This window comes from Cryptomeria japonica, chromosome 7, assembly GCF_030272615.1.
Source record: "Cryptomeria japonica chromosome 7, Sugi_1.0, whole genome shotgun sequence".
NCBI lineage: Eukaryota > Viridiplantae > Streptophyta > Pinopsida > Cupressales > Cupressaceae > Cryptomeria > Cryptomeria japonica.
Window position 1 is genome coordinate 728,730,752 of NC_081411.1, and position 72,089 is coordinate 728,802,840.

Here is a 72,089-nt window from a genome sequence, read left to right on the forward strand (position 1 = left end):
GTTTAACCTTTGGTTCATATGGAGGAAAATCTGGAACTGTGATTACTTTGTTTGTCACTAGCTTCTTGAAAACTGACTCAAGTGGTTCTCCCAATGGAGTGTACTTCCTCTGTGATTTAGAAGTTGTTTGAGTATTCACCTGATTTGATCCGGAAAAATAGAAATTTGGGTCGCACTGTATTGGCATCAACAACACCATCATTGATTGTGTTCTTGTTTTTATTCCAAAATCTTGGCTTGTCTTTTCCTTTAAAGTCATCTTTGTTTTCCTTGAATATCTTAATGATTCCTTGTTCAATTAGGACCTTTTCTATCGCTAAGCCTTTTTCAATGATGTCCTTGAAGGTGGACAAACAAGCTTTCCTTAGATCATAGCCAATGTCTTTGTTAACATTTTGGGTGAACATTTCTACCATTTGTTTTTGTGGAATTTCACAAGAGCATCTACTAGCTAGATTCCTCCATCTTTGTAAAAATGATGAAAAAGACTCTCCATCTTTTTGCTTGGTGTTGCACAAAGTAGTGACTGATATGTCTGTCTCTATGTTGTAGGAGAAATGTTGAATAAATGCCTCTGCTAAGTCACCCCATGACTTAATACCAGGTGGAAGGTGGGAGAACCATTCCATAGCTTGATCACCTAGGCTTTGTGGGAATAATCTCATCAAATATGTCTCTTCTGAAGCTACCTCAATGCAAGCTGTGAAAAACTGTCTTATGTGTGCCTTAGGATCCCCTTTTCCTCTATACTTATCAAACTTAGGCATCACAAAGTGTGTAGGAAATGGAGGCATTGGAATGCTTTTGTCAAATGGATAGGGACATATGTCTCTCATTGTGTATGTTGGCTTTGGTGTATTTTTGTCCTCCATTTTCTTTTGTAAGTCCTTGATTTGTTGCTCCAAAGTGTTCTTAGGTGGAGATCCACTTCTTGGACCATACCCTATGTTTGAGGCACCAATTGAAGGAGGAGCATGTTGCATATATGGATGATATTGATCATACACATGTTCATATGGAGGAGGTCTATAGTGATGCTGCATATATGGACCACTTAGTATAGATTCATGTCAAGGAATGAAATATCTATTTTGTCCATGTATACAATACTCTACAGGCATGTCATGTTCTAGTGTGTTGCCCCCAAATTTGACATGGGGTTAATTTTGAGCATGCCTTTGAATATCCAATTGCTTTAGTGGTTGATCCTTAGCATTGATATGTGATTGAGCATATTTCTCTGCATAAGACTTCCATAATGGTCTGCAAAGGTGAGTATCATATGCTTGACCATGTGTATGTGGGACCTCTGGTTTTTGAAACAAAGATGATGGTGATTCAGGCACAAGATGTGGTCTTCTATTGCCTCCACTATTAGGCCTCCTTTGATCCATGTTGGAGTGAGTTTGTTGCAAAGGTCTATGTTCCATTATTTGAGACATGTCAAAATCATGAGGTATCTTGGCTCCACTTTGTGCCATCATTTGTAAGAAGTATTGTCTATCCCTCCTCATTATTTCCTCAACCAATCGATTGAAACGGGGATCCATAATGGATTCTTCCACATCTGCTGAATGTACTGAAAAGTTGTCCATATCATCATTGTGTGTATCATTGTTGTTTGTAGTGTCCATGCTCTCAACATTTGGAATGTTTCTATAGGCATCCATGTCAGGTAATGTAGTATGATCAGAATTGAAAAAGATATCATTGTCATACTCATAAGAACTCATGTTTGCAGACTCTTGAGCCTCTTTAGTTTCCCTCCTAGATTTTTGAAGATGGGTTTCAACCATGAACTAGGTATTGATCGAGATGTGTGAGACTAGATGAAAATGGAAAAAGTATGGAAGACCAAGGGTTGGATGGAATGTAAATGAATCTAAAGTGTACTTGCAATGTCCAAAGTGTAAGACCAAGTATGAATGTAGTAGAGTAGGTGTGACTTCCAAAGAGAGGATAGTTTCTCTTGATGAGGTAAGTTGACCTTGACTCTAAGTAAGACCAAATGAGACCCAAAGGTGATAGACCTTGATGAGGGACCACTTAGCAAAATTTTGTTGTATGTAGTGTGTTGACAAAGTATGATGAGGACAAGTAAGTGACCTTTTGACTCAAGTTTAGACAAATGTAAATGTAATGTAAGGTGTAAAGCAATGATGGACTGTGTGAGACCCAAAGACAGGTTGAATGTTAGATGAAAACCTGGAGAAACAACCTAGGAAGCTCAAGAATTCTGAAACTGACTATGTTTGTTTGCTGGATTGTAAAAGTTTTTCAATTCTGAACACAGACGTGTCTGTATACTGCACAGATGCGATTTCCTAACGCAGACGTGGTTCTGTTTAACGCAGACGCGTTTCTGGGTTTTTATTTGTAAATTGCAATGTTGATTTTGGACACATAGACGCATTTCTACCCTTCACATACGCGGTTATACAACACAGACGCTATTATGTCTGACACAAACGTGTTTCTACAAAATTTGTGCAATTTTTTTCCAATCTGTGAAGTCGTTTTTGTTGTGACCAAATCTGACTGTTTGATTGTTTGTCGTGACAAGAGGACACAGTGTTGATGAAGACCCAATGTTTGCAAGTGTCTAGACTCAAAATGACTCCAAGAAAAGTGTGTTGTTTGATGTATAAATATTTTACATACACTTGAAGACACAAAAGACACAATGTTTTGCTGTTTGGTCTTGAATGTTTGATTGTTTAAAATAAGTCAAGCACAATTCTTATGGCTGGCCAAGACAATAGTTGTTGATCCCACATGGGGTTTTACCCCCAAGGCTATGCTATTCAAAGCGGATACTTAGATGCTTGACCTCACTGGCTCCACCCTCGGCACTCACTTCTCGAGTCAGCCAAGCATCAATCCCCATGAAAACTCTCCGTGGCGAACTTTGTATCTCTACTAAGAACCGTATGTGTGTGGGCCGCTACCAGAGGTCTGACCTCCTGCCCCAACAACTAGAAGGATTTGGGCTTCTAAAACAAAAAGGTGCTAGTAAGGGCATCCGCTCGTGTGGCCATACATGTGGCACTTTCAGCTCTGTAAATACAGAAGGCTCCCAGCCAGTAGGGGTTACGCCCTACAACTGATCAAATAAATTTGATCAAGCGGGTTTATGGGGAGACATAGTGTCGGTATGAACTAATCAGCACACGTTATTCATAGTTTTCGCCATGAATACAGTTATTTATAGTGGTTTGGAAGAAGATGGCTTTTCTTTTGCTACCACTTGGGTCATTCTCTTCTCACTAGTAGTCCTAATGACCACACGGGAAGACAGGCCCTCTAAAGATTAAACAAAAAGAGCCTATTGCTCAAGACACAAAAGACAATGATTCAATTTTAGTGCACCAATTGAAATGTTTGCTAGTCTATTGAAAACAAAGCACACAAATAAAAATCCAAAAACCCTTGCCAAGGACCCGCAACAAAGATTTGTTAGTAGTTTGGATTGTTTGAAATAATCACCCCTTCCTGCAAGCACACAAGTTAGGTAAATTTTAAATCCAAAAGACTTTGTGAAAATAGGGGCCTTCAACCAAACGATTTTGCTTTCAAGACAAGCTGCACCAATTTCGTTAGCTAGATTTGAAAATGTTAGCTCAAAATAAACCAGATCTGAAACATTAAATGACCAAAAACTGAATCAATAAAACTCCAAAAATGAAATCAATGCACACAGAAGTGGTTACCCCAGACACAGACGCGGCTCTCTGACGCAGACGCACTTCTGTGAGACACAGACGTGGCTCTAGAACCCAAACGCGACTTTTGGACACAGATGCGTCTAAAAACACCACAGACGTGACTGAGGAACACAGGCACGGTTTTCAGAATCTGCAAAATAAAATACTGTCTAGGATATAGATGCGATTCCAGATGTCACAGACGCGGCAAAAAATCAAAAACGCGATCCGAAAGTACGCAGGCACGAAAATACCAAAATGTCATCGAAAATGTCAGATTTGCAACTTCAAAATACAATATCTGCAACAAAATGTTAAATGCAAAAGGGACAAGAGTCCCACCGAGCATGCCAAAATGTATATGGTGAAATTGGATAACAACAATAACGATATTGAAAGGCTAAATGAATTCAACCACAAAACCCTAGCCTAACAACAACAAAGATCCACCATAACATATGAAGATTACCTAAGACAATGCAAATCAAATGAAATCACAAATATTATACCATCACATGTCCAATAGGGTTTGGATCTCCATTCTTCTTATCTCCATCGATCTTGCTTGATATATTTGCTCTCAGATTTTATGTGCACAAGAGCTCAACAAAGAATGGAATGTGGTTGCAAGTAGGATCGCCTATGCCAAGTAGTCAAATTGATTAAGTAGTTAGGGTTTGATAATGAAGGAAGCATCTCCTTATATAGAAGACACTATATGAAATGGAGGGATAATATTGAGAGGTGTAAAAGGAGGTCGGCTATGATTAAAGGGTAGGTAAAAGAAATAATAAAATAATGAAAGGGGTAGGTAGTGTATGAATTAAGAGATGAGTGACATGTGTCATGGGTGGAAAAGGCTAATGAATTAATTAAGTAAATAAAGATTTATTTAATTAATAGAAGAAGTGGGATCAATTAAATAAATAAGATATTTGTTTAATTTAGGAAAAGGGGAAATTAAATAAATAAATGTATTTATTTAAATGAGAAATAAGGCTAGAAGAGGATAAATGAATTAATTAAATAAATAAAGATTTATTTAATTAATAGAAGAATTAGGATAAAATAATTAAATAAATAAAAATATTTATTTAATTAGACTAGACAATTTTAGGTGTCTACAGGTATAACTTATGCCCAAGTTGAAAAATGTTCCCAAAATGAAAAATTGGATAATGCAGAGCATTTGGCGCACGCCAAATAGGGCGAGCACCATATTTGACGCTCACCAAATGGTTTTCTTTGGAAACCACCAACCCTTTGGGTTGGATTGTACTTGGGCATCCAACCCAAAGGGTTGGACGGCCATTTTAGGCCTGAGACGTGTTTTTATCAGAAGATTAAAAAATTTAACATATTTTTGGCCATGCTCTCCATCAGGTTTGCACGTGTTTCAATGAAACTAAAAAAAACACCATAGTGACTTCAAGCTCTCTCATAGCTATCCAAGCATGTATGTTTTTTCACATTTTGATTTCGTTAAGGCTTTCATCTATAATTTATTTTGTTAGTATGTCTGTTTTTTGTCAAAAAACAACATGCACTATTTTGGCTATAGTTTTCTACACGTTCATCGGATTTTGAAAAAACTTACATTTTTAGAAACTAGACTCCATTCTACACAATTTAATTTATTTTTTTTGATTTAAAACTAGTTTTCAATGATTTTAGGGGGGAGCACACTCAAATTTCTGTTTTTCAAGATGTGTCCACTTTGAAAATTAGTAAAAAATCATGTACTCATTAAAAAATTAGCCAAAAAATCTAGCATAAACTACAAGGTGTTAGCTAATTTCTCACTGAAGCGATTTTAAAAATTCAAAACAAAATTTAACATTTTAGGGGGGCCACAATAGATGCTATATTATATTTTTTGCATAAAAACGGGACCACTTTTTGTGGCCCCCCTTTTGAAGCCCTTAATCTCCACCATTTTCATAAAAAAATAGTAGTTTAGAAAGAATATTCAAAGCACTCTAACTCTTGTTCTCTTTGCATCTTCTAATTTGGAGTGTAACTATGTTCAATTTGTCGTTGAAGTTCAAACTTTGTTGATTTCGGGAAAAGTGACATCTTAAGACCCCCTTTTGGTACCACAACTTGGTGCACATACCCATATAATATGTTGACAAATGATTCACCCCCCCTCTCAATTGTCCATCGGTTATCCTAACATTAATTAGATATTGCCTTAATTACTCCAACAAAGGCAAGACAGTAGCATGACATAAAATGACAAATGTTAAAAGATTGTGTTCAAAAAATGATAAAAAATGGTTTTCTAGATGGATATATCCTATCACATTATTGGTTACTTGGTTAGAAATCAATATTATAATTATATACTATAGTATCGACCAAAAATTATATTTGCATACCATTTTATCCTCACCTAGACCTCACTTTGGTCTTCGGTGTCTGATGCTCGATGTCTATCCTAATTTTGCTCATACCACCTATCAATATCACATTTTTATCACCTTCATTATCTCCCCTTCATGCTAGAGTCTGATTCTCAAGACCAGGGTGTTGGGTGCCCTAGTCCTGGCCCTCATCTTAGCTCAGGACCAGGGTACCCAATTCCCTAGTCCACCTAATCAAGACCCATTTTGGGTCCTCATAACGGTCATCTCAAATAAGTAAGAAATTTGATCCCATGCCGGCCTACTCTGAAAATTTAATTAATTTTCAAGTAGTCAAGTATAAAAGGAGGTCTACCGCTCTCATTTGAAACATAACTTTCTCAAGAGACAAAACTATGATCCTAATTCAATTCAAGTGACCAAGCAATTAGTCATTCATCAAGCATTGGAGCAAAAGTGAACTCAAGTTTGTGCATTCAAGATGGCATCAATGATCCACCTTCTTTGAAGACATTCTACATGAAAACCTAAAACCCTTGCATGCAGATCAAACAAAACTTCATCAAGGTTATTTTAATTATGAACATTTTTGTTTCAGATCAGGGCTTTCCCTCAAAAGGAAAGCACTTTTTAGTATTTTCCATTTCAATTCATATTTTATTTTCAAGGTTAATTTCTAACCAGGGTTTGACTTAAGGCCAACCCCTATCCCCAAAATATTTCCCTCTTTCTATGTGTTGAAGATAGGTGTAGTATCTATACTTGAAAATTCCAACAGAGTTGATGGCAACAAACTAGTTCATCTTTCAACGAAGGAAGATTCAAATGACTATGACAAATCCATATTACCTAGTCCCAAAAAATTAGGTCAAACTTCTAAGAATAGGTTCTAAACATATTCTTTTTCCTAGATCTCAATTTGTAGCTCCATGGGATATCTGTAGCAATCCATTTTTGACGGATGACTTCAATTATTCATGGTTTTACCCTAATTTCACAATAACATTTCAAATTCAAGTAAGAAAGAGTATTTCTATTCCCAACTGGTGAATCTAATCAGAATTTCAACTCTTTCCTTATTTGGATTGTGGCTAGATCTATTAGGTTGACTCCTCTTTCAATGTATTCAATTAATTTGGTTAATTTAGTGGTTTTATTATCTTAAATCCCAATTCCTAATTTTCCACCCATTATGTATATTCCAATATGCTTTGGGTGAGTATTACTTGAATATGTTATTGACTAGGTATTTCATGTATTTCGAAATTATAAAATAAAATAAAATGGTATTTTGCAGTTCCCATCTTTATAGGGGTTTAATTATTATGTACTTACATGTACTTATTTTTTTAGTGTATCAAAATATATTACCATGGAAAATTCTAATAAAAATAAGGATAAGGATAATAATAGTAAATGCAAGGACAAGATGATGATGGAATTCATTTCAATTTCCTATAATCATATCCCTTGCATCTCCTAAAATTAAAAGTGTTAGTGTTTAGACTAAGTGACTATTTAACTTGACGTGAATACAAAAAGGTATATTCCTTGAAACAAAAAGAGAAAGAGAAACACTTTGGCTTTGAACAATGGACCATAACTGATTTGATCAACAAACCCATAAATTGAGCTCATAGACCTTTTGGAAAATGGCTATGCAACCAATAAAATGAACCATGATTTACTAGTTAAATTAAAAATCACAATACAATTGATTTTTTATTTTTAATTTAATTAATAAATGTTTCAACAATGTCTAATCAAATTCATTCTTTTATTGGATAAACATCGCCAGCCTTTCAACCACTTTTTTATGGGTGAAAAAGCCATCCTAATAGGATCATACCTAGAGGCATAGACACTCGTTATGGAAAATGGGCTAAAGTTGCACGAATTATATGCAAAAAATGTTGGATGGGCTAGTGTACATGCACTTCAAGTAATATGGATCAAAATTGTACCTTACATGTTTGAAAAGTTACACCATAAATAGTTTATTAGACATCAATCATAATTTCACTTTTACTATGATTTATTACATAGCCACGCTTCAAGGCTTACCTCACAGTGCATGCAAAGAATCATCACAACTATTTTTGCAATCATGTTTACTTTGATAATTTCTTATTTGAGATAAATTTTATACAAAAATGTATTATGGATCTACAAAAACGCTGATAATAAAGAAAAATAAGAATGCCTCTATTTAATGACTAACAAGTACATGGCAAGAGACAACATGGTACAAGTGTGAGGAAGTGGCTATGTAGCCACATAGAACATAAGTTATATAAGAGACACATATTTCAATGTGCCTTTTTCTTCTTGTATAACTTACATTTTATATGGCTGCATAGCCACTTGCCGAATGTGACACCATTAAAATAGAGGTTTGAGGTTCCCAAATATCAACAGGCACATGTACCCCACATTAAATTAAACTTTTAAATTTAATATATTAATATGCATTTCTAATTAAAAAATATTACCTCATAGTAATGATAATAATATATTAAGGGCAATATGCTAAGACTATATTTAATATAAAAGATTATAGTTTCTAATGAGTTTGTCTATATTTTATAAATAAAATTTAAAAAGAATATTGAGCTAAAGGGTCATGATTTTTAAGTGAGTTGACCTTTTGATAATTAGATTTACATATAATTGATTCTTATAATAAATAAGATCTCATTAAAAGTCACAATTTTCCCTAAAGAAGTACTACCTCTTTAGAGAAAATTGTACCGCTTTAGAGAAAATTGTGACTTTGTATGAGACCTTATTTATTATAAGAATCAATTATATGTAAATCACTTTATCAAATATGTCATAGTACATTATATGATTAAAATAAAAAGATCCTTTAATTTAAGTTGATTATTCTAGAATACAAATACATGTCATTTGACATAAAATTCTCTAACTCCATACAAACATGATAGAAACATGACCACAATTGATGTTGGGGAAATCTCAACTCCAAAGTAATCCAAACAGAATTAGGAGAAAATATGTGTCCATCTTTATAATGAACATAATGCTTCAAATAGTATTGAATTTAATTAATATGTAATAATTATGTGATTTCATTCGAATTGATATTTTTAAGACTTTATCATATGTAATATCTTTACGAATCTCTTTTTGAGAAAAATTTAAAACAAAGATATTTATATCAAAAATCTTAACAAAACAAAGAGAAGCGGATCACTTGAATATACATTAAGATATAAACTTTTATGTTTCAAATTCATTAGCTACCACAGTATTTTTTTACAAAATAATAATATTTGAAACAACTAGCGATGTCGGTATAGTAGCAATAGAAGACTTAGTGTCTATTTGTGATCCGAATTATGGATTCAGATGACAACACCTGAGTGAGAACTTGCAGTATTGTAAATTTTGTTTACATGAACAAGAAAGCATAGAATTGAAGCAAGCCAAAAAGTGATCTATTCAATTCGAAAATCCAACATATATCAGTCCAAGGGATTCCAAGGGTCACCAACAACTCCTTGAGAATCGAAACCCAACAGTCACATCTTGTTTATTTACATAATAAAATCTAAAACTATGAAATTTTCAAAACAAACTATATAAAATTTTGTCCTAACTTTAACTAGGCATAACTTTCTGCACAGGACTCTAAATTACAAGCCGTTTAACTCGTTGGAAAGGTCTCCAAGAGTTGGAGGCAAAGTCTTAAAATAATGTGCCTACAATAATGTTCTAAAGGAAAGGCCAAACTTTCAAGGGCTAAAAATGCCCCAAAGGCCTTCAAAAATGCCAATTACTAATGTCTAGAAAAACTAAAAAAAAATATAAAAATATTTTTCCACTGTTTCAGATTTTCTTCTGATCATTACTTCCCCCTTGAAAAGCTATGGGCACCATTGCATCAACACTCTAAATGAGATGCATAAAACATTCTTGAAGTTGCTCCCTAGTAAACCACTTTCCTTGTTGAGCAATCTGCCCTGCTTGAACCACTTTGTACAAGTAAATCTGCTGCTATTTGAGTGTTTTCACCATGGTGTCCACAATATGATCGCATTGGAATGGGGTAGATTCATTTGGATTCAATTCTGTAGTGGAGATTGTTTTTGCCACATCTGCAAAATCTAATAGTGGAGGAAAATATGGCTTCAAGAGTTCCACATTGAAGATTGGATGAAGACCCAAAAAAGGAGGTAAATTAAGCTCAAAAGCATTATCACAAACTTGCTTGATGATGGTGTATGGCCTATAAAGCAGAGGACGAAGCTTCCTATTGGCACCTTGCAATTGTTCCTTCTGGATATGCAACCACACCTTGTCCCCGACTTGAAAATTATGAGTACGATGCTCATCATGTCTCTCCTTATATTTCTTATTGGTGTGCTCCAAGATTTCGTGAACTTGTTGTAGATGATGAATTCTATCAATGAACCGGGCTGCCCTATCTTCCTCCTTACCAACACATGGAATCAAATCAGGTTGAATAAGTGTATGGCAACATCCATGGGTGCAAGTGGCTGATAACCAAGACAAACCTCAAATGGGTTGTGGCCAGTTGAACTGTGAATTTCCCTGTTGTAGCTATGTTGAACATATGGAAGACTTTCATCCCATGTGTGGGGATATTTTCAGTGGTACATTCATAGGATGTGTATGATCATCTGATTCACTACCTCTATTTGGCCATCTGTTTGAGGGTGGAAAGCAGTAGACTTTGTTAATTTTGTATCCATCTTTTCCCATAGTGTAGACCAGAACTTACTAAGAAACCTGTTGTCCCTATCCGAGATAATGGTATTCGGTAGACCAAAATGAACCCAAATGTATTCAAAGAAGAGCTTTGTAGTGTCCTCTGCAGAAATTGTTTTTTACATGCCACTATTACTGCCATTTTTGAGAACCTATATACCACAACATACACACAATCATGGCCTCTTTTGGTGGTAGGAAGAACAAACATGAAGTCCATGGAAACCGAGTGCCAAGGTTTTTCAGGAACAAGAAGTGGTGAATACAACCCAAGTTTACAATTGGCAGGCTTAGCAATAACACATGCGATACGAGCTTGAATATATGAAATAAAATCATTTCGCAATTTTGGCCAATAGAAATACCTCTGAAGTATAGCAGTAGTCTTACCTATACCAAAATGACCAGCAACCTTACTATAGTGAGCTTCCCATATCAACTTTTTGTGTTCTGCATTGGGCACACAGATTTGGCCAAGGTGACAAAGCATTCCATCCTGCAAATAGAAGTCATTCACTTGATGTCCCTTCACCAATTGATTATAAACATCTGCAAATTCAACATCGCTCTCATACAAGCAAGCCCAGGATTCAGTTTGATGACCACGTGAATTCAAAACTATACTTATGGCTTCAATTGGAGGCCTGCTCAAACAGTCTGCGACTTTGTTAGTACTTCCCTTCTTGTGCCGAATATTGAGGTGAAATTGATGAAGATATGCTGACCATCATTGATGTCGATCATTCTGCAACTTCCCTTGTGTTTGCAAAAATTGAAGAGGTTGGTGATCTGTGTGGATGACAATCTCCTTACCCAAAATGTAATGTTTCCACTACTTACATGCTTGAACAATAGCATACAGTTCCTTGTCATAAGTGGCATGAGATGAGATGAATATTATTAAGAATGATAAGTTATATGTTAAACATCATTAATCCTTGACCTACCAGTGTAGTTCTTTACAAAATAATAATATTTGAAACACCAAGCAATGTCGGTTTAGTAGCAATTGAACACTAAGTGTCTATTTATGTAGGCAAGATTCAAAAAGGCAAAATACTTGTACAGCTGTTAACACTAAAATTACAAGTACAATCAAAGCAGAGAAAAACCACCATGGCCTTGAACCATAAGTCTTGATAAACTCTAACAGCAGCCCAATAAAATCACCCCATACACGACGATGTCTAAGAAAAGCAAGACCTTTCTGCCACTTTTTGTGGTAACGATTTATGGAATCAGCAGCTTCATCAATAGATTCGTACCTGGGCATTTCTGTGGGCGTTACCATAGAATTCCAAAGATTAGCGACCTCTGTGTCATTTCCAAGCTTGCCGGTGATGATGTCTTCACGTCTCAGCAAACCCACATCCTGACTGGTGTCAACCAGATCGTTCATTAGAATGGCATACCTTGTAATGGGTTTTTGCTCTTCTCGGGAACAGATTTCCAGGGCAATCAGATTCTTGAGTATCACTTCCGATCTGTCGTCCACTTTGAACTGGGGCAAATACAGCGTGGAATTCTTCTTGTTGAACTTAATTTGACTAATTCCACCCTCCAGTTTCTTGAATTTCATTCCTCCCCTTCTTAGCTTCCCTATAGATGGAACTTGTACTTCTTCTGTCTCATCTTCCCTGCTGGATAGGCAGTTCATAATAGAGTACAAAATGTCAAATATGTGGTTCTTGATAAAGTGCAAAATGACAAATATGATCCCCAATATGAACAATATGACAAAAACTGGAAAGAAAATCAGTGCAAATAGCCATTTTATACGAATGCTTCTGGGCATAATTTTGTTCAAGTTGAAGTCTTTAATCCCACAGCCAGCTGACTGATGCTCGGAGGAGTTGTGGCCTATGTCTTGCCTGTCAACAATGTAGTCATGAAGCAATTGCAAGATGTGAGATTCTTCCGTGTGATATTCCCGCTTTCTCCCTTCTGCTACTCTGATGGGGGATAAATGTTTTAGTGCCGACTCAAACCAGACATCAGCCTTTGATCCCTTAATATGGAACCTGATTTTCTCCAACGCCGAGAGTGGTAGCTGATTTTCCATCTTGAGCATGTCTTTCACAATTTCTGTCAACAGAGGATGATGTCGTTTCCTGCTGAGAACAGTGTCGATGAAAACCGGTACTATTTCCTCTTGATCTTCGTCTTTTCCGAACCTGTGGAGGACTTCTAGAAGAAAACAGGCATCCCTCACTATCATCCACGCAAACACCACACTGCTGAGTTCAATTTCTTCAGCATAGCTTTTCTTTATAATTTTCTGAATCTTTTCCGATTCAAACTCTTCTACAACTAACTCTAAACCACGAGCCTTCGTTAAACCACCATCTCTGATGATTCCAAGGTGCATTTTCCTTGCCACATCTGACTTAAGCGGTTCTGTGTCATCACCCCTTACATAATTTTTTCGGAAATGATACGGACCGAAGGAGATTACTTCAGGAAGATAGAACACCTTAGTCTTTTCACTCAAGAGAGACTTCGGAACGGTTTGAATGAGGCCAATACCGGATATATCTGGTCTCATTTCGCCCTGTAAACTTGACCTGACTTCAGCAACCCACGAACCTTCATCAAATTTTTCATTCTCTTTGTTGTTCACACTTTCCGTCCTCCGGATGTCGCAAGGTGTTATCTCGACTTCAACAGCTCTATCAGATGTTTCGTTCTCTGTATTGCTCATATTTTCTGGATCTTCAACAAGCAACAGGGCCAATGTTTAGTCTTCTAAATGTCCTCCCTACAATTTAACAATGAAGTGAATTACATGCTTTGTGCTTTCCTTGCCCGAGCAAGATGCTCGTGGAGGTGGAATCATTACGCTGGATCAGATACTGCCTACCGATAAGGTACGGCGCTCATTAAAGTGTCTAAAATGAATGGAAAAGCAGACAGAAAAAACAAAAAAGCAAAAAGCAATTCATGTGGATTGAAAATACTCGATTGTCCATCCACAATAATAATTTTGGGCAGCAGAAATGACAAAAAATTACCAATATTAGGAATTAGAGTTCGCTCACAAATCGTCGGATAAATTAAATTAAGCAAACTAATTCATCTAACAGAAATTAAATTGGGCAAAACCTAGAATTCTATCCCTTAGATAAGATTGTTGGTATGATCTTGTTCCCAATTTTTAAAATTCAAATTTTCACTTTTCAAGGCTCATGATATGACCATTATTCCTTAGCATGAACACCAAAATTTTTAATTATGTATGATTTCATAATTTAAGACATCATCCAATAATAATTACACAAAATAAGAGACAATTAGCATATAATCAAAGGATCATGCAATAGTGCATATTCTTTTACAACACTTAGTTAATTGTCAACTGACATCAAACATCACCAATCAATAAATTGTTTTTTATTGTTATTCTTGCAAAGACACATATTTGTCACAACTTGTGATTATCATACATTTGGCCTCATCATAACCAATAATTAAAATTTCCATTTATTTTCATCACTAGTCTATTTCTCATAACTATAAAATGAACCTAGGGGCTAGAATAAGAGTTAAGAAAATTTTCATATTTTAGCAGTAAAATCCACTAGAGGTCCTTAGCACCATATTATTTTCCTAATGCATATGTCATTAAAGTGAATATTTTGTGTGTATATATTTGTTAGTGTGAATAGAGTATATTTCCTAACTATTTTATTTCTATATAATTCTCCACTTAAATCCTTTAACATTAGTTTAAGTTTACTTAAAGAATTTTCAAATAGTATTCCATATAGATTGTGTTTCTAGCCTCATGAATGATATATTATACAAGCACATATAGTTAATCTATAATCACTTATTTTGATATTCTCTTTTAGGAAATGGTAAGGCATGAAGGAGATGACTTGAGGAAGATAGAACACCTTATTCTTTTCACTCAAGAGAGACTTTGGAACGGTATGAATGAGACCGTTATGGGATTTATCTGGTCTGGTTAATTCCTCTAAACTTGATTCAAACTCAAGAACCCACTCGGAGTTATTTTTCTCCTTAGTTCCCATCTTCTACGATAATTAGAGAAGGGCACGGCTTAAACAGCACACACTAAGCGTTGACCGCTAAGTGTGAATGGTGTGGGCCCATTTCTTTTGCCAGCATCCATTTTCGTTTGTCTTGTTTCCGTTAGTATTCAAATTCAAACATTGCTCCTGTGCACAAGTATGACATATTTGGTTGAGTATTTGGGGCGGTTTTTATTTCCAAGCATTCTTTAGGCATTTGCCAATATGGGAGGTCTGGAACACCATATGCACAAATGTGTTTGGTGAAAAGGATTGGCAGGTGTTTAGCCAGTCTCAAAAACCATGTGCGATTCATAGGTGTTGAGACAAACTCAAAAACTGTTGACAACATTCTGGCTTGTGCGAAAATGGGAGCTTTGGATCAGGGTATGGACATCTAGCACAACATAGCCATATCATTAATTTTATCATATGTTGTTGCTACAACTTCCCTAGTAGACATGCTTGTAAAATGTGTAAGCATAGACAAGGCATGTGAACTGTTTGACAAAATGCCTCTAAGAATTGTTTAACAAAAGGATATGCAAAATATGGAAGAATAGAAAAGGCACCTGAACTGTTTGACAAATTGGCTCAAAGGGCTTCATCTGCTACATCAATTTCCTAAAATTGTCATTGAAGCAAACAAATTTTTAAGTTTCTAATGAGCAACCTCCAATGATGAATTTTTAAGTGCTAATACCTTCAATGATGAATATTTCCAAGATTAAGTCACTTTAATACCTTCAATGACCGATATTTTCAAGATTAAGTCATTTTGTTCTCTGGGTGATTAGAAAAGGGAGTGCCTACTTTTAGATGGTTTTTTATAGGATTATAATAACCCACTTTACATAACCCAAGAATTTTTGACTATTTTTTTTTTTTTAAATTTACTTATTTAGTCATTTGTGTTTGATTCAATCGCATACTCTGGGCATCTATCCATTTGGATTAGGCATTCATCCATCCGGGATGAGCATCTAACCATACGGGTTAGGCATCTAACCATACGGGATGAGCGATTTCATCTATCCAATACGAGATAGGCATCTACCCAAACGGGGTAGGAATCTATCCAACTTGGGATAGGAGATGCTCTGGCCAGAGACTTAGACTCATCGGGACCATTCGAGTCCTGAGTCACTCACTAAGAACTACACTCCTTTAAAAGGTGTACACCGAGGTCGCTGTCCTTAGGAGCAAGTAAAATAATATATTGCAAGCTTGAATTCCACCTCGGAATTTGGCCTAAAGCCTCAGGAAGTCAAGCAAATCCATATGGGATGCCTTCTGAGTATGCGTTGAATTACTTTTTCTTTTATTACACTTATCTTTCAATTAGGAGACTTCTCAATCCATCTACTTTACCAAATCCTAGACCCCATCCTCAAACGCCTGAGTACTAGGGACAACTCCATCCCTAGACTGCCTACATACTCGTTTCGGCACGAGATCAAGGCGTAAAGTATCTAGTTCTATTTTCTAATCTATGGTTTAATGTAAACTATTTTGGTGGGTACGCAACCCTTTCTAGGGTCAATGTCCTAGACAGTTTCTCTGCGTTTGCTACCCACGATGGTAGCTTTAAGCAAAGGCTCAAGGTGGCCTATTGCTTGGGACCTAAAACATCTAGGTCCTAACGCCTATCATAAGTGTCACCCTTGACCCAATTGCCAATTGCCAATAATTATTCGAGATTAAGCCAAGTTTATAAAAGCATTTCACTCAATCAACCCTAAAGGGGTTTACAAGGGTTTAACTAGCTGATGTAAATTCATTCAAAGATTATCGTATTAGATTATCGATCCAAGGGGGATCACCCGCCCCTTGGATTTTAACTTCCAAGTGTCCCTTATTACTCCCTGATGGTTTATAGGGACGATGCCACATACGTCATTGATGCAGCTTTATTAGGCGTTAAGTGCAGTAGTTCAACACGACGACTTTACCCGTAAGCGTGACCCAGAGGCACCATAGTTACTGAACGCTGCTAAGGTTTTGGTTTCAAGTCCACTTATTTAGTTATCCAACTAGGAATGAACCATAAGTTCACGAAAGCTTGAATAAAATTTTACTTAACAATTACGAAACTATTACATGGAAAATAAATTATTGCTTGACATTGAAAATAAGATATAATCGAAAGGAACATTTGACAAGAATGAAAAATAAATAAATCAACTACCTTGGAGTAACATTCTTGTGAAAATAACTATGGTAAAAATTCTAATTCTTGAACTAAATACATGAAAATTCTAATTTCTTGAACAACACCAGATTCAGATGACAACACTTGAGTGAGAACTGTCAGTATTGTAAATTTTGTTTACATGAACAAGAAAGCATAGAATTGAAGCAAGCCAAAAAGTGATCTATTCAATTCAAAAATCCAACATATATCAGTCCAAGGGATTCCAAGGGTCACCAACAACTCCTTGAAAATCCAAACCGAACAGTCACATCTTGTTTATTTACATAATAAAATCTAAAACTATGAAATTTTCAAAACAAACTATATAAAATTTTGTCCTAACTTTAACTAGGCATAACTTTCTGCACAGGACTCAAAATTACGAGCCGTTTAACTCGTTGGAAAGGTCTCCAAGAGTTGGAGGCAAAGTCTTAAAAGAACGTGCCTACAATAATGTTCTAAAGGATAGGCCAAACTTTCAAGGGCTAAAAATGCCCCGAAGGCCTTCAAAAATGCCAATTACTAATGTCTAGAAAAACTAAAAAAAAATATAAAAATATTTTTCCACTGTTTCAGATTTTCTTCTGATCATTACTTCCCCCTTGGAAAGCAATGGGCACCATTGCATCAACACTCTAAATGAGATGCATAAAACATTCTTGAAGCTGCTCCCTGGTAAACCACTTTCCTTGTTGAGCAATCTGCCTTGCTTGAACCACTTTGTACAAGTAAATCTGCTGCTATTTGAGTGTTTTCACCATGGTGTCCACAATCTGATCGCATTGGAATGGGGTAGATGCATTTGGATTCAATTCTGTAGTGGAGATTGTTTTTGCCACATCTGCAAAATCTAATAGTGGAGGAAAATATGGCTTCAAGAGTTCCACATTGAAGATTGGATGAAGACCCAGAAATGGAGGTAAATTAAGCTCAAAAGCATTATCACCAACTTGCTTGATGATGGTGTATGGCCTATAAAGCAGAGGACGAAGCTTCCTATTGGCACCTTGCAATTGTTCCTTCTGGATATGCAACCACACCTTGTTCCCGACTTGAAAATTATGAGTACGATGCTCATCATGTCTCTCCTTATATTTCTTATTGGTGTGCTCCAAGATTTTGTGAACTTGTTGTAGATGATGAATTCTATCAATGAACCGAGCTGCCCTATCTTCCTCCTTACCAACACATGGAACCAGATCAGGTTGAATAAGTTTATGGCAACATCCATGGGTGCAAGTGGCTGATAACCAAGACAAACCTCAAATGGGTTGTGGCCAGTTGAACTATGAATTTCCCTGTTGTAGCTATGTTGAACATATGGAAGACTTTCATCCCATGTGTGGGGATGTTTTGAGTGGTACATTCGTAGGATGTGTATGATCATCTGATTCACTACCTCTATTTGGCCATCTGTTTGAGGGTGGAAAGCAGTAGACTTTGTTAATTTTGTGTCCATCTTTTTCCATAGTGTAGACCAGAACTTACTAAGAAACCTGCTGTCCCTATCCGAGATAATGGTATTCGGTAGACCAAAATGAACCCAAATGTATTCAAAGAAGAGCTTTGCAGTGTCCTCTGCAGAAATTATTTTTTACATGCCACTATTACTGCCATTTTTGAGAACCTATATACCACAACATACACATAATCATGGCCTCTTTTGGTGGTAGGAAGAACAAACATGAAGTCCATAGAAACCGAGTGCCAAGGTTTTTCAGGAACAAGAAGTGGTGAATACAGTCCAAGTTTACGATTGGCAGGCTTAGCAATAACACATGCGATACGAGCTTGAATATATGAAATAAAATCATTTCGCAATTTTGGCCAATAGAAATACCTCTGAAGTATAGCAGTAGTCTTACCTATACCAAAATGACCAGCAACCTTACTATAGTGAGCTTCCCATATCAACTTTTTGTTTTCTGCATTGGGCACACAGATTTGGCCAAGGTGACAAAGCATTCCATCCTGCAAATAGAAGTCATTCACTTGATGTCCCTTCACCAATTGATTATAAACATCTGCAAATTCAACATCGCTCTCATACAAGCAAGCCCAGGATTACGTTTGATGACCACGTGAATTCAAAACTATACTTATGGCTTCAATTGGAGGCCTGCTCAAACAGTCTGCGACTTTGTTAGTACTTCCCTTCTTGTGCCGAATATTGAGGTGAAATTGATGAAGATATGCTGACCATCATTGATGTCGATCATTCTGCAACTTCCCTTGTGTTTGCAAAAATTGAAGAGGTTGGTGATCTGTGTGGATGACAATCTCCTTACCCAAAATGTAATGTTTCCACTACTTACATGCTTGAACAATAGCATACAGTTCCTTGTCATAAGTGGCATATCGACGCACTGTATCAGAAAAAGTACTGTGATATGCAACTAGATGACCATGTTGCATGAGGACCGCCCCTAGAGCATATTCTAAGCATCTGTTTGTACATTTCAAATGACTGTTGCAGGTCAGGAAGAGATAAAACTGGTGCAAGACATAACCTTCATTTTAGCCCCTCGAATGCTTCTTGTTGAGCACTTGTCCATTTAAAATTTTCTTGTGTCCTCCCCCCCTCAATGACTGATTTAGAGGCCAAGACAAATGGGAAAATCCCAACACAAATCTGTGATAAAAGTTTGCCAACCCGAGGAAACTTGTAACTCTGTGAGATTTCTAGGAGGCAAGCAGTCCTTAATCACTTGTATCCTCTTTGGATCAACATGGACACCCTCATTGTCAATAACACATCCTAAGTATCTGATACTCTGCATACCAAAGGAACACTTTTCTTTGTTTACATAAAGCTCATGATCTTGTAAGGTTAAGAGAATTTTTTCCACATGTTGCAAATGTTCCTCCCAAGTTTTGCTGAAGATGAGTATGTCATCAAGATATATCACCACGAAGGAATCAATGAATGGTCTAAGTATATCATTCATCATTCTCATGAATGTCGTTGGAGCATTTGTTAGACCGAAAGGCACCACTAGCCATTCAAACAATCCCTTTAGATTTGAAAGTTGTCTTCCACACATTGGCTGATTCAATTGGTACTTGATGGTACCCTGATTTCAAATCAATTTTGGTGAAGAATAAGGCCCCTCTGAGCTGGTCCAAGAGGTCATCTATCCGGAAAAGTGGATACCTATTTTTGACTGAAATTTTATTCAAGGCCCTATAGTCAATACAAAGTCTCCAGGTTCCATCCTTTTTCTTTGCTAGAACAATGGGGCTGCCACAGGGTGATGCACTTGGACGAATATGTCCCTTCTCAATCAATTCTTGTATTTTCCTCGTAATTCTCTAATACTAACCTATGATAGACTGGTTCATTAGGTAATGGAGTTCCTAGTATCAAATCAATAGTGTGTACATACCCCAGTTGGTAACTTAAACAAACTTTCATACTTCATCAAAATTTGATCCATTGATCTTTTCGACAGTGTTGTGGTGTTTGTGATGGCATGGGAATTATAAACTGGTTTCCTTTCTTCTTCAAAACGAATCATCAATAAAATGAATGTTCCCATTTTGGCAACCTACCTCTTACATTGCTTGGCACTAATCAAAGAGGTAGTGTATTCAAGGCTTACCTCTGGTAGTCGGTATTTCTGCTCACCCAATCTAATTGTGATGCTGTGAGGCCTGGACTCATAAACACCATGTCATTGGTACATATATGGTTGTCCCAACAGAACATCACAAACTTCTAAAGGAGCCACATCACAAATTACCTCAGCTTTGAAAGGCTTTATGGAGTATGAAAGGCGACACTGTTGGTGCACCTGGATATCTCTCCCTTGACTTACCCATCCCATTGAATAGGGTTGCGGGTGGGTTGTTGTTTTCAGATTCAATCTCTTCACAGTCTTTGCTGATATTAGGTTCTTTTGACTCCCGCTATCAACGATAAAGTGCACGGATTTTTCTCCGACCCACATCTATGAATGGAACAATCTCTCCTCATCCTCCTAGGGCAATATCTTTGTAGTCGCTACTGTGGCATATGGATCATCCCCAATGACCTGTTCTTGACTTTCTTCTGTGGAAGCTTCTGCCACCTTAGATTCTTCCTTGTCCTCATGCGTCTCCGTCATTAAGCTTTTTATGGTTCTACAATCTTTTGTGTTATGAGAAGGACTCTTATGGAATTCACACCACATAGCATTCTCTTGTGTCTTCTTCATACTCCATGTCTTTTTTGCTGGTGAATTGGGAGAGGGTTCCTTAGAGGTTTGTTTCCATGTAGTTTTGTCACCTTCACCCTTCCATCTGTTGTTTGCGAAATTATCCCTCCTTCCTTTCTATTTGAATTTCTCCTCAATTTTGGTAGCAAATTTATATGCACTAGGTAAAGTCTTTATGTCCAGGAATTCCATTTCGGCTTGGATGTACCTGTGGAGTCCACTCTGATATTTCAAAACTTGGTGATTCTCACAATCTTTGATGCCAAGCTTTGCTGCTAAGGCATGAAACATATTAGTATATTCCTGAACAGTTTGGTCCTTTTGTTGAAGCAATTGCCACTGCATATATTTCTGTTCATATGTATCAATAGGAAAATATTCTTCCTTTATGTGCTCCATGAATTCTCCCCATGTGGGTTTTTGATCAAAAATAAAAGTATTGCCATTTTCTGTTGCCTTGGATGCTAACTTCGCTTCCTACGAATCTTTCACATGATTTTGAGCTTTGAGGAGAGCGAAATTTATCTTCTCTTCATCTAAGAACTGATTGACAAAGAAATATCTTTCTAGTTTTGAAACCCAATCAGCAACAACATCTGCATCGATCTTTCCTTGAAATGTGGGTATATCGAAATTCACTTGCACCTTGAATGGCGTATACCCTGTGAATGGTGGGTTTGCTTGTGACGCACGACTTTCCAGCATTTGCTTGAGCTGCTCCATCATTTCCTCGCGTTGTTTTGTTAGTGCATCTGCAACTAATGCTCTAATGTCAGCGTCGGTCTGCAACTTAGCCATCTGTGATCATGTGCATCTCAAAGGAAGGTATTTTGAAGGATTCCTTGTTTCCAACCCCAATCTTTGATATGTTGATCACATGTGATATGACATACAAGGGTGAACTTGCTCTGATACCACTGATCCGAATTATGGATTCGGATGACGACACCTAAGTGAGAACCTGCGGTATTGTAAATTCTGTTTACATGAACAAGAAAGCATAGAATTGAAGCAAGCCAAAAAGTGATCTATTCAATTCGAAAATCCAACATATATCAGTCCAAGGGATTCCAGGAGTCACCAACAACTCCTTAAGAATTGAAACCCAACAGTCACATCTTGTTTATTTACATAATAAAATCTAAAACTATGAAATTTACTATATAAAATTTTGTCATAACTTTAACTAGGCATAACTTTCTGCACGGGACTCGAAATTACGAGCAGTTTAACTTGTTAGAAAGGTCTCCAAGAATTGGAGGCAAAGTCCTAAAAGAACTTGCCAACGGCAATGTTCTAAAGGATAGGCCAAACTTTCAAGGACTAAAAATACCCCGAAGGCCTTCAAAAATGCCAATTACTAATATCTAGAAAAACTTAAAAAAATATAAAAATATTTTTCTACTCTTTCAGATTTGCTTCTTATCAATTTGTGTTTACAAGATTTAAAAAGGCAAGCCAAACTTCCTGTACAAACTTCCTGTACAACAGTTACCAGTAAAATTACAGTTGCGATCAAACCACCATGACCTTGTACAGTCAGCAATGATAATCTCTCACAGTAGCCCAGTTATATTACCTCATAGGTGACGATGTTTAAGAATAGCCAGACCTTTCCACCACTTTTGGTAGCAATGATTTATGAATTTAGCAGCTTTCATCAATAGATACGTACATGGGCATTTCTATGGGCGTCATCACAGAATTCCAGAGCTGAGCGATCTCTTCGTCATTTCCAAGCTTGCCTGTGATTGATGTCCTCACGTCTCAAGAAAACCCACGTGTCAATCACGTCATTCATTAGAATGGCATGTCTTGTAATGGGTTTCTTTTCTTCTTGGGAGCAGATTTCTGGGGCAATCAGGTTTCAGAGTATCACCTACGATCTATTGTCTACTTTGAACTCAAGCAAATACAGTGTAGAAATCTTCTTGCTGAACTTGACTAATGCTACACTCCAGTTTCTTGAATTTCAATCCTCCCCTTCTTATTTCCCCTATAGATGGAAAACGTTTTTCTCTCCTCTTCTCTGCGTGATAGGCAGTTAATTATAGAGTACTAAGTGTCGAATATGTGCTTCTTAATATAATGCGGAATGACATATATGATCCCCAATATGAGCAATGACAAAAACTGGATAGAAAAGTAGTGCAAATAGCCATCTTATACTAATGCTTCTGGGCATAATTGTGTAACAGTTAAATTCCTTTACTCTTGCGTAAACTAATCCCACAACTAGCTCACAGGAGATTGGAGGAGGCAAGGAATGGTCTGTCAACAATGTAGTCCTGAAGAGTATGTCATCAAGATATATCACCACGAAGGAATCACGACCATTCGTCTAATTCTAAAGACTTTTTGTTTGTAGGCTCTATATGATTATAAATACTGAGTACAGTTCATGCTCCATGCTTGATGTAGAGTTGTATTTTGCATTATTGCTTAATAGAAGAACTCCCTGCATTTCTGGTGGACGTAGCCACTTAGTGGTGAACCATGTTAAATTTGTGTTGTGTTTATTTTATACTTTCTGCTGTTTTGTATTAATTTCTTTGCTCATTTATAACTAACAATATGAAATTGTTTCTTCTATTCTCGATTCCTGTCTTCCCCTACATTGATAGAGGGAAAATTTTTTAGTGCCTACTCAAATCAGTTATCATCATTTCGTCCCAAAATACAGTGCCTGATTTTCTCCAAAGCCCAGAATGGTATTTGATTTTCCATCTTGATTATATCTTTGACATTTTCTATCAACGAAGAAGATGTCGTTTCCTATTAAAAAAATAGTTGTTAAAATTATTAATTTAACAATTAATCTTAAGGTTTTTAGACATTTTGAATGATTTTTATCATATAATCTAGCAATAGAATTCTCCTTATAAACTCTTGTAGATCTAGCTTTCAATTTCCAGCTAAAATTATACTTGAAAGCTAAAATAATACAAAAGCTTGATGTAACTCCCTCAGCTACAATAAACTCAATGATGAGATTAGAATGTTTTCAAAAAGCTCCCAAATATTTACAATTGGTAAGTTTATAAAGAAGAACCACCTGAAAATAGAAAAAAAATTACACCTATCTGATTTTCTAGATTCAAAAATAGAGAAAAGAAAGAAAAAACATCTACACTCTCAAATCTATTATAAATTATTTGCCTATTCTAATATAATATAAGATATGACTATAAGATCACTATAAAACAAAATTAAAAGAAAAGAAGATTAAAAATGTAGAATTCAGGTTTCTGAGTATCACCTGCGATCTATTATCTACGTTGAACTCAAGCAAACACTGTAGAAATCTTCCTGCTGAATTTAATTTGACTAATTCTACACTCCAGTTTCTTGAATTTCATTCCTACTTTTCTTAGCTCCCCTATAGATGGCACATGTTTCTTTGTCTCTTCTTCTCTACGTGAAAGACAGTTAATAATAGAGTACCAAACGTTTAATGTGTGGTTCTTAATATAGTGGAAAATGACAAATATGATCCCCAGTATGAGCAACATGATGAAAATGTTAGAAACAGGGGAGCAGAAAAAACAGAGCAAAACAAAAAGTGCATAATGGAAGAAGATAAACTTTCATTCAACCATCCATGGCATTTTCTTTTTCCATGGCATTTGTTTGGCTCTCTGTTTTAATAGACTGCTTGCAGGAAAATCAAGGATTCAAATTTGTGCTGGCCTTTTGCATTCCTAATCACATGACCCTAATCATGACAGAGCCTACACTAGATATAGTCTATGGGACGCTGTCATTCAATTCTCACCATGTCAGATGCAGTTAAGCAATCCTTGCATAGTTAAAAAGCATATAACTTAAATATAAATAAAAAGCATATCAAAATTCATTAATCTTGCAGCACAGAGAAGCAGATAACTTAAATATAAATTAACAGATAGAAAGTTTCACAACAAATTAATGAGATGAATATTATTAAGAATGACAAGTTATATGTTACCAGTGTAGTTCTTTACAAAATAATAATATTTGAAACACCAAGCAATGTCGGTTTAGTAGCAGTTGAAGACTAAGTGTCTATTTATGTGGGCAAGACTCAAAAAGGCAAAATACTTGTACAGCTGTTAACACTAAAATTACAAGTACAATCAAAGCAGAGAAAAACCACCATGGCCTTGAACCATAAATCGTGATAAACTCTAACAGCAGCCCAATAAAATCACCCCATACACGACGATGTCTAAGAAAAGCAAGGAGTTTCTGCCACCTTTTGTGGTAACGATTTATGGCTTTAGCAGCTTCATCAATAGATTCGTACCTGGGCATTTCTGTGGGCGATACCATAGAATTCCAAAGATTAGCGATCTCTGTGTCATTTCCAAGCTTGCCGATGATGATGTCTTCACATCTCAGCAAACCCACATCCTGATTGGTGTCAACCAGATCGTTCATTAGAATGGCATACCTTGTAATGGGTTTTTGCTCTTCTCGGGAACAGATTTCCAGGGCAATCAGATTCTTGAGTATCACTTCCGATCTTTCGTCTACTTTGAACTGGGGCAAATACAGCGTGGAATTCTTCTTGTTGAACTTAATCTGACTAATTCCACCCTCCAGTTTCTTGAATTTCATTCCTCCCCTTCTTAGCTCCCCTATAGATGGAACATGTACTTCTTCTGTCTCATCTTCCCTGCTGGATAGGCAGTTCATAATAGAGTATAAAATGTCAAATATGTGGTTCTTGATAAAGTGCAAAATGACAAATATGATCCCCAATATGAACAATATGACAAAAACTGGAAAGAAAAGCAGTGCAAATAGCCATTTTATACGAATGCTACTGGGCATAATTTTGTTCAAGTTAAAGTCTTTAATCCCACAGCCAGCTGACTGATTCTCGGAGGAGGCGTCGTCTTGCCTGTCAACAATGTAGTCATGAAGCAATTGCAAGATGTGAGATTCTTTCATGTGATATTCCCGCTTTCTCCCTTCTGCTACTCTGATGGGGGATAAATGTTTTAGAGCCGACTCAAACCAGACTTCAGCATTTGATCCCTTAATACAGAGCCTGATTTTCTCCAACGCCCAGAGTGGTAGTTGATTTTCCATCTTGAGCATGTCTTTCACAATTTCTGTCAACAGAGGATGATGTCGTTTCCTGCTGAGAACAGTGTCGATGAAAACCGGTACTATTTCCTCTTGATCTTCGTCTTTTCCGAACCTGTGGAGGACTTCTAGAAGAAAACAGGCATCCCTCACTATCATCCACGCAAACACCACACTGCAAAGTTCAATTTCTTCAGCATAGCTTTTCTTTATAATTTTCTGAATCTCTTCCGATTCAAAGTCTTCTACAACTAACTCTAAACCACGAGCCTTCGTTAAACCACCATCTCTGATGATTCCAAGGTGCATTTTCCTTGCCACATCTGACTTAAGCGGTTCTGTGTCATCACCCCTTACATAATTTTTTCGGAAATGATACGGACCGAAGGAGATTACTTCAGGAAGATAGAACACCTTAGTCTTTTTACTCAAGAGAGACTTCGGAACGGTTTGAATGAGGCCAATACCGAATATATCTGGTCTCATTTCGCCCTGTAAATTTGACTTGACTTCAGCAACCCACGAACCTTCATCAAATTTTTCATTCTCTTTGTTGTTCATACTTTCCGTCCTCCGGATGTCGCAAGGTGTTATCTCGACTTCAACAGCTCTATCAGATGTTTCGTTCTCTGTATTGCTCATATTTTCTGGATCTTCAACAAGCAACAGGGCCAATGTTTAGTCTTCTAAATGTCCTCCCTACAATTTAACAATGAAGGGAATTACATGCTTTGTGCTTTCCTTGCCCGAGCAAGATGCTCGTGGAGGTGGAATCATTACGCTGGATTAGATACTGCCTAGCTATAAGGTACGGCGCTCATTAAAGTGTCTAAAATGAATGGAAAAGCAGACAGAAAAAACAAAAAAGCAAAAAGCAATTCATGTGGATTGAAAATACTCGATTGTCTATCCACAATAATAATTTTGGGCAGCAGAAATGACAAAAAATTACCAATATTAGGAATTAGAGTTCGCTCACAAATCGTCGGATAAATTAAATTAAGCAAACTAATTCATCTAACAGAAATTAAATAATTTGAATGAAAAACAAAAAGATTATGTTAGTTTAAAATATTTGTATTATTAATATGACTTTAAATTAATATGGTTAAAAAGTAAGTTAATTAATTGAAGGGTATCACTGTTTTCACGTTTATTTTCAGTAGAACGATGCAGATTTTGCAGAAAAGTTTGCAGATGTGTCACATCAACCGTACGACATTTCTCACTTCAAAGATGAGTTTGCCATCAAATTGTTTTGCTCAATTATACTAACACCACTAGCTCTCAAATATGATATAAAACTAGCACTTGCAACCATAGGAGGTGCAAGGGATTCGCAAGGTGATTGATGCGAAAATATAAATTAATTTTAACATTAGGAATTGTATAAAAGTGTAGATCTATAAACATATAACATTTTATAATATAATTTTCTACATAATTTTGGTAAACTTCATCATTGTTTTGAGAATGAATAAAAGTTACATTAGTGTCTTTTTTAGCTTTTTGTGCTACTATGTAAAAATCGTATCATTCAAATGCATTGACACACATTAGAAAAAAAATCATCATTTATAACCATTTCAATATATATGTAAATCTAAAGGAATGAAACTATTTTTTCGATTAGGATGATAAATCTTGTTTGTTTCCTTTTCTTGATCATTGAGTGTCCACTTGCTTGCCTTTTTAGTAGCTCCTCTTTTAAAATCATGTCACTCAAATACATCAAAATAAATTAGAAATCCATTGTTTGTAAATATACAAACAAAATAATTATAAGTATATAACTTAATGAGCTTATGTCACTAATAGCACATGTTTGAACTTGCTATTGTAAATATTTTTTCTTTATTAAAGAAGAGAATAATCATGAGTCTAAAACTTTATGACAATTAATTGCACATACCTAATCTTGATATCGTAAGAGCGATTGTAGGTGAGCTTGTTTTTTCTTCCTACTAAATGTTGTATGGATTCTTTTTAATTTTGGAATAGTGTTCCAAAGAGAATATAGCCTATATCAAAGAAGAGAATAATTAGAAGTGTATAACTTTATGACAATGTACAAGTAATTGCACATAATTGAACTTTGTATTGGAAGTAATATTTGTCTATTGAAGAAGAGAATAAGTAGAAGCCTATAACTTTATGAGAGTGTACAAGTAATTACATACATACTTGAACTTTTCTATTGTGAAAGCAATTGTAGGCAAACTTCTTCTTTCTTTGTAATAATCCAAGATGAAGGAATGGATTTTGAATAGGACAAGCAAGATCAAAGTAGTAATAGATTATGGAAGTATGAAATGGATAGGATAAGGGATATGGATATGACATTCCTCACTTCTAAGATGAGTTCGCGCTCAAATTGTTTTGCTCAATTACTCTAACAACACTAACAACACTAGCCCTCAAATATGATGCAAAAGCTAATTATAAAAATAATCATACTAGCACTTGCATCAAAACAAAGTGCAAGGGTTACGCTGATAGTAAGATATAGGTTAACTAATATATTGGAGAGTACAGATTGATGAAAGAATGATATAACATACTAATCCTACCACTAATACTAATTGAATCCTAATCCTAACATTATCTTTGATATTAATTTAAATCTTAGGAACACCAAATCCTATTGTAATTGAGCCCTAATGTTAACCCCAATCCTAATTCAACTATAACCCTAACTATAAGCTTTATCTTATAATGGTAATCTTGCATTTTGATCCTAAAGCCAACTCTAACCCTAACCTAAACTTGTAGAATGAAAACATTAATTTTAACCATCCCTTGACCTTGACCTTAACCTTAAGCTAACCTTAACCCTAACCCTAACTATAAATAAAATGGTACGTATTATTTAATTTTTGTATATATAATTTAATATTTACATTATATGGAGGATCATAATTCAATTCATAAAATATAGTAGTTTACATATGGTAATAAAATAATTTTATATTTTTTCTAATTATATTTTATTGCCAAATCATTTTTAAATCATTTAAATTTTAAGCATTTTTATTATGTAGTTAATATAAACTATCCTCAAATAACAACAACAAAAATATAAAGAGACAAATTTTGTGACAATAGAATTAAATTATTATTAATATTTATTTTTTAAAACTAAATTTCATTAAGTTGGTATTGTGAAGATAATAATCTTGATTATTACTTATAAATTGTAGATATGAGCATAAAATAATTGTATTAAAAACTAAAAAGTATTATTTTTATTATAATAATTAATTTAATTTGAATTTTAATAACACTAATTCTAACCCTAGTTGAGTCCTAATACTAATCCTACCTAAATTTATCATAGAATAAAAATCTCAATTTTAACAACCCCTAATGCTAACATTAAGCTAAACTTAATCCTAACCTTAACTACAATCATAAGATGGTACATATTATTTAATTTTGGAAAATAGTAGTTAATATTTACATACGATTGTAATTCTATTCATAAAGATGGTAATCTACATATCGCAATAAAATAATTTTATAAATTTTCTAATGAATTTTTATTATCAATAATTTTTAAATCATTTAAATTTTAAAATAAATTAAATTTTTTAATATTTTTAATTGTTTATAATATTATTAACAATTAGGATATATTTTGGGAGATTTTTGGCTCTTCTAAGGTTTCTATATGTTCATCATTTTCAATATCACATTGAGTGTTATGTTTTTTTTGGGTATGAAGGTGTGTTTTACCTAGCTAGTACATCGCCTAGTACATGTTCACACTCGTAATTTATGTTTTCTTAGGGTACACATAGGATTGTTATCACTTTATGTCTCAAGTCATAAGATTAAGAGGCATATCATAATATTATGCAATCCTATGTCTCACTTTAGCCTATATAACTAAGTGATTCTTGTTGATGACCTAAATAACAAAATGTAACAAAGGTTAAGTGTTTCTACCTAACCTCTCCTAAAAGAAGCAACGAATTGTCAAATCTATTACTTCCCAAGGTCTCGGGAGTCAATTCATGACAGTGCTAAGTATTTAAGTAGTCAATGAAGTTTGTTTGTTGAAAGAGCTTATGGATTTTTCTCTCTACAAATTAAGAATGTGTTTAAATATATTCCACTTTAACCAAATTTTAAATAAACAGAAAAAGATAGATGAAGGATGCAAGAAAAAACCATTAATATCCAACTTGAACTAATAAATATCACTAAGTCCAAAGATCCATTAATCATTAATATTTGAATCAAAATCCAATTCAAAATACTAACAATGCAAAATTATGGGGAAACTTTCAGATCTTAAATAGATTCATCAAATCAACCATCATACACAAGTACAAGTTAAAATGTAAGAAAATATAGCTAAATGAAAACATTTGATTTTTGTGTATTTAGAAAATAAAATGTAAATATTAATAAGAGTTAGAGTTATAAATAAATATTAATTAGAGCTAGCTTTATAATATATTTCATTGAAATATTTATAGTTATTTTATAATAATTTTTTATTGTCATTTGATTATAATTTTAATTCTAATTAATTATCTTAATCTTAAATTTAATCCTCGTTAACTTTGATTTAAATAAAATTATTTTTTAAACAACATAAAAAATAAAAGTATTAATGTAAAACATAAATAAAAAATCTTTAAAATAAATAATGAATAGGCATTAAAATGATATTGGTTCATTTTTACCATATATTAAATTTTGTCATTCCTTTTTACTATATTTTCTATCCATTCTACTTAAAAATTCAAATCATAATTTCTTATATACATCTCAACAAATTATGAGTAGAATTAACTTTTACTTGATAATTTTAAGAAGAATAACAAATAAAGAATTAAATAATTATTTAAAAATTATATAATTTTAAAATATATATTCACACATGAAGAATATATCTCCTCTCTAATTTAATGTTCTCATTCAATAATTAATGAAATAATTTTATGTTTGTATTCATTTTCAATAAAAATAAAATTCAAATTGAATTAAATAATGAAGATTTTGAATAAAAAATAATGTTAACATGGATAAAATAGATGATCCAAAAAGAAAAGTAATTCTGCACACTTTGATTATTTAATAAATATTAATTTTGCACACGAAACCCTACCAAACCCTTTTCACACTACCATGCATTAATGATCGAATTTAATTTTAAATTAATAATGCAATATTAAGTTTAATAATTTTTTATTTTTAGCTCTTCAATGCTAATTTTTTACTATCATTTATTTCGATCCCTATGCAAAATAATCTCATAAATCAAAAAACACTACACATGTTAATTTTAACGTTGTTGCATCCCCATAGTGGTATGGATTTGAGTGGACCCAGAGTTGGGATTCTCAACTCTGAAAGTTTCGTGATTTTAAAATTTGTACTCATTAATCCTAGAAAGAGATATGTACCTATTACTGTTTTTTCCCTAACGTTTTTGGTTTTTTTTCCTTGTTGTATGAAACAATAAAAAACTAAAAAGAATAAAAAAGAGGAGTTGTTCACCATTTTTCCTAGCCGTGAATTTTTTTAGGCGTCAGACATGAGGAAAAACCCATGGGGTTTCACCCCATATATAGCCTATCGGCTAATTAACAATCATGCTCAATTACTCTAACAACACTATGGGGTTTCCCCCCATATATAGCCTATCGGCTAATTAACAATCATGCTCAATTACTCTAACAACACTAGCTCTCAAATGATATAAAAATAAAAGTTTGATGAATATAAAAATATTTACAAATTTAATTTTATAATAATTTATAATATTAAAATATAAAAAATGATATATGTTAAAAAGATTTAAATTTGAAAATTATTTTTATTAGTTTATATATTTTTATGAATTTAGAAATGATAAAAAAATATTAAAATTAATTTAATTATTATAATATCTTATTAAAATTTTATTATTATAGGATAATTATATTTTCAATTTTTATTTTTCATTTATATAAAAAAAACTAAAAAAATGATTAATATTGAAGTGTTTTTAAAAATAATTGTTTAATAGTTTTTAGTATTAAAATAGAAAATAAAAATTTAGTCGTATACTAATTTAAATATTAAAATTAAAATTTTTTTTTATATACATGATATCCTTAGTCAAATGACATGTGACCTTGAGCTTAACTCCCCAAGGACATGCTATTCTTAGATTGTTGGTATAAAATAAAATGACTAGTCAAAAGTTAATTTATCTCTCTCCCTTTCTCTTCTCGTATATCTCTATATCTCCCTCTTTCTCTCTACTCTATCTCCCCTACTTCTCTCTCCCTCTTTGCATCTCTATTTGTCTATTTGTACTTCTCTTTATCCCTCTCCCCATCTCTATATCTCTTTATTTCTCTATTTCACCATTTATGTCTCTAGATATCTCTCCCTCTCCCTCTTTTTCTATATCATTTTATCTCTTCCTACCTCTTTATCCCCCTATATCTCTCTATCTCTCTATCTCTTCGTCCACCTCTCCCTCTTGCTCCATCTTCATCTCTACCTCCATCTTTCTCTCTCTCCCTCGATCTCTAGACATGTCCCCCTCTCTCTATCCATCCATCTCTCTCCCTCTCTTCCCCACCTCTCTCTCTCTCTCTCTCTCTCTCTCTCTCTCTCTCTCTCTCTCTCTCTCTCTCTCTCTCTCTCTCTCTCTCTCTCTCTCTCTCTTAAAAACATAACATGAGACTCTTTCTAATGAGCCTCTTGATAGTGGATGCATAGTTGATTTGACCTCGTGTCTTACACAAATATAGGTTAAAAAATAGACCAAAATTTTCCCTAATTGACCTTCCATACAACATGATAGTGACGTGTTAGTCAATCGCAGCCGTAATTGCAAAATCAATGGTGTAAAATGCATGACTAACACGCGTATTAGTCAATCTGTATTATCGTTTTGGAACCAGAATAGACGCGTCCAAATCGTAAGGAGATCGTGGCCTTTTATAATTTTAAATATTTAATGCAATAAGGTATTCCTTATAGATTTTACATGTATGTAATACAATAATTACACTGAAGGCGTTCCCTTATTTGAAGGGAACGACCTGATCTCGGTAATCAACAACGCACAATAGACAAGGAGGGCCGCAAGACGATTCTTACATCAATGGTCGTTAGATTTTTTGTTAAGTTTTTTTATCAGTTTCATTGTTTCCATCGTGACCGTCCATCGCTCTCTGCCCTTTTTTGTCCTCATTGTTATTTGCGTAAAGGTAAGTTTTTCATCGTCCTTTTTCCTGAATTTCACTTATGTGAAGTGTTTTTGGTGCATTTATAACACTGATGTACATTGCCAATCATTCGCTGTATTTGTACCCGCTGTAAAAAGCCTTGAATATTTTTTTTTCAAATATTCCCCTCAAGATTAAAACAATGGATGTTAAGTTTAAAAACATTTTTTTTTATGTTAGGAAAACATACTCTAACCTAGGGGAATGTTATGTTAGCTTCTGTGTGAAATAGTAGAATTATGTTTTTATAGAAGAAGACATTGAAGTTTAATTTATATATAATATTATTATTAAATTTTAAAAATAAATTTTATTTTTTATTTAATTATTTATTAATTTATTAAATTTATTATCTATTGTTTTTTAATTTTTATAAATAATTGAATTGTGATGTAAATTTAATTTACATTTGTTAATGTTATCGATTTATATTTTTTAGATATATTTTAAATATTAGAAAGCTTAATATATTTTAAAATTAGTGTTTCTTTAAATAAAGGAAATCATATGAAATTTACAATTGCATATTTACTATATATTTAATTATTAATATTTATACTATTAAATATAATGTTCATTTTTGTCCAAGGGGTTGAGCTTAACTGGTTAAAACACTGGGTTCTCACTGTGGAGACCCAAGTTCAATTCCCAATAGGGAAATCTGAAGTGGAATTCTAAGTTGTGACTCTTGGCCTTCCATAGGATGGGGAAGGTCTTGGGGTCAATCTAATCAAACATAATAATAATAATAATTCAAAGATATGTAATGGGGATGGGTCCCCCTACTATGTCCCCACTGGTTCATAGCTCCAGTCAAAAGCTATTCAGGCTTCGGCCAATTACCGATCAAAAATAAATAAATAAATAATGTTCATTTTTGAAGAGTCAAATAATAATATTTAGTCATTATTTCTTTAGAAAGACATTGAACTTATGTATATTATTTTAATCAGAGAATTTTTTTCATTGAACTAATTATGATTTTAAAAATTCCAAAAAAAGTGGACATTTTAGGGGGAGCACACCAGGTGCTATGTTATTTTTTTATGAAAAAACAACAGCACTTTGTGTATAAACTCTTGTTCTTACTGCATCCACATATATTGAGTGTAACTATCTCCATTTTCTTGTTGAACTTCAGACTTTGTCGATTTTAGAAAAAAAAAAAAAGTGGCATCTTAAGACCCCTTTTTGGTCCTCCATATTTGTGCACTTACCCCAAGTGAGGATGAGTGGATATGGAGATATAACTCCTCAAGTTCCTTCTTAGTCAAATATACTTATCATAGTTTAGAGGGGGATTTAGTTGTGGATTTTAATTAGAAAAACATATTGATAAAGGGTCTAGTCCTGAAAATCAATTGCTTTTGGTGGGAAACCGCTCATGGAATAATTCTCACAATAGATAATCTTAACAAAAGAGGATTCTCCTTTGTTAATAGATGTTTATTATGCTACCTAGACATGGAGAGTATCAATCATTTGTTTTTGCATTACCAATATACAAAGGAAGTTTGGGATTCACTACTAGAAGACTTGAAAATATGTTGGATCCTCCCAGAAAATATGAAAGATTTAATGAAGAAATGGCCCTTAACCCCGTATAGTCACCCTATATCTAAAAGACTTTGGTTTCAAACTCCTCTGGTAATGGCTTGGAACATTTGGAAAGAGTGAAATAAAAAAGTGTTAAGGGATGAAGCAAGAAGCAACAAGGTGCTCTTCAATATCATAAAACAACAAATTAAAGAGAGCATTAATGCGGGTCAGCCATGCATGTCAAAATTTTTTCCAACCCTGCTACACCTTACACTAAAACAAAAATGGGAATAAATCATAATCTATTAAGGGTAAATTGGCACACTATTCTACTAAGGAAGAGTTGTAATTGGTCCCCACTAGAGGAAGGTTGGCTCAAGTGTAACTTTGATGGTTGTTCAAAAGGGAACCCAAGATTATCAGGAGTTGGAGGCTTAATAAAGGATTATAGAGGTTACATGATAGAAGGTTTTTGTGCTAACTAGGGAAGAGGCACGAACAACAAATAAGAAGCTATGGCGGCATGGATGGGACTTACTCGGCTACAACATCATAAAGAAAGAAATGTGGTTCTTGAGGGTGACTCGAAACTTATTATAGATTGCCTAAATGATATCACCAAAGCTCCATGGGAGATAAGAGGAATAACCCAAAACTATAAAGATTTAGTTAGGGATTTTAGTAGAATAAAAGTGTAGCACCAATATAGGGAAGGAAATGCACCAGCAGATGATATTGTGAATCAGGGGTTAACCAAAATATGGTAGTGTTACTTTAATTTTTATGAGAGCTCATTGGGAATAAAACAGATTTTAGCTAAAGAAAGGATAAATTCCTCACAGGATGATATGGTTAACTACTCAAAAGGGATAGGTGATGATAGTTTTCTTTTAAAATGAGTGCCAAGAATTTTCAAATTCAAATTAACCACCTATTCTCCTACAATATTTTGAGTAGGATGATGATTACCTGGCTAATAGCTATGATGTGTAAGTTGCCAAGTTAGCAGAAGAATGATGTGGATATCATAAATTCGAATAATCTAGAGGGATGTGTATGAGATAGGTCCTCCCTTGCTTTATGGGGATTTCAAAAGATAATAAAATCATTAGTGAGAAAGGCGATGGTCTTGATTCCCGAAATGACTTAAATTTTAATAGTGAGAAAAGAGATCCCACATGTGTGGACAACGAAGCTCATCAAGACAAATATGACCTTTTTAGGAATTATTATTTAAGGAAAAAAGCTACTTCAAAAAATCTAAACTGTTCTGTGATTCACTTTCATATATGTTGGTTATGCTCTACAAAAAAAAGAGATCAATATGGGGAGCCCTCCCAAAAGGACGGACTCAGAAAAATGTGATGGCTTGCAGAACACTGGAGAAATTTGGGAGCTCTTGCATAATGCAGGTTTGACTCCTTATTTTCTTGCCATGAAAGGGTATAACAGGGCTTTGTCCATGTGATTCTATAATTCATGGCAAGATGGTGCGGTAACTGTGGGGATTATCTCCTTTGTGGTGTCTCCCAATTTTATTGCAGAGGTCATGGGGCTAAAAATGAAGGTAAAAAAATGGAGAGGCAAAGCAATGGTGACTACAAAGCTTACATTGAGAAATTCTTCGAGAAGGGTGAATGGTCGGTTGTGGTCCAAAATGGGTACGGTTGCTCTTCTCTCCCTAAACCCTACCCAATAATTAGTTTTTTTGTTATGAAATACTTCACTTTGGAGGGTCATTACACCACAGTTCATGGGTATCAGTTTCTAATACTAAATCACATTAGGCATGATGAAAGAGTTAACCTACCCTATTTTAAGTTTTCATCCTTGGAGTCCTCCATTGCAAATGAGGCTAATCCGTTGCTTTATCAAGGTTTAATTTACCTCATGTATAAAGTTTCTTTTGACCATTCCCCGAACCACAACTGTTGTTATCCTTACCTAGCAATGTTGAGCAAAAGAGGAAAAAATATGGATCCTCGGTCGAGATTGAATTAATAATCCAAACCTCTCTGCTCTCTGGACTGCGCACCCTCGATTAATACCAAGGGCAAGAAAACCCTAATGTTATTGGAAATTGAACCCCTCGAGGTTGCCCTTTTAAATATCAACCTAGACAAAAAAAAATGGATACCCCTGCTAAATCCAAAAATATAGGAAAATAGTTGGCGAGGAAGAATATCACAATTGACCTAGACCTGCATGGCTCTGAGAATGAGGAGAAGAAGATATTTGAGAAAGAAACAAAAGAGGGTATTTCGGGGGAGAGAAGATCGGCTAGGATCCATGTGAAGGAGAAGAAAAGAAAGATGAAGACAAAAGAGGTGGCGGCAAACCTTGATGAAGCCTTTAACTTGGAGGAAATAGAGGAGATATTCATTGATGATTTAGAGGATGAAGACTTCCAGGCCAAAGATGAGTACCAAGATTAACAATTTAAGGAAGAAATGGAGGAAGAGAGTATGGAGGAGGATTTTGAATTTTTTTACTAGAGCCCATTGCCCCCCAATCATATGGAAGATGATGAGATGGTTCCTTTCTCACAGGAAATACCGTCAGAGAAACAAAACAACAATAATGTGGAGGATCAAATAAAGGAGCTCAAAGAGCATGTTCTCAACTTGGAAGAGAAGAATGAAGATTATAGACAAAAGTTTGACAACTTTTGTGAGGCTTTCAGTTCTCTCTATGATATTACTGATGATGTAATGAACAAGGTGGTCATGGGAGTGGTGTCTAGACAGGAAAAAATAAAGAAGAAAACTAGGAAGTTGGCAAAGCAAGGGAAGAAAGTGGAGGGCACTAAAGGCAAGGAAGATAAGAAAGATGACACTTGGGCAATCTAGATCGACAAGATTTAGCACAACTGGAACTTGATCAATAGTGATTAGGCAATTCTCTCTAATTTTAGTTAAGTGGAATACTAGGTATAGGAAGTTAATGGTTTTGATTGTGTTTATGCCTTGAAGGGCCTCTGTGCCACTTAAAATAGACTTTATTTTGATGATGACTGTTGTTACCGTGTTTAACTTTGGTAATACTCATAACTCTTTTATTATTATAGGTAGATGGTGGTTAGTTAGAGTTAGTATGTTTAAATACAGAGACATGTTAATTTTTAATCATTTTTAAGGGTTGGATTTGGATCTTTGTGACTGGCTATTTGAGGCTAGGATTTTTTTTTCTATGATTTTGTTGTTTCATAGGTTCGGGGCCTTCTCCTTGCTAATATAATAAAAAATATATCAGCTTCAATTATAATTTGCACCAATTTATACATGAACACAAACATTAAATTAAAATCGTTAAAAATAGCTCTGAGTGTCTACCACACACATATCGGTTTGAATAGAAACCACAACAAGTTTCTAGCTCAAATAAACTATCTATGCCTCAAACATAGGGAGAACTTCATTATATCAACATAACCATGCAATCCTACAACATTCCATTACACAAAAGAACACAGACAAGGCCAAATAATAAAGTCAACATCAAGATTGAACTAATATATGGATATAGACAGTCCACATCTAAATATCCAAAGATTCAATGGGTAAAGATAGCCCACCAAACTAAAAAAAATTTAGATCTAAACCAATGAAACATACAAAATTATTATCACATTAGTAAACTGCAAACTTGAAGGATGACCTAAAAATTAAGAACCAATATATCAGAAAAACCCCTTTGCATAGGTAATGTCAAATCTAATTTAATATTTAATCAAAGCATAAACAAGTCCTCCTATATCACATTGCATAGAGGATGTGGATAACTCCTCTATCACATAGTGTGATATAAATATATAATGATATGCAGAGTATATCTCTCATTATCAATGCAATTAATGCTTCCAAGTCTTTAAAATCAACAAAAGAAACCAACTCCACATAAGAAAATTTAGGAAGAATATAATATACCAAGTGTTAGGATATAGGTGAAATTGACCTTGTATTCCTATTTCATTCTTGTGTGTCTCCATGTTCCTTGGAATTTTTTCTATAGGACATGAGAATCAAAATATTTATTATTTATTTCTCATAAAAAAATTGACTACATTCCAAAGAGGTGAACATATGTTGGTGCTAATTACAATTAATAATAGAGTAATATTATTTCAGGTCATCCATTTTGGAGTGGGAATTTCCATGAATTGCATGCGGTTCATGTCAGTGCATGTTGGAGTGCCACATCCTTTTGTAGTTGGTGGAGTTGTTAGAGAGTAGCAGAGCACTCAATATTGTCAAACTATGATTAGAGGTAGGTTAGACATACATGTGAAGAACATATAAAGTTATTAATTGTTTTGACTATATTTATTGGTTGTCCATTATACTAAACATGGTTTTTCAAGTGGTTTTTGCTTCTTGATTTTGGTTACCATAGTTGTTTTCACTCCCACAAAATTCTATAAATTGGAGCCATGATATAAAAATTTCATATTGATTTGCAAGTATCCAACTACTGTCAGATTTCTCAAATAATTGTATTGAAGAGCATTGTTGAGTATCTCATTTTCAAGATTAATAATATTCTTGCCCTCTTTATCATGTGGAGTTTTTTTCTCAAAAGGGTTTCTCTATGTAAATTTGATGTCTACTTTGGTTTTTTTATTTTTTATTTCATGTTTTAAGTTGAATTTGTAATCTCTTTAATCTAATTGGGTAATCAAATTTTCAATCACTTTGCATGTGTTAATATTGCATTTTAGTTTTACTTTATTCTCAACATTTAGAGTTTGAGCTAATGATTATGTTAAGAGAGAGACACCATTCTCTTAATTGTTGAAGGTTTTTTACATATATTGGGAGCTTTCTGCTTTGTGGGTCTTGCAGATTCTTTAAGAAGGTTACATATCATGGCCACTAGCTCTTCATAGGATATTGAGAATTTTAATAGCACTATAGCTAAGATATGTGTAAATCAAAGATGGAGGATCTCATTAAACAGAGAGACTAGTGATTGCCAGTTTTCACAAGAAGTGAAGCCATATTAATGATGAATGAAGATTGGAATAAGTTGTTCAAGAAGGAACTATAAATTATTTGGTTGTGTCTTGTAGATTCTATCTTCTTCAAAGTATCTACAAACAAAACCATGTGTAAGTTGCAAAAGGGGATAGGTAAAATTTATCAAACTAAAAGATTGTCTAATAAGTTATATCTCAAAAGATGTTCATATTATTTTAAAAAATGAAGGATGGTAATGCTAATTCAAATCATTTGAATTCTCTTAACTTGATTAGATAAGTTAGCTTGCATCAGTAGATGTTAAAATAGCAGATATGTATATAAGTGTATTTTATTTATTTTCTCTCTTCTTTAATCTTGGGAAATTTAATCATTGTTGTATCTGGGAGTGGTGCAAAGAGAAAGATAGGTAGTCTCATTTCCATGGTTATTTGAGAATAAATGAGGAGAAATTATATTAATGTTGGCTCCCACGATGCCTTCCATGTGTGGCGTAGGTCCAAAAATAAAGGGCCTAAATGAGATAAAGGTAAGGATAAGCAAAAGGGTGTTTGTGACACCCCAAAAGAGTAGAGTATAGTATTGTATTTTTTGCAAAAGAGGGCATGTGAAGAAAGAGAAATAAAACATAAAAGAGTCCAAATCCTCTATTGATGTTGATTCTCATGCTTTGTTATTTCAACCAATACTATTAGTGATGATTCTTGGATTGTTGATTTTGATAGCTCCAACCATATGAATCCTTGTAAGGAATGGTCTTCTATATACTCAACATATGACAAGGGAGTTGTTTTCCTTGGTGATAATAGTACAAAGAATATTGTCACTAAGGGAAAGGTAAATTTGTGTTTTCATTATGGAAGGGTTATAACCCTTGATAATGTTCTACATATTCTAGGACAATTATAAGAAATTTAATTTCAATATCCAAGTTGAACTACTTTAGAATGCATATAACATTTGACAAGTCTAGTTGCGATTGGTAAGAGATATTTTGGTGATAACAAAAGGATCTCAAAATGGAACTTGTATTTATTCTGAATTCCTCTACTTTCTATAAATCTACCAATATAAATCGATCTAAAAATAAACATATGTTGTGGCACTATAGATTGTTTCACATAAGTATTAAATATCTTAGACCCTTTTAAATAAAAAGTTGACTCACAATATTTCTAATTATTTTGTTGGCAAAAATGATTCCCATGATCATTATGTGATTGGTTGTCTCTTTTGTTGTTTTATTTATTCTTGAAGAGAAGTATATGTTCAAAGAAGGTTGAAAATATTTGTCTATACATTTGCTATAAGATTTTTTGTTCTAGTTAGTACATCTTCAGAGAGGATGACAAATCTTTCTAGGAAGCAAGTGGGATTTCACTATTAGAGAAATGATTATTAAGTAGACTTTATATTTTAATTACATTTATACTTCATGTAATTGTAAGGCAATAAAAATCATTTCAAGGTAGTACTTCATGTTCTAAACCACTATAAAAGTAGTTGTCAAGATGAAATGGTAGAAACATTTTGATGACTATATTTTTATTGAATAGTCACTGGTTAGTCAAAAAAATTCCTCCCAATCTACTCTTATAAAGAATGATAAATCTATATGAATATTATATTTATGGTACATCGTGACAATCTTATTGCATCCCTATTTTTCAAAAATAATGAGGACCGAAAGTGATGATTTGCGGGTGGTAGAACACCTCTATTTTTACTCAATGAAGAGTTTGGATGGGTATGAATGAGCTCATCATGGGAATTATTTGCTCTCTTTTTTCCCTTTAAACTTGATTCATTCCAACAATCCACTCAAGGTCTCTTTTCTCCATATTTGTCATCTTTAAAATGCCCCAAATGTTGAGTCGTCCTAACTGAAGATTCCTTCTTTAGGCTTGTTAACAATAAAATGATTGCTTTCTTTGTGCTTTCAGTGTTTCATGCAAGATGCTCATGTGATAGGATAGAGGCATAAAAAAATTAAAAAATAAAACACACAAAAATAAATAAATTACTTTTTATGACTTGATCATCTTGCCACTTAATGCTAAATCTATTACATAATGCCTCTTTTATAGAGGTCTTTTGGATACACAGAGAAACATCTAGAAATAGTTCTAATCTTGACTGGCATAATTTCAAAAAATTTCTAGAAACATCCTAAGGCTTTCTAGATCATTCTATTCACATTATCATCGAGGTGGGAGAAATTACATATCTCAACACCCTCCCCCCTTAATTTCGACCACCAATGTTGCAACATTCTCAATTTACTTTGTTCTTGAAACTTTTCTTTACTTTATAACTTCAAACAATCTTGATGATGTCTTTCTCTTGTCTTTGTCCAACTGATGTGACGATCCTTCAAAACTTCAATCTACAACTTCCTAGAAACTTGTCATCTATAGATGTCTTGTCAATACATTTCTTTGACCTAAAACATTTGTTATGCCTTTTGAAAACCTTGTTTGATTGCTATCAACTTTCACTTGTAAACTTTGATACTCGAACAAATTCTTGATCATACTTGTAATTTTCTGTCAACTGGATCCATAGGTCCATCCACAATCCATTTTCATGCATTCATTCTTTGACTCTTTGTACAAATAATTATTATCACAATGATTCTTCAAACTACAAATAATGCACAGATGTAGATCCCAACATCTATCCTTTGTATGTCCTTTCCTGTTACAATATGAACATTGCATAGTCTTCATACCTTGAACTGATTCACTCGAACCTATAACACATGTATTCATCTTTCCTTTACCTGTAGCATATCCAAGACCTTCATATTTGGGCCTCATTATTGGCTCAATAGGATCTTTCATTCCTTGTTCATTCTTTCCCAATCCTCTACCTCTATAACCCATTATTTTCATGATTTTTAAACCAATATTCTTTACATTGCCATTACATCGAACAACATTATCATTTTCTTTTTGGCAATCTTTATCACAAACTTCTTCGGAAAAAACACAGACACAGACACAAATCTTCAGTGCTACATGAAACATCACATACCAATGCCTTAGACTTCAAACATTCATTCTTTTCTTTTAATTTTGTGATTTCATTCATCTGCAAACTATTTGCTTCTTCCAATTTTTTTAATTTTTCTCCTAAATCTGTAACCAATTTCACTCTTTGTTCTAATTCTCCATTCTGTTTCTTAATCTCATCAAACAACTATAGTTTTTCTTCTAACTCTTTATTTTTATCTTCATCTTTGCACAAATATTTCTCAAGATCACTATTTTCTACTATAATTTTAGCTAATTCTTCTTTAAATGCATTAAAACTTATTCTAAATGATCTATCAGAAATTAAATTTGCATTTTCCTTCAACACTCTTTTGCCTAATTTTCCCATTGAAACAATCAATTAAACAATGTTTTATCTTAATTTTGGCAGCTTCACTTGCCTTCTCCACAATATGCTTTGTTAAAAAAAAATTCTCCAAATAATGAGCTTCTTTTACCAGCGACATCTAGACCCTCAATCTTCCTTTTAGATTTTCAATACCTGCGTGACTACAACCATCTTTTTTGAGAACTGCATTGATACCAAACTGAAAGCATAGATTAAAATAACAATTGTATGCTACGGCACAAGAAATAACATATTATTTTTTTATTTAACTCCCAGCTACAAATCAATCTCTTTCCTCATATGCAAATTGCTATCTGTGTCTTCTTTGTTCACTAGGTCTGCCTTTCTTTTCAATCCTCTCTGCAACGGTTCCTCTTATCATTCTTTTCAATAATCAATGGTGGCTTCAACGCATTACAAATCTGCAATCTTCTTTGTTTTGTAAACTAATGAAATAAAAAAAAAATAGCAATTTTGATATTTGTGTTTTCATAGAAATTAAAAAAAAACACATTTGAATATTTTTAATTCTAATATTTTCATTCCAAATCCTAATTTCAAGTCTCACCACAAACACAACTTAAACATATAAACCTATCAAACTTAAACTTAAGTAATCAATCAAATGGACAAAATCATCACAATTCTTAGTTTGACAAACTCCAACTCGACTACCCATCTATAGGTTCACTATCAAATTTAAAATAAGTTAATCAATTAATAATCTTTTTATGATCAATCTCAACTTCAATTGTGCCTAGAATAAATAAAAAATTTATGAAAATGTCAATACTAACTACTATAATCTTCAATAACCTATTACAATTTAAAAAATTAGTACTAACTACTATAATCTTCAACAACCAATTACAATTTAATAGATGACAATTACATTAATATATTATGTCTAAAGTACTACTCATATACTTCTAAATAACTATATTATTGTGTTGTTTTTGGATTACACTTTGTGAGATGCTTTGCATCTTCTAGATTACACTATATGAAATTTTTTTGCATCACAACAATTCAACTCAACATGAACAGTGGAAATTTTATGTTTCTAATTATATTATACCAACTCATCTATCAACTACAAAAAAATTTCTTGACCTATTTTAATATTTATAACAACTATTTTTATTATTTCAATACTATAAAGACACCTACTCCACACCTACTCCCCAATATGACACTTAATGGTTTCTTGTTATGCTAGAAAGTGAAATAAATATTTGATGTGAGATTCCATGCAATCTCTCAACGCGCAAATGTAACCAAGCATCCAAGTTGCAGATTCCATGCAAAGAGCTCGGACTGCACGTACACTGCCGAGCTGCAATGGAAACTTGCGTAACCCTAGTCTAGTTTCTTTAATGAGCTCAACAGTGACCTCGACGAGCATCTTGCTCGGACAAGGAAACCACAATACAAGCATTCATTTTATTGTTAAATCCTAGAGGGGACATTTTCATGACTGAACATTGGCCCTCGAGCTTGTTAAAGATGGGAAATATGAACAACAAAGAGATCGAAAATTTTGAAGCTTCGTGGGTTCTTGGAAGTCGAGTCAAGTTTAGAGGGCGAATTGACACCAGAGATATCCGGTAATGGTGTCATTCAAACCGTTCCAAAGTCTCTCTTGAGTGAAAAGACTAAAGTGCTCTATCTTCCTCAAGTAATCTCCTTAGGTCCTTAAAATTTCAAAATGAAAGATCCACGGAAAGATGACATGGAACATCTGAAGTCAGAAGTGGCACGAAAGATGCACCTTAAAATCATCAGAGAAGGTGACCAGGAATCCTTGGGCTTCAAATCTGTGATTTTGAAGTTTAAGGAGAAAGATAAGCAGGATAAAATAAAGAAAAGCTATGCTAAAGAATTTAAACTCAGCAGCGAAGAGTGTGCTTGGATGATAGTGAGGGATGCCTGTTTTGTTCTAGAGGTACTCGACAGATTTGGAAAAGATGAAGATAAGGATAGAGTGCATGGATGTTTTGTTTTGGATTATTTTTTATTTACATCATTATATATGATTCTAATATACATTTTATCTTTTTGAGTGTAGTCACTAGTCTTTATTTTGTTTTACTAAATCATCCATTTCAAAACACATTTGACTTGGTTTTCAATATTTTCACATTTTGAATTGGGCAAAACCTAGAATTTTATCCCTTAGATAAGATTGTTGGTATGATCTTGTCCCCAATTTTTAAAATTCAAATTTTCACTTTTCAAGGCTCATGATATGACCATTATTCCTTAGCATGAACACCAAAATTTTTAATTATGTATGATTTCATAATTTAAGACATCATCCAATAATAATTACACAAAATAAGAGACAATTAGCATATAATCAAAGGATCATGCAATAGTGCATATTCTTTTACAACACTTAGTTAATTGTCAACTGACATCAAACATCACCAATCAATAAATTGTTTTTTATTGTTATTCTTGCAAAGACACATATTTGTCATAACTTGTGATTATCATACATTTGGCCTCATCATAACCAATAATTAAAATTTCCATTTATTTTCATCACTAGTCTATTTCTCATAACTATAAAATCAGCCTAGGGGCTAGAATAAGAGTTAAGAAAATTTTCATATTTTAGCAGTAAAATCCATTAGAGGTCCTTAGCACCATATTATTTTCCTAATGCATAGGTCATTAAAGTGAATATTTTGTGTGTATATATTTGTTAGTGTGAATAGAGTATATTTCCTAACTATTTTATTTCTATATAATTCTCCACTTAAATCCTTTAACATTAGTTTAAGTTTACTTAAAGAATTTTCAAATAGTATTCCATATAGATTGTGTTTCTAGCCTCATGAATGATATATTATACAAGCACATATAGTTAATCTATAATCACTTATTTTGATATTCTCTTTTAGGAAATGGTAAGGCATGAAGGAGATGACTTGAGGAAGATAGAACACCTTATTCTTTTCACTCAAGAGAGACTTTGGAACGGTATGAATGAGACCGTTATGGGATTTATCTGGTCTGGTTAATTCCTCTAAACTTGATTCAAACTCAAGAACCCACTCGGAGTTATTTTTCTCCTTATTTCCCATCTTCTACGATAACTAGAGAAGGGCACGGCTTAAACAGTACACACTAAGCGTTGACCGCTAAGTGTGGATGGTGTGGGCCCATTTCTTTTGCCAGCATCCGTTTCCGTTTGTCTTGTTTCCGTTAGTATTCAAATTCAAACATTGCTCCTGCGCACGAGTACGGCGTATTTGGTTGAGTATTTGGGGTGGTTTTTATTTCCGAGCATTCTCTAGGCATCTGCCAATATGGGAGGTCTGGAACACCATATGCGCAAATGTGTTTGGTGAAAAGGATTGGCAGGTGTTTAGCCAGTCTCAAAAACCATGTGCGATTCATAGGTGTTGAGACAAACTCAAAAACTGTTGACAACATTCTGGCCTGTGCGAAAATGGGAGCTTTGGATCAGGGTATGGACATCTAGCACAACTTAGCCATATCATTAATTTTATCATATGTTGTTGCTACAACTTCCCTAGTAGACATGCTTGTAAAATGTGTAAGCATAGACAAGGCATGTGAACTGTTTGACAGAATGCCTCTGAGAATTGTTTAACAAAAGGATATGCAAAATATGGAAGAATAGAAAAGGCACCTGAACTGTTTGACAAACTGGCTCAAAGGGCTTCATCTGCTACATCAATTTCCTAAAATTGTCATTGAAGCAAACAAATTTTTAAGTTTCTATTGAGCAACCTCCAATGATGAATTTTTAAGTGCTAATACCTTCAATGATGAATATTTCCAAGATTAAGTCACTTTAATACCTTCAATGACCGATATTTCCAAGATTAAGTCATTTTGTTCTCTGGGTGATTAGAAAAGGGAGTGCCTACTTTTAGATGGTTTTTTATAGGATTATAATAACCCACTTTACATAACCCAAGAATTTTTGAATATTTTTTTTTTTTTTTAATTTACTTATTTAGTCATTTGTGTTTGATTCAATCGCATACTCTGGGCATCTATCCATTTGGATTAGGCATTCATCCATCCGGGATGAGCATCTAACCATACGGGTTAGGCATCTAACAATACGAAACGAGCGATTTCATCTATCCAATACGAGATAGGCATCTACCCAAACGGGGTAGGCATCTATCCAACTTGGGATAGGAGATGCTCTGGCCAGAGACTTAGACTCATCGGGACCATTCGGGTCCTAAGTCACTCACTAAGAACTACACTCCTTTAAAAGGTGTACACCAAGGTTGCTGTCCTTAGGAGCAAGTAAAATAATATATTGCAAGCTTGAATTCCACCTCGGAATTTGGCCTAAAGCCTCAGGAAGTCAAGCAAATCCATATGGGATGCCTTCTGAGTATGCGTTGAATTACTTTTTCTTTTATTACACTTATCTTTCAATTAGGAGACTTCTCAATCCATCTACTTTACCAAATCCTAGACCCCATCCCCAAACGCCTGAGTACTAGGGACAACTCCATCCCTAGACTGCCTACATACTCGTTTCGGCACGAGATCAAGGCGTAAAGTATCTAGTTCTATTTTCTAATCTATGGTTTAATGTAAACTATTTTGGTGGGTACGCAACCCTTTCTAGGGTCAATGTCCTAGACAGTTTCTCTGCGATTGTTACCTACGATGGTAGCTTTAAGCAAAGGCTCAAGGTGGCCTATTGCTTGGGGCCTAAAACATCTAGGTCCTAACGCCTATCATAAGTGTCACCCTTGACCCAATTGCCAATTGCCAATAATTATTCGAGATTAAGCCAAGTTTATAAAAGCATTTCACTCAATCAACCCTAAAGGGGTTTACTAAGGTTTAACTAGCTGATGTAAATTCATTTAAAGATTATCTTATTAGATTATCGATCCAAGGGGGATTACCCACCCCTTGGATTTTCACTTCCAAGTGTCCCTTATTACTCCCTGATGATTTATAGGGACGATGCCACATACATCATTGATGCAGCTTTATTAGGCGTTAAGTGCAGTAGTTCAACGCGACGACTTTACCCGTAAGCGTGACCCAGAAGCACCATAGTTACTTAACGTTGCTAAGGTTTTGGTTTCAAGTCCACTTATTTAGTTATCCAACTAGGAATGAACCATAAGTTCACGAAAGCTTGAATAAAATTTTACTTAACAATTACGAAACTATTACATGGAAAATAAATTATTGCTTGACATTGAAAATAAGATATAATCGAAAGAAACATTTGACAAGAATGAAAAATAAATAAATCAACTACCTTGGAGTAACATTCTCATGAAAATAACTATGGTAAAAATTCTAATTCTTGAACTAAATACATGAAAATTCTAATTTCTTGAACAACACCAGATTCAAATGACAAGACCTGAGTGAGAACTGTCAGTATTGTAAATTTTGTTTACATGAACAAGAAAGCATAGAATTGAAGCAAGCCAAAAAGTGATCTATTCAATTCAAAAATCCAACATATATCAGTCCAAGGGATTCCAAGGGTCACCAACAACTCCTTGAGAATCCAAACCCAACAGTCACATCTTGTTTATTTACATAATAAAATCTAAAACTATGAAATTTTCAAAACAAACTATATAAAATTTTGTCCTAACTTTAACTAGGCATAACTTTCTGCACAGGACTCGAAATTACGAGCCGTTTAACTCGTTGGAAAGGTCTCCAAGAGTTGGAGGCAAAGTCTTAAAAGAACGTGCCTACAATAATGTTCTAAAGGACAGGCCAAACTTTCAAGGGCTAAAAATGCCCCGAAGGCCTTCAAAAATGCCAATTACTAATGTCTAGAAAAACTAAAAAAAAATATAAAAATATTTTTCCAGTGTTTCAGATTTTCTTCTGATCATTACTTCCCCCTTGGAAAGCAATGGGCACCATTGCATCAACACTCTAAATGAGATGCATAAAACATTCTTGAAGCTGCTCCCTGGTAAACCACTTTCCTTGTTGAGCAATCTGCCCTGCTTGAACCACTTTGTACAAGTAAATCTGCTGCTATTTGAGTGTTTTCACCATGGTGTCCACAATCTGATCGCATTGGAACGGGGTAGATGCATTTGGATTCAATTCTGTAGTGGAGATTGTTTTTGCCACATCTGCAAAATCTAATAGTGGAGGAAAATATGGCTTCAAGAGTTCCATATTGAAGATTGGATGAAGACCCAGAAATGGAGGTAAATTAAGCTTAAAAGCATTATCACCAACTTGCTTGATGAACCAACTTGCTTGATGATGGTGTATGGCCTATAAAGCAGAGGACGAAGCTTCCTATTGGCACCTTGCAATTGTTCCTTCTGGATATGCAACCACACCTTGTCCCCGACTTGAAAATTATGAGTACGATGCTCATCATGTCTCTCCTTATATTTCTTATTGGTGTGCTCCAAGATTTTGTGAACTTGTTGTAGATGATGAATTCTATCAATGAACCGGGCTGCCCTATCTTCCTCCTTACCAACACATGGAACCAGATCAGGTTGAATAAGTGTATGGCAACATCCATGGGTGCAAGTGGCCGATAACCAAGACAAACCTCAAATGGGTTGTGGCCAGTTGAACTATGAATTTCCCTGTTGTAGCTATGTTGAACATATGGAAGACTTTCATCCCATGTGTGGGGATGTTTTGAGTGGTACATTTGTAGGATGTGTATGATCATCTGATTCACTACCTCTATTTGGCCATCTGTTTGAGGGTGGAAAGCAGTAGACTTTGTTAATTTTGTGTCCATCTTTTCCCATAGTGTAGACCAGAACTTACTAAGAAACCTGTTGTCCCTATCCGAGATAATGGTATTCGGTAGACCAAAATGAACCCAAATGTATTCAAAGTAGAGCTTTGTAGTGTCCTCTGCAGAAATTGTTTTTTACATGCCACTATTACTGCCATTTTTGAGAACCTATATACCACAACATACACACAATCATGGCCTCTTTTGGTGGTAGGAAGAACAAACATGAAGTCCATAGAAACCGAGTGCCAAGGTTTTTCAGGAACAAGAAGTGGTGAATATAGCCCAAGTTTACGATTGGCAGGCTTAGCAATAACACATGCGATACGAGCTTGAATATATGAAATAAAATCATTTCACAATTTTGGCCAATAGAAATACCTCTGAAGTATAGCAGTAGTCTTACCTATACCAAAATGACCAGCAACCTTACTATAGTGAGCTTCCCATATCAACTTTTTGTGTTCTGCATTGGGCACACAGATTTGGCCAAGGTGACAAAGCATTCCATCCTGCAAATAGAAGTCATTCACTTGATGTCCCTTCACCAATTGATTATAAACATCTACAAATTCAATATCGCTCTCATACAAGCAAGCCCAGGATTAAGTTTGATGACCACGTGAATTCAAAACTATACTTATGGCTTCAATTGGAGGCCTGCTCAAACAGTTTGCGACTTTGTTAGTACTTCCCTTCTTGTGCCAAATATTGAGGTGAAATTGATGAAGATATGCTGACCATCATTGATGTCGATCATTCTGCAACTTCCCTTGTGTTTGCAAAAATTGAAGAGGTTGGTGATCTGTGTGGATGACAATCTCCTTACCCAAAATGTAATGTTTCCACTGCTTACATGCTTGAACAATAGCATACAGTTCCTTGTCATAAGTGGCATACCGACGCACTGTATCATAAAAAGTACTGTGATATGCAACTAGATGACCATGCTGCATGAGGACCGCCCCTAGAGCATATTCTAAGCATCTGTTTGTACATTTCAAATGACTGTTGCAGGTCAGGAAGAGATAAAACTGGTGCAGGACATAACCTTCATTTTAGCCCCTCAAATGCTTCTTGTTGAGCACTTGTCCATTTAAAATTTTCTTGTGTCCTCCCCCCCCCCTCAATGACTGATTTAGAGGCCAACACAAATGAGAAAATCCCAACACAAATCTGTGATAAAAGTTTGCCAACCCAAGGAAACTTGTAACTCTGTGAGATTTCTAGGAGACGACCAGTCCTTAATCACTTGTATCTTCTTTGGATCAACATGGACACCCTCACTATCAATAACACATCCTAAGTATCTGATACTCTGCATACCAAAGGAACACTTTTCTTTGTTTACATAAAGCCCATGATCTTGTAAGGTTGAGAGAATTTTTTCCACATGTTGCAAATGTTCCTCCCAAGTTTTGTTGAAGATGAGTATGTCATCAAGATATATCACCACGAAGGAATCAATGAATGGTCTAAGTATATCATTCATCATTCCCATGAATGTCGTTGGAGCATTTGTTAGACCGAAAGGCACCACTAGCCATTCAAACAATCCCTTTAGATTTGAAAGTTGTCTTCCACACATTGGCTGATTCAATTGGTACTTGATGGTACCCAAATTTCAAATCAATTTTGGTGAAGAATAAGGCCCCTCTGAGCTGGTCCAAGAGGTCATCTATCTGGAGAAGTGGATACCTATTTTTGATTGAAATTTTATTCAAGGCCCTATAGTCAATACAAAGTCTCTAGGTTCCATCCTTTTTCTTTGCTAGAACAATGGGGCTGCCACAGGGTGATGCACTTGGACGAATATGTCCCTTCTCAATCAATTCTTGTATTTTCCTCGTAATCTCGTAATTCTCTAATACTAACCTACGATAGACTGGTTCATTAGGTAATGGAGTTCCTAGTATCAAATCAATAGTGTGTACATACCCCAATTGGTAACTTAAACAAATTTTCATAGTTCATCAAAATTTGATCCATTGATCTAGAAGAAAACAGGCATCCCTCACTATCATCCACGCACACACCTCACTCCTGAGTTCAATTTCTTTAGCATAGCTTTTCTTTATCATTTCCTGGATCTCCTCCGATTTAAACTCTTCTACAACTAACTCTAAACCACGAGCCTTCGTTAAACAGCTACCATCTCTGATGATTCCAAGGTGCATTTTCCTTGCCACATCTGACTTAAGTGGTTCTGTGTCATCACCCCTTACATAATTTTTTCGGAAATGATACGGACCGAAGGAGATTACTTGAGGAAGATAGAACACATTAGTCTTCTTACTCAAGAGAGACTTCGGAACGGTTTGAATGAGGCCAATACCGGATATATCTGGTCTCATTTCGCCCATTAAACTTGACTTCAGCAACCCACGAATCTTCTTCATTTTTTTCATTCTCTTTGTTGTTCATACTTTCCGTCCTCCGGATGTCGCAAGGTCTTATCTCGACTTCAACAACTCTATCAGATGTTTCGTTCTCTGTATTGCTCATATTTTCTGGATTTTCAACAAGCAACAGGGCCAATGTTTAGTCTTCTAAATGTCCTCTCTACAATTTAACAATGAAGTGAATTACATGCTTTGTGCTTTCCTTGCCCGAGCAAGATGCTCGTGGAAGTGGAGTCATTACGCTGGATCAGATACTGCCTAGCTAGGTACGGCGCTCATTAAATCGTCTAAAATAAATGGAAATCTACTCTGGCTAAAGAAAATAGACTGAAAGTTGACAAATTTCCCTTCTTTAGTTTAATTGTTGGATATATGTGTACAGGAATGTTCAGTGTTTTTTTTACTTTTTCCCCATCTTCGAAGACAACTGGAGAGAAATGCATAACTAGGGGAAGAGTACCAATCGCTGAAATAGTTCCAATAACCGTCACCTTAATACCATGTTGACCCCCCAAAACATAAAAAAAAAATTGTCAGTACATAAATAAAAAAATACCAGTAAATATTTATTTTAACACCAATACATGTTCACAAATGAATTAGTAATTGAAAACCAAAAAGTAAAAAAAATAAACAACTACTGGTACATTTCCTATTTTAATACAAAACATCTTGCACAAATAATAAACATTTTTTATTTTTTTAAAAACTTAATATTTACATTTGCCACTTTATGCAAGTGGCGTAAGAGTGCAAATGTACTCCAATTACAATTACATATGCACAGCTATTGGTGCATTACATGACATAAAAACAATCAATTGTAAACTTCTTAGACACTCAAATGTACATTCTTCCAAATATCTCTTCACAGCTTCATGCATTAAATGGATCTGCATTTCGTACCTGCATTTGCAACAACTAGTGTAAGGCTCCCCAATATCCAAGAATTTGCATAAAATCCAATTTAAAAAACCAAGTTTCATTCAAAGCAGGGAAAAAAATTGAACAATTCGAAGCAATGGAGGACTGCATATTTAATATGCCATGACCGACTGTTTCCCACAAAAATTCAAATTTGAAAATAGCTAGCTACCACAATCGAATGCATTGCACATTCGAATTATATTATAAGACAAAATTTTCCGTGTCACTTTCATTACAATCCAATTCATTGCATATTCCTGAGCTCTGCAAATACCCTCTGCACATTCCTTACTCGAGGGCGCACATTCAGGTTGGTACACACAAAATAACTAAATTCCCTATGTTCAATGAACGTTAAATGCTATAAATCTTTCAATTCAAATTATATTGTTTTCAATAAACCAACATTTCTTTCAATATAGTCATTGTAAATAATATAGACTAGAATTTCTTTCAATATAGTCACTGTAAATAATATTAACAGCCATATTGGATGTCCAATGACAGTTTACCTCCTTCCTAGCTGCATTATGCTTTGTCCATTGATGATTTCTTTGTATGCGGTTTACAATTTCATTTCAATGCTCTCTTATAGTTTAATAATGCCTAAATTCTCACAAAGAATGTTTAATAACGCCAAAATCATCACAGAGAATGGCAAAACAACTGAATATCTTTTCATTTTCTTCGAAACCCCTTCATTATTTATCATTTCATTTTATGGGTGCGCTGTTAAATGGTGTCTCTCTATTTATAATGCCAAAATCATTACAGTGAATGCGAAAAAAATTGATTATTGTTCATAATTGTTCGAAACCCCTTCATTATTTATCATTACAATAATATGTATGCCTGATACTATTACTTACAGTGACCTTATACTGGCTATATATATATACACACACACACACACACACACACATATATACACTAGGCCAGACAACTTTTATTACAAAGTTTAAGATGGGTGGTCAAAAAATATGTTGAACACCCATAACATCCTTCCCACAAACACGTTATGGGCCCATGTTGCACAAACTCCCGCTATCTTTTTTGCCATCAAAACATAAGGAAATGAAGATTTTTTGTGGCATTTTCATTGTTTGCTCTGCCTTCAATTTGTTAATATACTCACTGTAAATAATATTATCAGGCATACCATGTAGTACTTCCATTAAATTTCATATGAGAAATAGAACAACATCATTCAACCATTTACTCATTTGAGAAATGAATCTGCATCTTCATACTATATCAACAATAACCACTTTTTAATCACATCATAGTTACATCTTCCACTCATGCATCTCGTGCTTGTAGTTTTTGTCCTTGTTATATAAGGTTTCAAGTTCTGTACCTATGTCTGTGTGTGTTTACACACACACACACACACACACACACACACATCACAGTTACATACTAAACTCCTGCATGGCTTTTTTGAGTTCTCTAGCTATATGGTTATTGTCTATATTTTCATGCATACAGAAATAGAGACACAATACCATTTTTTTTTGTTGAAAGATGTTCAATGATGAGTTACAAAAATAGATTTGTTTTTCATCATTTATCTCAATGGCATTAAGGGTTTCATTTCAATGATTTGTCTCTATATAAATTTATATGGTAGCATTTTTTTTGGTTGAAAAATGTTCAATGATGAGTTACAGAAATAGATTTTTTTTTCATCATTTATCTCAATGGCATTGAGGGTTTCGTTTCAATGATCTCTCTCTGTATATATATTTATACTGTAGTATTTTTTGTTGTTGTTGAAAGATGTTCAATGATGAGTTACAGAAATAGATTTGTTTTTCATCATTTATCTCAATGGCATTGAGGGTTTCATTTCAATGATTTGTCTCTCTCTATATATTTATACGGTAGCATTTTTTTGTTGAAAGATGTTCAATGATGAGTTACAAAAATAGATTTGTTTTTCATCATTTATCTCAATGGCATTGAGGGTTTCATTTCAATGATCTCTCTCTGTATATATATTTATACTGTAGCATTTTTTTTTGTTGTTAAAAGATGTTCAATGATGAGTTACAAAAATAGATTTGCTTTTCATCATTTATCTCAATGGCATTGAGGGTTTCATTTCAATGATCTCTCTGTGTATATATATTTATATTGTAGCATTTTTTTTGTTGTTGAAAGATGTTCAATGATGAGTTACAGAAATAGATTTGTTTTTCATCATTTATCTCAATGGCATTGAGGGTTTCATTTCAATGATCTGTCTCTCTATATATATTTATACGGTAGCATTTTTTTGTTGAAAGATATTCAATGATGAGTTACAGAAATAGATTTGTTTTTTATCATTTATCTCAATGGCATTGAGGGTTTCATTTCAATGATCTGTCTCTGTATATATATTTAAACGGTAGCATTTTTTTTGTTGTTGAAAAATGTTCAATGATGAGTTACAAAAAATTATGACATACATGTAATTAAAAAAAATGATAAATGTAAAAAAATTTAAAATGGGTGGTCAAAAAACATGTTGACAACCCATAACCCCCTTCCCGCAGAGGTATGGTGGCCCCATGTGGCACGAACTCCCGTTATCTTTTTTGCCCAAAAAACTTAGGGAAATAAACTGTTTCCCTAGCATTTGCACTCGCATTTGCACAGTAGCATTTTTTTGTTGTTGAAATATGTTCAATGATGAGTTAGAGAAATAGATATCCAATTCATCATTCATCTCAATGGCATTGAGGGTTTCATTTCAATGATCTATCTCTCTCTATATATTTATACGGTAGCATTTTTTTTTGTTGAAAGATGTTCAATGATGAGTTACAGAAATAGATTTGTTTTTCATCATTTATCTCAATGGCATTGAGGGTTTCGTTTCAATGATCTCTCTCTCTCTATATATTTATACTGTAGCATTTTTTTTTTGTTGAAAGATGTCCAATGATGAGTTACAGAAATAGATTTGTTTTTCATCATTTATCTCAATGGCATTGAGGGTTTCATTTCAATGATCTCTCTCTCTCTATATATTTATATTGTAGCATTTTTGTTGTTGTTGAAAGATCTTCAATGATGAGTTACAGAAATAGATTTGTTTTTCATCATTTATCTCAATGGCATTGAGGGTTTCATTTCAATGATATCTCTCTCTCTCTCTATATATTTATACTATAGAACTTTTTTTTTGTTGAAAGATGTTCAATGATGTAATTGCTCACTATCTAATACAATATCAACAATATCCAATTTTCAATCACATCACAATTACATACTGAACTCCTGCATGGATTTTTTGAGTTCTCTGGCTATATGGTTATTGTCTATATTTTCATGCATACAGAAATAGAGACACAATACCATTTTATTTTGTTCAATGATGAGTTACACAAATAGATTTGTTTTTAATCATTTATCTAAATGGCATTGAGGGTTTCATTTCAATGATCTATTTCAGGTTCACTAAACATAATGGCATGAGGTAGAAAGGAAGCAGGTCTGTTAGACGTCGAATAGTTAGGGTCACTCGTGGGGTGCACTTCCTTGATGAAGACAATTTTGTCCAAAATGAAGACCCACTAACTCTTGTTGTAGATGACCACTCACCTAAAAATGCAACTGATGTGGAAACTGTTGTTGTACATGACCATCCTACTGCAGATTCTAATCGTATTCCACAAACACAAGTACAGGTGGCCTCAAAGGATCCTAAACCAAAATGGAGCATAACTGACATGAAAGAGGCAATTTCATGCATAGAAGACAGGCACATGTCTCTTAGAGGCACATCAATCAAATATGGTATCCCCATTGCTTCTTTGAGGGCATGGCTAATGGGAACGACAACTACGACTGTGAGGGGTCCATGCACCATTTTATCAACAGAGGAGGAGGATGTAGTTGTTCAATGGTGCAAAGATGTGGCTAAGATTGGTCACAGTCTCCAAATCAGTCAACTTCAATCAACTATTGCACAAATTACTGAGAATAGGCCTAATCCATTCAAAACAAGATGCCAAGGAGGTCATGGTGGGCAGGTTTTAGACGAAGGCACCCTGATCTAGCGATGAGAATAGCAGAAGGAGTGGACTTCGATAGGGCTATTATTCTTCGACTTTCTATTGTTGCCTCTTTTTATGACAACTTGGAGTTAATGTACAACCTCAATCACTATGGTAGGAGTTAGATTTGGAATTGTGATAAGACTAGTGTGCAAGCTGGGAGGAATTGTGGAATGAGAGTGATAGCCAAATTGGGGTAGAGGTGTGTACCACACCTAATTTCGAAGAGTAGATAGTGGATCATTGTTTTGGCATGTGTTAGTGCATGTGGTTTCAACATTCCTGAATTTTATTTGTTCAAATCTAAGAGGCATATCCGAAACTACATAGCAAACTGCGAGCCAGGAGCATGCATGGCAGTCCAAGAACATGCATTGATGACGAAGGAGCTGTTCTTAAATTGGTTGGAACATTTTGCACGTTCAGTCCCTGATGGAGTTTCACCCTCACATAGGGCCCTACTGATCTTTGACGGTCATGGCAGCCATGTAGCCTTCAAGATAATTGAAGAAGCAAGGTAGATAAGTGTTGATTTGGTGACCCTTTCGGCTCATACAAGCCACAAATTGCAGCCACTTGATGTCTCTGTATTCTCACCATTCAATAATTATTTCAAACAACAAAGGAGTATATAGATTTCTAAGTTCCCACAAATTGAAATTGGAAGGGAAGAGTTGGCAACTCTTGCGAGCAAGGCGTTTGCCCAAGCATTGACATCGACCAATATAATCAGTGGCTTCCGTAGGACAGGGATTTGGCCACTTAACCAAAATGTATTACAAAATGATATGAGACCAAGTGAGGCATTTGAGGTTTCAACAGAACATGATGTTGCTTCAAGGGATGAAGAACCAGAGTATATGGTAGCGGAAGCGTGCTTGCGATTGGTAGGTTATAATGAGGAAGAGATTCAAGATTTTGTAGAACTCCATAGTGGAACACAAGCAACAATTGAGGGTACAAGTTTGACACCAGAAACTACCGAAGCAGGTCTGCCCCCACATACCAGCCAGCCAAATGAGGGTTTCAAAAATACATCAATAGACATGTCTTTGCCAACACAAGCTAACATACCAGAGTGGACCCAAGATGCAGCCAACTGTGATGATGAAACGCTTTCCATGCCTAGTCTGCCAGAAATTGATCCAGCAGATGTCATTCATTAGTTCACCAATGCAGTAAACTGGGAGCAACATGATGGTGCTGATGGTGAAGATGAAGTTCACATAAGTGAAGACGAACCTGAGTTTGTGCCATGCACACAAGAGGATTGGCAACAATAGCCAAGGTAAATCAGTCAATTCATAAGAATTCCAGTGCAGAGAATGAATCAATCTTCACGTGGAGGTAAGAAAGGGGTTCTACTTCTTAGTAGCCAATCACAGATCTTGACATCTGATGAGTACATTCAAAGGGAAAAAGATAAAGAGGCTGAAAGGAAAAGAGAAGAGGAATTGGCAGAGCAAAAGAAAGAGCAGATGAGACAGAGGAAGGTACAACGTGAAGCAAAAGCGATAGAAAAGGAGGCTATGAGGGTGGAAAAACAAGCCAAAAAATTGCAGGATTCCCAAGAAAAGTTCATTCGAAGACAAGACAAGGCAAAGAAAGATGCAAAAGCAAAGATTGAGAAGGAGAGGATGAAAGCTGAAAAGGCAGCCAAGTGTGCGAAGAGGACAAAAGATGTTGCCACAGTCGCAGAACCTCTACCCATCCAACACCAAATTCTCATGGAAATGATGAACCTCTTGTCCCCAGCCTTTGCAGCTATTAATACTATGCAGGTTGGGACTACACTTGGACCCTCAGACACCGTGCAACTTACTTCAGGTGTAAACTAGGCATTCCTTGCTCAAATACCAAGTTGCTTACAAACCCCTCCCAGCGAAGAAAACAATTTTGGTGGGCCAGACCCTAGTAGGCCACAATCCGTTGGGGTTGAATTTGTTACACCTCCCCCATTTAATACCCAAATAGAGAATTGATATAACCGTGATGTGATTAATACCCAAATGGAGAGCAGATTTTGAGTTTTGATAGAACTATGATGTGATTATAGAATGACATGCTGCCATATTTTGTAATGTGTTCAGAACTCTGTTGTTTTTAGATATATCAGATGGATATTCCAATGAATTGATGGTGTTGTTGTAAATCTGATATGTTTGTTTTTTGTGATGTGATATTTCTCATATATCAGTTGAATTGATCTCGTATATTTCTCACTTTCAAAAAGGCCATCTCAATGGCATTTGATTATTCACATGCCACTGATATGTCCTCTTTTTATAGTGAGAAATTTGAATACTTATAAATATTCAAGTTGTAGTCATCATATTATAAGTATTCAAATTGCAGTCATCATATATAAATTGCAGTGTGTAATATGTCTACTAGCTTATTGCATCGAAATGATAAAAGGAAGTGTCCCATTTGTAAAAAGGCACCAGACAAAGAACTATTTTCTACTACCTTACAAAATATCTTGTTAGCTACCAAGTTATCCTTCTTGGCAGTATCTAACAAGACATCTTTTAAGGCAATATAAGACAATTCTTTGTCTGGTTCTTTTCCTCAAATAGGGCACTTCCTTTTGATCATTGAAACACAAACAGTTCAGAAATTGAAACAAATTGAAACACAAACAATTTAGAAAGTGAGGAATTTAAACAAATTGAAACACAAACAATATGGCACTTCCTTTTGATCATTGAAACACAAACAATTCAGAAATTGAAACAAATTGAAACACAAACAATTTAGAAAGTGAAGAATTTAAACAAATTGAAACAAAAACAATAGGGCACTTCATTTTTCTACTACACTAAGTGAGGAATTTAAACAAATTGAAACACAAACAATTCAGAAATTGAAACATAAACAAATAAGAAATTGCATTGTCTACTAGATCATTGCCAAAGTATAGATCAAAAAAAGAGAAGATTGAAACATATGAACTAAGTGAGGAATTTAAACAAATTAAAAAAGAACAAAATTCTAAATTTGAAACATAAACAAATCAGAAATTGCATTGTCTACTAGATCATTGTGAAAGTACAATTCCAACAAAGAGAAGATTGAAACATATGAACTAAGTGAGAAATTTAAACAAATTGAAACACAAACTATTCAGAAATTAAAACATAAACAATTCACAAATTACATTGTCTACTAGATCATTGCCAAAGTAAAGTCATATGGACTTTACCTGAGAGGCATGCTTATTGTCTTTGACATAGTGAGTCCTAGATCATTGCTTGCCATAACAATCACAACAAAATGCAAAACAAACTAAGGTGTGTTAAGAAACACATTTAATAAGAAATGCATAACTACCTAAGATATCTACACAAATTAATATAAAATGTAAGCATTAAAGGCATAATCTCCAAAGAATTGAAGTGTGTTAATAAACACATTTACATTGATATGATGATCTTCCACAAGTATGATTCTTCCCTCGATGCTCTAGCATGCCTGCAAAAAACAACAATATTCGAGGGTAGCGTAATGTTGTAACAACAAATCATTTATACATTATTGAATGCATAAGTACATACATATACATATCCAACTACATACATATGCACATGTACATAGAATTGCACATATACATACATATGCATATGCATATGTATAACGTACGTACATATTGCAAATAAATAGTTACCTAGGGAATGTGCAAAGGGAATTTGCAGAATTCAGAAATATGCAATGAATTGGATTGTAATCAAAGTGACATGGAAACTTTTATCTTATAATATAATTTGAATGTGCAATGCATTCAATTGTGGTAGCTACCAATTTTCAAATTTGAATTTTTGTGGGAAACATTCGTTCATGTCATATTGAATATGCAGACCTCCATTGCTTTGGATTGTTCAGTTTTATTCTACACACACATATGTATATGTGTGTATGGACATTAACCATATATGTATGTGTGTGTGTGTGTGGATGACAAACATATAGGCACACTAAGCTGTAAGAGAGCATTGAAATGAAACTGTAAACCACATACAAAGAAATCGTCAATATACAAAGCATAATGCAGCTACAAAGGAGCATAAACCATCATTGGACATCCAACGTGTTAGGGTTTCAAGCAGATCTGAAGCAAATATGAACTAACAATTATATGCAGATTTAAATACAAAAAAGATAAAGAAATAAAACAAGACACAGATAACACAAAGATTTAACGTGGTTCACCCAGAATGGGTTACGTCCATCATACACAACCGTCCAATCTTTCTTATTATCTAGCAAAAACATTACATCAACCTTACAATGCCTTAAGCATCCCAAACGCTTATATCATGTGTTTTTAGAGAAAAAACAAAGTCGGCCTTTTTAGGGTTTTATTACAATGTCGATTTTCATCAACAAAAAAATACCCAAAAAAATTTCAACAATCTCCCACTTGGAGATTGATCAGACTCCACACCGAACAATCTCCCACTTGGAGATTGATACTACACGACACCATTGTACATGCAACATCCGCTGGATAAAACACTAGGACTCGACTGGTATAAATTCCACAATTATCAATCAAGAAAACCAACAGAAACTGATGAAGAAATCAGCTTCTCTTGTGGAACTGCCTTCATGAACATATCGATAGGATTCTCACTTGTGTGAATCTTATCAAGCTGTAACTGACCCTCCTCCAAATTAGTCCGGATGAAGTGGTACCTGAGCTGAATGTGCTTTGTCTTTGAATGAAAAGCAGAGTTATTTGCAAGATGAATGGCACTCTAGCTATCAGTATGCAATGGGTGATCCTCCTGTGTCTAACCCAATTCCTCCAAAATACATTATAACCAAATCATCTCCTTGCTAGCTTCTGTAGCAGCAACATACTCAGCTTCAGTGGTTGAAAGTGCAACAACCTTTTGCAACCTAGAAATCCAACTGACTGTAGTTCCCCCTATAGTAAAAACATACCCTATAGTACTCCTCCGTGAATCAATATCACCTGCCATATCAGAGTCAACAAATCCACTCAGAGCAGCATTAGATCCTTTGAAACATAATGCCTTCGTAGTGGTTCGTTTCAAATATCGAAGGATCCATTTCACAGCATTCCAATGTTCCATACCTGGATTACTCATAAACCTGCTCACAAATCCCACTACATGTGCAATATCTGGCCTTTTGCATACCATTGCATACATCAAACTGCCAACATCTGATTAATATGGGATGTTAGACATTTTCTGTGCAAAACCTTTTACCACAAGTCTGGCCTTATATCTTTTCTGACCTCCTTCCTCCTCCTTCAGCCTATAAACCCATTTGTTAGGCAAAGCTCTTTTTTCTGTAGGTAAAGGAACTAAGTCCCAAGTCTTATTTTTCATCAAGGAGTCCATCTCCTCTTTCATGCCTAGCTCCCACTGTTGTTTGGCATCCACCTGCATTGCTTCTTCATAATCTTTGGGTTCACCAAAATCAGTTAATAAAATAGAATACAAAGAAGGAGAAAATCTTTCAGGGGGTCTACTTGACCTCGTAGAATGTCTAAAACTTGCAGGAGTTTGTGGGACAATCTGTTGTTGCTGAGCATCAGGTACTTGTGGCATTTCATTTTCAGGAATCTCATCCAACACCACATATTCTTGTTTGTCCCGTTCGTGCTTCTTTTCCTACATCTGTTCTTTATACATAACCTTCTCATTGAATATAACATCTCTACTTCTAATTATTTTTTTATTTTCAAAATCCCATAACCGATAGCCATATTCATCTATCCCATATCCAATGAAGGTACATTTCTGAGATTTAGCATCAAGCTTGGTTCTGTTTTCTTTATCAATATGGACAAAAGCTTCACAACCAAAAGTTTTTAGAAAAGAATAATTTACCTTTTTACCAGTCCATGCCTCCTCTGGAATACCACCATCCAAAGGGGTTGAAGGTCCTCTATTTATCAAATAGATAGCAGTATGTACAACATCTACCCAAAAATGTAAGGGCAATCCAACATGCAATCTCATGCTCCTCACACGTTCCATGATAGTCCTATTCATTCTCTCCGACACACCATTTTCCTGTGGAGTTCCTGGAACTGTCTTCTGCTTTCGAATCCCATTTAAGGAGCAGTAATCTTCAAATTCTTTGCTGCAATACTCACCTCCATTATTCGATCTGAGACACTTCAACTTTTTTCCTGTCTCATTCTCAACCAAAGCTTTCCATTTCTTAAAAGTTTCAAAAACATCTGATTTTTATTTTAGGAAATATACCCATGTTTTTTCTGGTTGAGTCATCAATAAAAATAATATAATAACAAGAGCCACCAAGAGATGATACCTGAGCCGGTCCCCATACATCTGAATGCACAAGCTCTAACTTCTCACTCTTCTTCTCTTTCCCAACCTTGAGAAATCTGACACTTTTCTGTTTACCATAAACACAATTTTCACAGAACTCTAAATCAATCTTCTTTAGTCCTGGAAATAGATTTTTGGAGTGAAGGATTTTCATCCCTTTCTCACTCATGTGCCCAAGCCTATGGTGCCACATTCTTGAATTTGTTCTTACAACATCTATTGTTGTTGTCCCTGTAGTAACTTTATCTGTAGCAGCTAAGTTAGAGTAAGTGTTACCAGTACACAGATATAATGTGCCTACCTTCGCACCTTTAGCTACTACTAATGATCCTTTAGTGACCTTCCACATACTGTTTGAGAAGGTAACTATGCAACCTTCACTACCTAGTTGCCCTACATAAATTAAATTTCTTCTTAAATTAGGAATATGTCTTACCTCCTATAGAAACTAGTCGTTTCCATTTTGCAACTTGATCTTTATCTTTCCTTTTCCAACAATTTGATAGGGCTCATCATCACCCAAATATACCTGTCCAAAATCACCTTGAACATAATCTAGAAAATATTTTCTATGGGGTGTAGCATGAAATGAAGCCCCAGAATCTATTACCCAGGAATCATTAACATTATCCAAACATAAGATTAAAGCATCTTGTAAAGTATCACTTGCAATATTAGCTTCCTTACTGTCAGTTTCATTTTTGTCTCCTTCTTTGTTTTTCTGAGACCAATAGTCTTTCTTTAGATGACCAGGCTTTCCGCAGTACCAGCAATCTTTCTTTCCTCTAGATTGAGAGTGTCCTTTCTTTGACTTCCCTCATGACTTCTCATTCCTAGGGCCTTTTCCTCTTTCTTTTGATCTTCCTCTGTTATCCATATTCAAAACACTACCTGATGATGTTGGAGTCTCACCTGTGCTTTTCCTTCGCATTTCCTCGCTTAGGATAACACCAACAATATCATCAAATACCAAACTATTTTTACCAGAGACAGAGTTACTTACAACCACAACCAAGCTATTCCAGCTTTCTGGCAAAGAACATAAAATCAAGAGAGCCCTAACCTCTTCTACAAATGTAATTTTTACCAAAGACAGTTGATTGGTAATTGTATTAAATTCATTTAAGTTCTCTGCTACACATCCTCCCTCACTCATTTTCAAATTAAACAAATGCTTCATAAGAAATACCTTATTCGAAGCCGAGGGTTTCTCATACAACTTTGCCAATGTCGCCATCAAATCTACAGTCATTTTTGCTTCTGTTATATTGAATGCTACAGACGGTGCAAGGCACAATCGAATGGATCCCAGTGCCTTTCTATCTAAAATGTCTCACTCTTCATCTGACATTATGGTTGCTTTCTTTGCATTTCCTTCCAATGGCCGCCACAAATCCTTTTGATACAGGTAATCCTCCATTTGCATTTTCCATAATTGATAGTTCTGGCCGTTAAACTTTTCGACCTTGAATTTGGAATCCTCCATTGCTCCCACTCAAATATGAGAGTCCTGCCAATTTACAGAAAACCTCGCTCTGATACCAATTGTTAGGGTTTCAAGTAGATCAAAAGTAAATATGAACTAACAATTATATGCAGATTTAAATACAAAAAAGATAAAGAAATAAAACAGGACACAAATAACACAAAGATTTAACGTGGTTCACCCAGAATGGGTTACGTCCACCATACACAGCCGTCCAATCTTTCTTATTATCCAGCAAAAATAGTACATCAATCTTACAATGCCTTAAGCATCCCAAACACTTATAACATGCATTTTTAGGGCAAAAACAAAGTCGGCTTTTTTAGGGTTTTATTACAACGTCGTTTTTCATCAACAAAAAAAATAACCAAAAAAATTTCAACAATCTCCCACTTGGAGACTAATCAGGCTCCACAACGAACACAATGTGGCTGTTAATATTATTTACAGTGACTATATTGAAAGAAATGTTGGTTTACTGAAAACAGTATAATTTAAATTGAAAGATTTACAACATTTAACATTGACTGTAGAAGGAATTTACTTATTCAATCTGTACCAATCTAAATGACCGCCCTTGAATAAAAAAACTGTTGTTGATTACAGCAAGTTTTGTGGCTATATGGTTATTGTCCATATACATATAAAAATATATATAGACAATAACCATATAGCCAGAGAACTCGCATCAACCATAGTTATAGAATATATTATGATATTGTGTGTTTCTTCATGTATACATATGCATGTATATATATACATATACATATACATGTATGTATATACATATACATACATATGCATGTATATATATACATATACATATACATATACATGTATGTATATATACACATATACATATACATGCATGTATACATATACATGTACACATGTATGTGTGTGTGTGTGTGTGTGTGTACATATATATGGACAATAACCATATAGGCAGAGAACTTGAAAGTGTATATAACAAGGAGGCAAACTAAAAGCATGAGATGCAGGAGTAAAATATGTAACTGTGATGTGATTGAAAACTAGATAATGCTGATGTTCTATTAGATAGTGAAAAATTCCATCATTGAACACGATTTTCAAAAAATAAATGCTACCATATAAATACATAAAGAGAGATAGATCATTGAAATGAAACCCTCAATGCCATTGAGAGAAATGATGAAAAACAAATCTATTTCTGTAACTCATCATTGAACATCTTTCAACAAAATAAAATGGTATTGTGTCTCTATTTGTGTGTGCATGATAATATAGACAATAACCCTATAGCCAGAGAACTCAAAAAAGCCATGCAGGAGTTGTAAGTATGTAACTGTGATATATATATATATATATATATATATACACACACAGAGAGACATAGGTACAAAACTTGAAACATTATATAACATTAACCATATAGTCAGAGAACTCAAAAGAGCCATGCAGGAGTTATAAGTATGTAACTGTGTTGTGTTGTGTTGTGTGTGTGTGTGTGTGTGTGTGTGTGTGTGTGTGTCTACACACACACACACACACACACACACACGCGCGCGCGCGCGCGCGCGCGCGCACACACCATATCACAGACATAGGTACAAAACTTGAAACATTATATAACAAGGAGAGAAACTAGAAGCACGAGATAGTGAACTGTGATGTGATTGAAAATTAGATATTGTTGATATTCTACTAGATAGAGAACAATTACATCATTGAACATCTTTCAACAACAAAAAAAATGCTACCGTATAAATATATATATAGACAGAGATCATTGAAATTAAACCCTCAATGCCATTGAGATAAATGATGAAAAACAAATCTATTTCTGTAACTCATCATTGAACATTTTTGAAGAAAATAAAATGGTATTGTGTATGCATGATAATATAGACAATAACCATATAGCTGAAAACAAAATGAGTAAATGGCTGAATGATGTTATTATATTTCTCATATGAAATTTAATGGAAGTACTACATGGTATGCCTGATAATATTATTTACAGTGAGTATATTAACAGATTAAAGGCAGAGCAAACAATGAAAATGCCACAAAAAATCTTTATTTCCCTAAGTTTTTAGGGCCAAAAGGATAGCAGGAGTTCGTGCCACGTGTACACACACACACACACACATGTGTGTGTGTGTGTGTATGTATATTTGTATATATGTAATAAAAAATAATGAAGGGGTTTCGAATAATTATGAACAATAATCGATCTTTTTTGCATTCTCTGTAATGATTTCGACATTATAAACAAAGAGACATCATTTAACAATGCACCCATAAAATGAAATGATAAATAATGAAGGGGTTTTGAATAATTATGAACAATAATCATTTTTTTTTGCAATCACTGTAATGATTTCGGCACTATAAAAAGCGAGACACCATTTAATAGCACACACACACGCACACGCATATATATATATATATATATATATATATATATATATATATATATATATATATATATATATATATGCGTGTGTGTGTATATATGTAATGCTAAATAATAAAGGGGTTTTGAACAATTATGAACAATAGTCCATTTCTTTCCGCATTCACTGTAATGATTTCGAAAGTATAAACAAAGAGACAACATTTAACAATGTAGCCATAAAAGAAAATGATAAATAATGAAGGGGTTTCAAACAATTATGAACAATAATAAATTATTTTCACATTCACTGTAATGATTTCGGTATTATAAACAGAGAGACAACGTTTAACAATGTAGCCATAAAAGGAAATGATAAATAATGAAGGGGTTTCAAACAATTATGAACAATAGTCAATTATTTTTGCATTCACTATAATGATTTCAGCATTATAAACAAAGAGACACCATTTAACAACGCACCCATACAAGGAAATGATAAATAATGAAGGGGTTTCAAACAATTATGAACAATAGTCGATTATTTTTGGATTCGCTGTAATGATTTCGACATTATAAACATAGACACACCATTTAACATCGCACCCATAAAAAGAAATGATAAATAACGAAGAGTTTCAAACAATTATGAACAATAATCAATTATTTTTGCATTCACTGTAATGATTTCAGCATTATAAACAGAGAGACACCATTTAACAACACACCCATACAAGGAAATGATAAATAACGAAGGGGTTTCAAACAATTTTGAACTATAATCAATTATTTTCGCATTCACTGTACTGATTTATGCATTATAAACAAAGACACATCATTTAACAATGCACCCATAAAAAGAAATGATAACAAATGAAGGGTTTTTGAACAATTATAAACAACAATCAATTATTTTCGTAGTCAGTATAATAATTTCGGCATTATAAACAAAGAGACACCATTTAACAGCCCACCCATAAAGGAAACGATAAATAATGAAGGGGTTTCAAATTATTATGAACAATAATCAATAATTTTCACAGTCACTATAATGATTTCGGGATTATAAACAGAGAGACACGATTTAACAACCCACCCATAAAAGGAAATGATAAATAATGAAGGGGTTTCAAACTATTATGAACAATAATCAATTTTTTTCGCATTCACTATAATGATTTCGGCATTATAAACAAAGAGACACCATTTAGCAGCGTACCCATAAAAGGAAATGATAAATAATGAAGGGGTTTCGAACAATTATAAACAATAATCAAACTTTTTCACATTCACTATAATGATTTTGGCATTATAAATAGAGAGACACCATTTAACAATGCACCCATAAAAGGAAATGATAAATAATGAAGGGGTTTCAAACTATTATGAACACTAATCAATTTTTTTCGCATTAACTGTAATGATTTCGGCAATATAAATAGAGAAACACCATTTAACAACGCAACCAAAAAATGAAATAAAAAATAATGAAGGGGTTTCGAAGTAAACGAAGAGATATGCAATTGTTTTGTCATTCTGTGTTAGGCATTAACAAAGCATACAAAGAAATCATCAATAGATAAAGCATAATGCAGCTGCGAAGGAGCAAAACCGTCATTGGACATCCAATATGCAATATGGATGAGTTATCGTTACTTGGGAGCCGAGGTTGCGGAGGATGCCACCGACAGAAGTTACAGGGAAGGCCGAGGTTGCGGAGGAGCCCGCTGACGGAGGTTGCAGAGGAGGCCAAGGTTGCGGAGGAGGCTACCGAAGACTGAGGTTGTGGAGGAGGCCATCGAAGGAAACAAATTATTTCCCTAAAATGCGAGTGCAAATGCGAGTGCAAATGTTAGGGAAACAGTTTATTTCCCTAAGTTTTTAGGGCAAAAAACATAGTGGGAGTTTGTGCCATGTGGGGCCACCATACCTCCATGAGAAGGCGGTTATGGGTGGTCAACATGTTTTTTGACCACCCATTTTAAACTTTTTTACATTTATCATTTTTTTTAATTATATGCATGTCATAATTTTTTTAGGTTAATTATTTTTTATAAAAAGGTGAAAAATATATTAGTTTTTAGGTATTTTATAAATGGATATTGGTGTTTTGGTGTGCGGGTATTGGCACAAAAGAGGTCAAGTATCGGTTGACACTTTGAAATGACCACTTTTTGACCTTTCAATGCATAACGACCCATAGAGATTGGATCGTTACTACCTAGAAGCCAGATCAATAGCTTTAAGAAGTTAAGTCGCATACGAAGACAACCCAAAAAAAAATATCAAAATTTGATATATTGTTTAGGATTTGTGGGTGTGCGAAGTTAGCTATGATGGCTACTGGTGCTCTTCCCCTATGGTAAATGAAGATGTCCTCTCTTCACTAAGTGAATGCTTCATTTGTGCTTCCCTTATCCCAGTGAAATACTCATGGAGGTGGAATCTTGAAAGTAAACTATCTAATCAGGTGGATTCTGACTGTAATCTTGACGCTAGATCACGGGTGCTCAGTAAAGAAAACAGACTAGAGAAAATTTCTTTTTTGAATGATGCATGGGGCAATGTGCATGTAGGTCCGAGCTCTACGACTGGAACATGGGCCTTATATCAGTCTTCATTTCACTGCTTACCTGAGGTACGACACTGGCTCAAATGAGTAGATATTTGGACGCGTCTATTCTAGCTCCAAAAGTGACTTGTCGTACCAACAACATGCATCGACATAATGTTCAAGACATGCATAGCCCATTCATACCATGCCAATTTGGCGCAGGCATTGGACCTAGGGAAAATGACGTGGAGTTGTCCTAGACTCGGCTGTTTTAAAAGTCGGGGCCCACACAAAACTACGTGGACATGCCAGAGGATGGCGGATCGTGGGCCGTGGTTCGTGTCGATGTGTTGTGCCTAACACGCACATTAAAAGCCATAGAAAACAAACATCTGGTGGCAAGTGTTGATGACCGCGTTTGGACGCCAAAATAGTGGGAAAAAGAGGGCACGGGCTTCCAAACCGCGGTGGCTCCCTCCAAAACCTCTCATACGTGCTACTAACAGGTGGGTCCTTACTCAGTCAATCCATCAATCGCAGCCATTCAGTGAAAAATTGACCATGTAGAACGCGCCACTAACACGCGTGTTATGAAAGATCGTGTACCGTTTTAGCGGAAAACCAACGCCATTTTCTGCGACGTCATGTGGAAAAAATCACAGCCGTTCATTGACAAATGGATGATGTAGAACCCACGCGTGTTAGGTGAACCGTACGATGCGTCCTCCCACCATTTTTTGCATGTTGTGGAAAAAAGGAAGAATAAAGGGACTAATGTGCAATTAGAGAAAGTGTTATGCTATGTTTGAAGGCAAAGAAGGGTTTCAAGGAGGCAGAAAGGATTTCCTTTTCAAGGGCAGCCTGCGTTCATTTCTGAAGGTTAGCAGGTATGTTGAGTAGCCATTTTTTCTGGTTGTAAATAGTTGGAAAATTTGCACATTTTATTGTTTTGTTGAGTAGTCGTTCTTTTAGATTTGTATACATAGTACGAAAATTATATTGTTTTGTTTTGCTTTGGTTATTCTTGTTTTGTTGTAGCTTGAAATTATTTGCGTTAGGGTTAGATATAGGGCTGAACGCGTGTTTGCTGGCTCCAAAAAGCCATTGTAAAATGCGTATTAGTATCTCTGTACTGTCATTTTGGTGGGTGTTTACTGTCTGTTAGTATCTCTGTACTGCCATTTTGGTGGGTGTTTGGTGTCTGTTAGTATCTCTATACTACCATTTTGGTCTGTCATTTCTATTACAGTTTTTGGTATGAGTCTTACCGATAGCCTCATCGGTTATCGGCAAGACAATATTATGCTTTTGTCGGTTCTCCGATGTAACTGTCGTTGCCTTATTAATTTAATCGGCGAGAGTAATGCCAATAGGTCTGACCTTGGATTGCCATGCGTTGTTATCATTTTTGCCACTTCTCTGATGGATTTCCATGCGTTGTTAGTCGCGCAATAGCCGTGGCCTTGCCGACTTTACCGTACGCATTGAGTAACACGCGATTATCCTTGGGCGATTAACAATTAACAGTAATATTGAAATTATCTTCAAATGATTCAAATGAATATGTAGAAATACCCATATAAATTTGTAGTTAATTTTACACAAGGTTTTTTGTCTACTTTTCTAATATGATTTACTATTTATTGCATAAAATAGTCTAAAATAACAAAAAAAACTATCTATTTTGGAGCTATGGCCGAACACGTAACCTATTTTGCAATTAAAGGATGCGATTGAGTA

At 34.7% G+C, this 72,089-nt stretch overlaps 2 protein-coding genes across 2 annotated transcripts; both read right to left on the bottom strand.

Moving 5' to 3' along the window:
• Positions 1-11,849: 11,849 nt before the first annotated feature.
• On the bottom strand, positions 11,850-13,526 carry LOC131047452 (putative UPF0481 protein At3g02645). The gene has a single exon (XM_059208944.1). It carries the CDS (start codon positions 13,524-13,526, stop codon positions 11,850-11,852), a length of 1,677 nt encoding a protein of 558 aa, XP_059064927.1.
• Positions 13,479-27,096, bottom strand: LOC131856257 (putative UPF0481 protein At3g02645). The gene is made up of 2 exons (XM_059207753.1): positions 25,535-27,096; positions 13,479-13,583 (listed from the first exon to the last, which is right to left on the bottom strand). Exons 1-2 carry the CDS (start codon positions 26,962-26,964, stop codon positions 13,571-13,573), a joined length of 1,443 nt encoding a protein of 480 aa, XP_059063736.1. The 5' UTR covers positions 26,965-27,096; the 3' UTR covers positions 13,479-13,570.
• Positions 27,097-72,089: the final 44,993 nt, after the last annotated feature.

Excerpts from the sequence above, each read along its gene's own strand:
- LOC131047452 (XM_059208944.1), bottom strand. The coding sequence starts at position 13,526 with ATGAGCAATACAGAGAACGAAACATCTGATAGAGCTGTTGAAGTCGAG.
- LOC131856257 (XM_059207753.1), bottom strand. The coding sequence starts at position 26,964 with ATGAGCAATACAGAGAACGAAACATCTGATAGAGCTGTTGAAGTCGAG.